The sequence below is a fragment of the Notamacropus eugenii genome, chromosome 7 (genome assembly GCF_028372415.1).
Source record: "Notamacropus eugenii isolate mMacEug1 chromosome 7, mMacEug1.pri_v2, whole genome shotgun sequence".
Taxonomy (NCBI): Eukaryota; Metazoa; Chordata; class Mammalia; order Diprotodontia; family Macropodidae; genus Notamacropus; species Notamacropus eugenii.
The window spans coordinates 52,672,463-52,740,052 of record NC_092878.1 but is presented as its reverse complement, the minus strand read 5'-3'; the positions used below and the strand labels follow the sequence as shown (position 1 = coordinate 52,740,052).

The following is a 67,590-nucleotide window of genomic DNA, read 5'->3' as shown; positions in this document are numbered from 1 at the left end:
ATTATCCATTTTGCATTTCATAATGTCCCTTTTCTCTTGTTTGGTCATAAATACTTACCTTTTCCATAGATCTGACAGGTAAATGATTGCTTGTTCTCCCAATCTGATTATTTTATCATCCTTTATAACTAAATCATGTACCCACTTTTACCTTATCTTATAAACCTGAATTTAAAAAAATTATAATGTAGTTATTTAATATATTATTTTCTTGGTTCTGTTTGCATCACTCCACATGAGTTCAAATGCTTCCCTGAATTCTTCATATTTTTCACTTCTTTGGTACAGTAATATTTCCTTACATTCATGTAACATATTTTATTAGCCATTCCCCAATTGATGGGCATCTACTTTGCTTGCATTTCTTTGCTACACTAGAAATGCTGCTATGAATATTTTCATGCATGTGAAACTTTTCTTTCTTTCTTTGACCTCCCTGGAGTATGTGATTAGTTCCAGGATCTCTAGGTTAAGAGTATGGATATTTTACTCTTGATTTTTTAGTCTTTTTTTTTTTTTTAGTCTCAATTCCATTCTGCTTTTCAGAATGACTAGATTGATTCACAGTTCCACTAACAGTGTATGTGTGCCTTTCTTTCCCTATAACCTCTACTGGACTAGTTCCACATTTTTTTTCATTTTTCCTCAATTTCCTAATACTTTCTGATTTTAATATCTGATAACTAGATTATGTTTGATCTTAATCCATGCAAGGGACAGTTAAGGGCTCCATAACAGTCAGACAGCTCTAAGACTCAATGTTTCCCAATTTTTTTCCTCTCCAAGTCCTTTCAAATCTCCCATGTCGATGAGTTTAGAGGAGGCAAAATCCAGGCAGCCAAGCCCAGAGGGCAAGCTCATTATCATTCCTACCTAGCCAGATTTCTGGCGTTTCCTAGGTATGGAGATATATATTAAGAAAAGCCTGAAAAAATTTTGATTTCACTTTTACAGGTACTTAATAAATACATGGTGGTCAAAATCAATTGCATTTATAGATTCAGCTGACCAAAACTTGTGTGGAAATCCAAATAGCAGCAGGTCAAGTGCTCCCTACTTGTCAGAATTCTCCATGAACCGAAGAGAAACCCAAGAAAAGAAATCCAAATCTGGATTCAGGCTGTCCCACTTTATCCTATGCTGAGTGTGGTGAGGGAGCTCAAGAGGAGTTCTGCTTTCAAGCCTTCCTTGGACTTGAAACCCCATTCAGACCTAGGGGCTTTACTGACTTGTAGGAACTGGTCAATTCTCCCCACTGTCCATGGCAAGAGAACTTATTTTCTTTTCTTCTTTGTAGGACCTCAGCTGGAAGGGAGCTCAGAGGTCATCCAGTCCAACCTCATTTTATAGATGAAGAGACTGAGGTCTAGGTAGGGTGACTTGTCACCCACAGGTGGTGTCAGAAATAGGGTGTGAATCTGGGTCCTCTGACTTATTAAGTATCTTTTATCTTCCACTTAAATAGCTGACTTTCCTTTTCGCTTCTCTCTGTCTCTGTCTCTGTCTCTGTCTCTGTCTCTCTCTCAAGTTCTGCCTTGTGAACGTACGCCAATATTAACCTCTCTGTCTTCCTTGAGTTGCCCTGTTCCATAGGAATGGAAGAAGAGGAGGATAGAAGGCTTAAAGACATAAGGGACTGGTCAGTAGCCAGTCTGACTCTTGCTCAGCCTGACATACCAGTGATCTTTTTCACCTGCCTTGCTTTGGAACCTTACTTTGGCTGTACCTGCTGAGTTAGCCCACTTAAGAGCTAGTTAGAACTGGCTGAAACCAGTCCTATGGTTTGCAGAAGCCCCATCTCCAACTCATGATAAATAAGAACATTCTGCTTCAGTGTTCTAGTGGTTGCTGGAAGCGACTGACCCTTCTCCTCCCCCTGTACCTTTCAGTTAGTTGAGCACCTATGAGCATCTCAGGCTTTGCCTGCAGTCAGACACCTTTGTACTCTGTACAGAGGGATCCTCTCATGTACGTCTTTGTCTTATGATAAACTGAGTTGATGCGTGATCTAGTTATACTCTCATCTGGACTCAAGAGTTCTGGTTAACAGTCTCTGCTAATTCACCGTAGAGGTAATATATGGAAAGTCTTCTGGATTAGGAGTCACCAATCCCAGGTTCCACTCTTGCCTCTGTTTCTTGCAGTGTCTGTGCTTTAGCTTTCTCAGTTATAAGACGAGCAGGTTGGACTCCCAGGTCTAAATGTATGATCTGGTTATAGTGTGTCATACGAAAGCGCTATATATGGAGAAGCATTTATTCACAAGCATTTATTCATTTTGAAGCTGAGAAAGAAATATTTGGACTGCTCCTTGTCCCCCAGAGTGGAGAGAGAGGAAAGGAACAAGGTTTTTTATTGGGTAGTAGGTGTGGAGAAGGGAGGAGTGGAGTGAGGAATTTGGGTATTTACCCAGGGATTGCATGAGTTCTGAATAGCAGGCTAGGTGCTGGCTACTTCTTCCTAAGGTAAGGAAGGACCTGAGAGAAGAAATTAAAAGTTGGAGTCAAATTCTTCTCTTGTCCTGTACCTAGGAGGGTGGAGCTAGTACTTTGAGAGCAGTCCCTCCTCCTGCTTAGAGACTCAACCTCTGCCAAAACCTCTACCTGTGGAATCCCACAGTTTTTTGAGGGATCTTGACAATCCAGTTGTGTCAAGTGGTTGCAATTACTTCCTGTCTTTCTTGATTTTGGGGGGTTCAAGGTAAGTGAAGTGTCTTTCATAATAAGCTTTTTAGGAGAAGTTGGGGCAAAAAATGGGAGAATGCATGGACAGAGATGGCACAATCATTAGTCATTACTCATCTTGTCTGAAAGTTAGGAACTGCACATTTTTTCTCAGTTCAACCCTGGGGTAGGAATTAGAAGGTATGGATATATGTATATTTTTAAATGGTCTTAGGAAAGGGGTGAAAACAAAGGGGACATCATCGAAAAGAGAGAAAGAAGGAGAGTGAAGTCAGGAAAGATCACAGGACCATTTTGAGGTGACAGCCAGGCATCCAAGTGAAGATGTTTAGAGGTAGTTATTCTTACCCAAATTCACATATTCTTTTTCTGAACTCCTGTAATTGTGATTTTTGTAACAATATTGTCTCCCTGAGTCCTTTAGACATAATACTGTGCAGTATTGCTTTCTTTTTTTTAAACTATCTCATAGGAGTTTATAGTGTCTCTTCAAAGAGATTATAAGCTTCTTCTGATCAGGGACTGTTTTGTTTTATTTGATATCCCCCTGCACATCCCATAGTGGCAGACAAGGTACCCCACTTAACTGTTAACCTAGCAGGAAGACACCAGGCAGGACAAAAATAGGTGTAGAATATTTGGTTTGTCCATTCATAATAGACAGGACCAACCTTGGACAAAGTTGTGAAGTTGTGAAAGTTTGTTAAGTATCTCCAGATTCTGTTGTCATCTTGAATGTCAGGTATTCTCCTGTTTTTCACCGTGAGCCCCTTGGGAACAATACCCTCATTTTGCCTGTAGTTGTCTTGGGGATATTTTGTTTTATTGTACTTTTTTAATGTGTTTTATTTTTCTTTGACTTTTTTTAAAATGAAGAAGCAAGTATTTTATGTCCTTCACAGAGAAAGAAAACAAGAAGCCATGTGAACAGTCAAGCAAGACGAAAACCCACATTGGCTGAGTCCAAAAATGTTTGTGTCATTCTGCATCTTGAATCTGTTATCCTTCTGTCTGGAGGTGGGTGACAGTCTTCATCATCAGTCCTCTGGAATGATGCCAGTCCTTTAATTTTACAAATGAGGAAACTGGTTAAGATTATTGCAAGAGAGACTCAACAGCAGAGGTGGAGATCCAGACGTTATCCCTTTCCTTCTCCCCACACTCCCCTCATATAACTGGAGAAATCTTCCTCCCTGGAGTCACATAATGTTCTCTTCCCACCCTGCTGGGTCCTGGGACTCAACTTCACACTCACTCCCTCAGAAGCAGTGTCCCTAACCTGCCCAGGACATCCAGGAGAAACTAACACATTAGGGTAAGCAAGAGGCCTAATTGATAAACTTATCTGTGGGTCTCAAGCAGAAATGAACAATCTGCCAATATATTATAATCCTCAGGATATCTGCTTCACCTCTGGAAGTCTCCCCAATTTTGACTTCTACTTTTTCATATCTTTGATGCCAACATACTTACACATACCCTTTAGTTCATACCCAGAGGGCCAACCTTGTCGAACAAGGATTCATACCCATTGCATAATTGGCTTGGTTCATCATGCGTACCTGTTTCTGCTGCTCTAAGCAAATACATATGATGGACTTTAACATATAGATAGTAAACTGCTGTGTCCTCTGAGCATTTTTTGTTCCCTCATTCCCTTAACTATCTCAGTTACTTGGTTCCCTTAATCCTTTAAATCCCCTTGACTTCATTGGCTCCATTTTTTCAATCACTCTGTCCTGGTTTCTCTGTCTCTCTTGTTTTCCCCAATATTCCTTTCTTGCCTTCTTATACCTCATGCCTCCTCCCCATCCTGTACTTTGTGATCCAGTGACACTGGTGTCCTTGCTGTTCCAAACACACCCTCGTCTCTCAAGTCCAGGTATTTTCACTGGCTGTCCCTCATCCCTGGAATCCTCTCCCTCCTCATCTTCTATCTTCTGCCTTCCTCTGGTTCCTTGAAGTCCTTGCTGGTATTTGCAGTTCTTCCCAGTTCTTTCCTTCTTTAGGCTGAGAGGTGACTTAGGGCATAGAGTGTTAGATGTGGAGTCATGAAGACTTAAGTTCACGTCTGACCTCAGGGAGCTGTGTGACCCTTGGCAAGTCACTTAACCTCTGTTTGCCTCAGATTTCTCATCTGGGATAGTAATAGTACCTACCTCCCAGGGTTGTTGTGAGGATAATATGAGAGTTTTGTAAAATGTTTAGCAAACTTTAAAGTGCTAAATAGATGCTAGCTTTCTAACTCTGTGTGATTATGTTCAATTTCTTCTGTATACATCTTGTTTGCACAGTGTACTTTGCAGTTTATTTCTCGCATTAGACTGTGAGTTTCCTGAGGGCAGGAGTTGATATTTTTTGCCTTTCTTTGGAACCTCAGTGCTTAGCACATACCTGGCATATAGTAGGTGCTTAATAAATTCTAGTTGACTTGATTTGATGGATCAGTGGCCCCAGTTGGGAAAAAGTTTCTATCTCCATGTTATGAGTTGTTCAACTCAATCTTTTTTCTTGTATATTTTTTTGCCTTAAAAAAAACTAGCAAGAGATGGACAAAGAAAAAGGGAAAGAATCTATTTTTCTACCTGCAAGGGAGAGTTATATGACCAACCAGGGACTTGATATCATGGTAATTTTGTTTCTTCTTATAGAGAAATATGCATGTTAGCCTCAACATCATGTCTGAGCCATTGCTTTTCTCTGTGATTTTGTATTGCCAAGGCAATATGCACAGTACAACCAGTGACTATGAATAAGCTGGAATAGTTCTGAATAGCAAAAGATAACAACCTGTCCATATAGAAGGCAGAAGAAAAACATTTATTCAAACACCAAAGCTGAATTCCAGGAGAAATTAGGGTAAGCAAGAGGCCTAATTGATAACCTTATCTGTGGGACTTTTCTTAAGGGAGAATGACTAAATTCAGTTAATTCTTTTAAAAAAAAATTTTTTTAAATTAAAAATTTTTTTAGTTAATTCTATTACTATTCAGGTGAACTTCATTTTATGCAATGTATTCCTGATACTTCTCCTTGCTTCTGCTGTCTGTTCATGTCTTTTAAAAATCTCAGATGGTTTCTAAGTTATCTACCTGTGCTTTTGTTTTTTCTTCATGGATTTTTAAAAATCTCAGGTAGTGAGGGAGCTAAGATGGTGGAGTAGAAAGACACACAAATGCTAGCTCTTACCCCACAGCCCATAAAATACCTGTAAAGAAGAACTCTCAACAAATTCTAGAGCAGCAGAAGCCACAGAAACAATGGAGTGGAGTAGATTTTTATCCCAGAGAGACCTAAAAGACCTACAGGAAAGATCTGTCATGCACCAGACTCGGAGCATAGCCCAGCCCTGCCTCGGCCATGCAGCACCGAAAGGAGCAGATCCAAACAGGCTTCAGGGACAGAATCTCCAGCGGCAGTGAAGGTCACTCAACCCATAGGCACCAAAGGTCAGTGAGAGGGTCTTTTTGGCTGACCAAGAAGGGAGGAGGTTGTCCCCATAACTCAGGCCTCCTCAGGAGGCAACAGTAGAGGCAGGAGCGGACGGAGCTCCCAAAACAGGCAGTAGCCCGCATCCGTTGTTGAAGGTCTCCTCATAAACCCCCTGAGGGAACTGAACCCTGTGTGGTGGCCCTGCCCCGACCTGAACAACTGATCTTAATCTCACACTGAATAGCAGCCCTTCCCCCACCTAAAACCCCTGAGGCTTTGGAACAGCTCATCTGAATCTCAGCCCCAGTGCTGGCTAGGTGGAACTGGAGGCAAGGTGTTGTGGAGAGGAAACTCAGAAGTTAAGTAACTGTCTGGGAAAATGCCCAGAAAATGGAAAAAAAATAAGACCATAGCAGGTAACTTTCTTGGGGAACAGGTGTCTCCCCCCATCCTTTCAGATGAGAAAGAACAAGGCATACTGTCAGAGGAAGTCAAGGCCTCTGCCTCCAGGGCCTCCAAAGGGAACTTAAACTGGGCTCAGGCAATGGAAGACCTTAAAAAATAAGTTAGCAGCTTACTGAAGGAGAACCAAAAAAAATGCTGAGGAAAATAGCAGCTTTAAAAAGAGGCTAAATCAATTGGAAAAGAGGTCCAAAAAGCCAACGAGGAGAAGGAGGTTTTAAAAAGCAGAGTTACCCAAATGGAGGATAAGGTTCCAAAGCTCACTGAAGAAAACAGTTCGTTGAAAGAGAGAATTGAGTTCAGGGAAATGAATGACTATGAGTTAAACCAAGAAGTTAGTAAACAAAAGCAAAAATTTGAAAAAAATAGAAGATAATGTGAAACATCTCATTGGAAAAACAAATGACCTGGAAAACAGATCCAGGAGAAACAGTTTAAAAATTATGGGACTACCTGAAAGCCATGATCAAAAAAAGAGCCTAGACATCTTCCATGAAATTATCAAGGAAAACTGCCCTGATGTTCTAGAATGAGAGGGCAAAATAAATATTGAAAGAATTCACTGATCACCCCCTGAAAGAGACCCAAACAGAGAAACTCCTAGGAATATTGTGGCCAAATTTCAGAGTTCCCAGAGAAAATACTGCAAGCAGCTAGAAAGAAACAATTTGAGTACTGTGGAAATACAATCAGGATAACACAGGATCTGGCAGCTTCAACATTAAATGAACAAAGGGCTTGGAATGGGATATTTCAGAAGTGAAAGGAACTGGGATTGAAACCAAGAATCACCTACCCAGCAAATCTGAGTATAATACTTCAAGGGAATAAATGGTCATTCAGTGATATAGAGGACTTTCAATCATTCATATTGAGGAAAAGACCAGATCTGTATAGAAAAATTTGACTTCCCAAGATAAGAATCAAGAGAAGCATGAAAAGGTAAACAGGAAAGAAAAATCATATAAGACTCTCTAAAGCTGAACTGTTTACATTATTACATGGAAAGAAAATATTTTTAACTCTTGAATCTTTTCTCAGTATTTGGGTAGATGGAGAGATTGTACATACACACACACACATACACATATATAGATAGAGAGTACAGGGTGTGTTATATCAGAAGAGATGATATCCACACACACACACACAAATAAAATAAAATAAAAATTAAGGGGTGAAGGAGGAAAATACCAGGAAAAGAAAGGGAGAAATGGAATGGGGCAGGCTATAACTCATAAAAGAGATAAGAAAAAACTTATTCAGTGGAGGAGAAAAGGGAGAAGGGGAGAGAGGAAAAATGAAACTACTCTCTCCACATGTGGCTGAAGGAAGGAATAACATACTTACTAAATTTGATATGAAAATTTATATCACACCACAGGAAAGTAGGAGAAGAGGTGACAAGTGGGGTGAGGGGAATGTTAGAAGGGAAGGCAAATGGGAGAAGGGAGTCACTAGAAATAAACACTTTCAAGAAGGGACAAGGTCAATTGTGGGGGAAAAAATAAGGGGGGATAGAGTAGGACAGAGAGCAATATAATTAGTATTACACAACATGATTATTATGGAAGTCTTTTGCAAAAGAACACATATTTAGTCTGTATTGAATTGCTTGCCTTCTCAGTAGGGCTGGGGAGGGAGGGGGGGAGGGAGAGAAGTTGGAATTCAAAGTATTAAAAACGAATGCTGAGAATTTTTATTGCATATAATAGGGAAATAAGAACTACATGGGATGGGGTATAGAAATTTATCTTGCCCTACAAGAAAAGAGAGAAGATGGGGATAAGGGAAGGGTGGGGTGTGACAGAAGGAGTAATCAGAATGCAAAGTATTAGAAAGCGGGGGGAGGGGAGTGATGGGGAGAAAAATTGGACATGTTGCAAAGTGAGATAAAAGCAATTAGTATTAAAACAGTTGACTGAATTAATTACTGAGAATAAATCAATGACATCTTTAGTTTGGGGAAAAGAATTTCAGTCTAAATTTCCTAGAGGAAGGTAACCTTGGGTAAAATTTGGCATTGATGGAAAAGTTAAGGTTTTAATGGTAAATTTGATTTTATGATTGCTATTTAGTCAGGAACTAGAACATGTATAGAAAGGCATGTAAGCCACTTAAGACTTGCCTCAAAAGATGTTCCTTAGCCAAAGTGAAATTATAATCATATTTGAAACCTGGTTATTGGAACTTGCCATTTTTAGATGCTATGGGACTATTAAGTGACTGTTCTTCTGAGTCTGACTCCAAGTATGGGTAGCAAGAAAGGTGATCTGAGCCTCCAATCCATGATGCCAGTAAGCTGGTGAGATGCTGGTATGAACTGCAAAAGGTGATCTCATGGGAAGGGTGGGAGAGTGGCTGTTCAGACTCAGTGTCCCCACTGACACCTGGCAGACTTTAAGCCTGACTGAATGCAAGTGGACAATCTAATCCTGCCTGGAATTGACATAAAGTTGGGGAGATATTGTATCCCTGCAATGTCTTTACTCTTGATGGCAATTTCCTATAGGCAAAAGGTTTGTAAGCTTAATACCAGATCTATTCAATTATAGATTATTGGTAGGGGAACATCCGAGGTTAAGTCTAAAATTAAGCTATTAGGCATAGGACTTTAGACCAACAACAATAAGTTAGGGTCCTTTAATTCTTAGTAATACTGTGGAGACAATTAGGGCAAGACCTTGTGAAGTTAGCAACATAAATATTATTTGTGTCTCAGTTGGTTAATATTTAAAAAAATTTTTTTTATGGTCCATATTGTAAATGCTTTAAAAAGAAGTATCACCTGACCAAAAGTTTGAATTGTTTTATCTGTTATAAACTGTGTTAAAAATGAAAAATAAAAAAAAGGATATTAAAAAAAATCTGAGGTATTTTATAAATCTAAGGTGGACATTTACATGGATCTTTTTAGAAAGTGTCCCACACTTATTTACCATAAGGCTTTCTTTTGATAGGATAGGTTGGCTTGGCTGCTTTTGAGGGGTAACTAGATTCCAAGCTCTAAGACAAAGAAAGGCTGCCCATAGCTTTGGTATGGGAAAATGTCTCAAGCAGAAATGAACAATAGCCAACATTATACTATAGTCCTCAAGAAATCTGCTTCAACCTTGGAGGTCTTTTCAATTTTGCCTTTACCTTTTCATATCTTTTATGCTAACATATTTACACATACCCTTTAGTTCATCAAAGGGGGAACCTTATAGAACAATAATTCTTACCCATTGCACAATTTGCTTGATTCATCATGCATACCTGTTTCTGTTACTCTATGGTAGACATATGATAAATTTTAACATATATATATATATATATATATGTATGTAGTAAACTTTTATGTCTTAGCAATTTTGTTCCTTCATTTCCTTAACCATCTCAGTCCCCTGGTTCCCTTAATGCTTGAAATCTCCTTGACTTTATTGGCTCAGTTTTCTCAATCACTGTCCCCTAGGTTACTCTGTCTCTCCTGTTTTCTTCAACATTCCTTTCTTGCCTTCTTACACCTTATGTCTCCCTCCCACCTTGTTCTTTGTGATCCAGTGACACTGGTGCCTTTGCTGTTCCAACATGACAATTATCTCCCAATATAGGTATTTTCACTGGCTGTTCCTCATGGCTGGAATCCTTTCCCTCCTCATCCTCTATCTCCTGCCTTCCTTGGGTGCCTTCAAGTCCTAGCCAATATTTCACCTTCTTCCTAGAGCCTTCTCTCTTTAGTCAGATAGGTGGCTTAGAGCATAGAGTTAGATGTGGATTCATGAAGCCGTGAATTCACATCTGGCCTTAGATAACTGTGTGAACCTTGGCAAGTCACTTAACCTCTGTTTACCTCTGATTTCTCATTTGTCAAACTGGGATAATAATAGTATCTGTCTCCCAGGGTTGTTGTGAGGATAATATGTGAAATTTTTAAAGTGCTTTGGAAACTTTAACGTGTTATGTAAATGTTAACTCTCTAGTTCTGTGTGATTATCTCCAATTTCTCCTGTTTGCATCTCTTTTTGTACTTTACATATGATCTCTCCCATTAGACTGTGAGTTTCTTCAGGACAGGAGCAGATTTTTTTGCCTGTGTCTGGAACACCAATGCTTAGCACATATAGTAGGTACTTAATAAATGCTAGTTGACTTCACTTGATGAGGCAGTGGCCCTAATTGGAAAAGATTTCTGTCTTCAGGTTATGGGTTGTTCACTCAATCTTTAGTCTTATATTTTTTTTAGTTTGGCAAAAAGTAACAAATGATGGAGAAAGAAAAAGAGAAAGAATGTGTCTCGCTCCCTGCAAAGGAGAACTATATGGACAACCAGGCACTGGATATCATGGTAATTTTGTTTCTTCTTATAGAGAAATATGTTTGTTTGCCTCAACTATTGCTCTTCTCTGTGACTTTGTATTGCCAAGGCTATATTCACAGAACTAACCAGACTATGAATATGCTGGCGTAGTTCTGAATCACAAAACATAACAGACTCTCCCTATCAAAGGCAGAAGAAAAACATTTATTTAGACACCAGAAAACCGAATCCATCATAGGAACAAAGCAGTTAATACCCATCATCACTGCAGGGGACACCTCCATTCCCAAGCCTTCTCTCCTCTCCCCCCTCCCTCCAGTGGGGCCTCCCCACAAACACTCACAACTCCAGCTGTCTGATTGCCTCTGTCCTCTCTCTCCCTTTGCTCTAACTGTTCTCACTCGCTTCCTCCCAGCTCTGCTCCACCCTTCCTGTTCCACTCATTCAGCATCCTCCTCCCACCACGTGTGATTTAGGCTTCCAGGAGATTTAAGCAGGTTACATGGGCCTATTAATGGATGGGAAAGATCTTCAAATTAAACAAAAATACGTTAACAATACATTTGGGTCCAAGATTTTTCTTATCCATTATATAGGTCAATGGGGCAACTGATGTCAAAAGAACCTTACAACAATATAACAGGAATCACATGAAATGAGCACAGAAGTCAGTATCTTAGGGTGGGGCTTGACCACAAGCACCCCATATTTTCCCCTTGAACAAATGGGGCTCCAAATCTTGGGGTAAGGGGTGAAGGTCTCTTTTTCCATAACTGCTTCCTGCTGAAATTAGACATAGAGCTGTTCCTGCCCAAAGAGGTCCCATTGGAGAGGTCAGTTCTTTAGCTGGCATCCAGAGCTTGGTCAAAGCCAGGTCCAGGGTTGGTGTATCACAGTCATGGACAGGGGCTGACATCCAGCTTAAGCGATCAGGCATCTCCAGGTGGAGGGTACTAAACCTGCAGGAAACAAATCTAGTAAACAAGTTTAACAGACAAAAAACCAAAAAGAAACAAGGAGACAATAACCAGAAGCTGGGTAGATACAGGGTTAGTCATGCTTCTAGACTCCATGAACCTACTATCATAGCCTCATTCACAGTAGAATATATGAGTTGAGGGTACAATTGGTAATCATCTTCTCCTGAATAAACAACAGTTAATGGTATAATCCTTCCCATGTACTTTAATTTCTGCAGCCTTTGGAACATTGTCTAGCTTCCATTTCACCCATACTTTAGTTCCCAATTTTATTCTATCAGTAGAACCCAATTTAGTTCTTCTGCTAGTTATTTTGGAAGGAGGGTCAGTTTTTACAAGGGGTATTGTTTCTATAAGGAATAATGTAATCATTTGAACTATTCTATCATTTTTACAAAACTGTATGAATTCTTCACCTAAATTTTGGAATGTCACAATAATTTCTCCTTGATAATTAGAATCTATCGCTCCAACCAATACATATATTCCTCTAGCTGCTAATCCAGATTTAGATCATATCCATCCAAAATGATTTTTAGGGATTCTCATACATATTACAGTAGAGATTTTTTTTTTATTTTCTATCCAACAAAAGTCCTTTAAACAATGTAAATCATTTCCTGCCAAACAGGTGTCCCTGGATAAGGTACTGGGACATCTGGCCTCACAGTCCAGCACTCAGTATTTGTGATCTTATGTGTTTTTTGTTTTCTAATTTGCAGATTTGGGATCATCATTCTGTCTAGATGTGTACTTCCTCCCGAGGGTCTATTATTCAAATTACATAAAGCAGTGAACAAATTATCTTTCCAATGTTGATAAGAATTATTAGGACTTTACTTTTTCCCTGTATCATAATTTCATCTATGTAGTGAGTAAGCTTTACACCAGATAGCTCTAATTCATCTAAATGTTCAGCCATACTCCTATGACAAATAGCGGGGCTATGCAGATATCCTTGTTGTAAGTGGGCAAAAGTATATTGTCTATGCTCCCAAGTGAAAGCAAACTGATCCCATTGTTTACAATCCATTGGGATAGTAATATCAATAAAATCAATAATTGGTTACCAAGTCCCATCATGTATCTGGATCCTTTCTGTTAAGGTAATGCTCTCTGAAACAGCAGCATAAAAGGGAGGAGTTACCTTATTCAATTGTCTATAATCCATTGTCTTTCTCCATGTCCCATCTGACTTTTGTATTGGCCGGACAGGATTATACCATCGAGTGCCACCTGGCACACTATTTCGCTTTAAAGTAATTATTTTAGAAGATTCAGGTAAAGTGATTGGGTCCATTTTTATTTTACCTACCGAAACTGTATTAATTCCTATCTTCCTTACTGCAAATTGGTATGTCCCCTTGGGTAAATTTAGAATCATACTTGTCAATATAACTATTCCAGTGATATATTCAGGAATTGGTACAATTACCATGGTATATTCTTTCTTAGGTAATTGTCCAATTTTCATAATTAGTTTGACTTGTCTGGCTGATATTTCAGCCCCTCCCAGTCCTGTGATGGTGATAGGAGTTCCATATTTAAACTTATCAGGGTTTCCATATATAAGGGAGGCCTCTGCTCCATTATGTATTAATGCCCTAGTTACAGTATTTGTTCCATTTTTCCAAAATATGGTCAAATTTATATGGAGCCTGTAATCCCATTTGTGTATTTCCTTAATCTGAGCTGGGGCTCAGCCAATTTCCTATTCTCCCTGAAGGTGTGACAAACCTGGATGCAAGGGTTCAGGAGGATCTATAGGGGCAGTTCTTACTTCTCTATTCCCTCTAATATCAAGCCATTTTTCTTGGTAAATTGTGTATAGTTCATTAGTTGGAATACATCTATGCTTCCAAAATCTACCCCTGCTCTCAAAAGAGTAGTAAGCAAAACTTTTCTTGCCAATCTATTCTGATTCTCATTCTGTTGGCTATTTACTCTTCTCTCTTGAGGAGATTTATCTTTTTCTCAGTCCCCTAAGTCACTTAACTGTGAAATATTGTCTAGCATCTTTGAAAGAGGATTCCTTATCTCCCCAATTAGTGGAATCAGAATTAGGTGTTTGTAAGCAGGAAGAGCCATCTTCACTATGACGTTTCTCTGGCAAATTGCTAAGTGGATATCACTGTATGCATCTGAGTTTCTAATAATTATGACATTGTTCATTACCTCCTCCTTTAACTTTCTAATGCAGTACCAAAGTGAATACCAGGGTCTATCTCCTCTAGGCCTTATAGGGTCAGTAGCATACTGCCTATTATATCCATCTACAGCTAAAGCTAACAGATTGGTTGTATTGTTATCTCCTTGCATAAGGTAATCTCTAAAAGCTTACTGTACAAAAGGATTCTGAATTTCAAGCAATCCATGCTATCTACCAATACTCTTCCAGCCCCTTCATCACTGATTCTCACCATCTAAGATATAAACAATTCTCCCATCCTTTGGGTGAACCAACCCAAAATATCTGTGACCTGCTGCTGAGCAATATCCTCAATTATCTCCCTAAACGCTGCATTGCTCCCCTGGTTGCCCTGCTTTCATCTTAGTATTGGGCATGCTTCTGCCTGAAAAGACTCCTCCTCTAACATTGTCTCGTTTTCCTCCTCTGACTTTGTTATATTTTCCTCCTGTGCACTCTCTTGGCAGTTACTGTGGCAACTTGCCTTGGCCTGTACAAGGGTTGCATGCCCACTCTTTTTGCCAGCTTTTTGCTTCTTCTTTCAAGCTAAATGAACAGTTTTTTCTTCTTCTATGTGAGACCATCCAGCTTACTCTTTAGAAGGAGAGCCAGAATGCTGAGAATTCCCATACAAACTAGGTAACTCTTTTTCCATCTGAATTTTTTCCTTCAGCAACTTGCCTCTACTTTTACACATCATACTGTAACCTGTTAACAAAATCCAGCCTCTCCTACACACTAAGTTCTTTCCCTAGTTTTATTGGTATTCCTTGCAACTGTCTTTCAAAATCTCTAGGTTCTCCCTTCTGTAACCCCGGTTCCCAGTTTTCACAGGGTCCTATGCGTTTAGCCCATTCCTTTGCTAGCTAGGAATAAGGTGAATCCTTCCATCATGGGATATCCATTTTTTCCTGTAAAGCCCTTTTGTCTCCAAATAGAGATTTTATACCCTGTGATCCTGTTTGTGACACCAAATACATCGCCAAGAAAATATTCACAGCACCAACAGGACTATGAATATGCCAGCATAGTTCTGAATAACAAAATATAACAGACTCTCCATATAAAAGGCAGAAGAAAAGCATTTATTCAGACACCAGAAAGCCGAATTCCAACACCAGAAAGCCGAATTCCAACATCAGAAAATCAAATTCACCATAGCAACAAAGAAGTTAATATACATTATCACTGCAGGGGACACCTCTGTTCCTAAGCCTTCCCTCCCACGCTGGGGCCTTCCCACAAACAAACACTCATAATACTAGCTGTCTACTTGCCTGTGTCTCTCTCTCTCTGCTCTACCTGCTCTAACTCACTTCCTTCCAGCTCTGCTCCACCCTTCCAGTTTTACTCATTCAGCAACCTCCTCCCACCACAAGTGACCTCCATATGATTTAAGTAGGTTACATGGGCCTATTAATGGATGGAAAAGATCTTCAAATTAGGCAAAAATACATTGACGATACAAACTTACTCAGACTTTGTGCATGTTTGTAGGGGGAGGAGCCAGACATTCTAGAAAAAACCAAGAATGAAAATACAGGAATCAACTTGGGGAATGAATCAGAGCTTTCCACTTTACAAAGGTGCTGTATGAAATTTAATATTGATGAATGTAAAGTCCTACAGGAATTCAGAAAAACCTCTATATGTGTAGTTTTCACTGGCTATCTCCCATATCTAGAACTCTCTCTCTTCTTAACCCACCTCCCCTGGCTTCTTTCCCAGCTAAAGTCCAATCTTCTTCAAGAAGCCTTTCCCTTCAAGAAGCTTTTCCCACATTAATTTTAGTGCTTTCCTAATGAGATTATCCCCCATTTATCTTGCATGTAGTTTGTTCATGCTGGTTGCGTCTTGTCTCCATCAGACCGTGAATTCCTTTAGAACAGATTGCCTTTTGACTTTCTTTTTATTCCCAAAACTCAGCACAGTGCCTGGCACATAGTAGGTGCTAGTAGACAGACTGTCAAGTAAAGCATAGAGGGTAGTTTTGGTGAGATAAGTTTTTGCAAAACTAGAGGATCTAGGGGTTTCAGGTGTCCATGAGTTCAATACAAGTCAACAGTATGATACAAGAGGCAATAGAGACTGTCCAGAGGAAGAGAAATGGAAGCCAGGTTTCACTCTGTCCTACTCAGACCCCAGCTAGGGCTATTGACTTCAGTTCTGGTCACTGAATTTTAGAAAGAACATTGATAAGGTGGGATGAGTCCATGGGAAGATGATGAGAGGATTGTTAAGGGTGAGTCAGGTGAGCATCAGTTTAGAGTGGGAAGGTACCTCAGATAAAGTTGAGACCAAATCTGAAGAATAGCCATTCACCATTCATCCCCCAAACAGGAATTACTGTGTGGGAGAGCAAATCTAGAACTCCTCATGTGTTTTCTTAGCAGGTGCCATTTTCCACAACTATCGCAGTACCTACTGTTTTCATCCATATTCCTTCAAGTCAAACCTTTAATCTGGCCACAGGCTCACTTTCCCTATCTAGACCTTAGAATAACCCTCTGGGCTTTAATTTCCTGGATGCTCCTTTAAACTTTCACCACAAATGCTAGATTCTCTCCTCTCCTCTCTCTCCTTCTGTCTTTCTCTCCCTCTCTCCTACCTGTTCTGTCTATCTCTCTCACTCTCTTCTGTTTTTCTGTCTCTCCTATCTGTCCCTCCTCTCTGTTCCTTTTTCTTTCTCTGGCATTGCCTCTATTTCTGTCTCTTTCCTGTCTGTTCATCCATCAGATTGTGAGTTCCTTGAGAATAAGGACTGTCTTTTGCCTCTTTTTGCATCCCCAGCACTTAGCACAGTGCCTGTCATATAGTAGTAATTGATAAATATTTGTTGACTGACTCTCTCTTTCTCCCTCTGGAACCTTTTGTTTCACCCCTATTCAAAGACAGCTTGTTATAGTGGAATGAGCATCTAGGTTCGAATGCCATGTCTGATGCTTCATAGTCCAAGTCCTAGTTAAGTCACTTAACTTCGGTTTATTCAGTGTAATGTGAAGGAACTTTTAAGGTCCCTTCTAGCTCTTTTGCCGTGATCCTATGATTCCTCCTTCTTCCCACTCAGCACCTTTTCCCTCAGCTGATACAGTCTCAGTGTGCCTATGCACACTGAGAAATTCAACGACACCCACCTGTTCTCTGCAACAAAACTCTCCCTGGAAAAACCACCATCTGCAAAGAGCGAGCAGTTGGACTCAGAGAAATAAGAAAGTCTGCTCTTTGGGCTGAAGGTGTAAAGTAAGGTCAGAGATATCAGAGACAAATGAGGAAGGAAAAGTGATGAGGCAGGGTCATTCTGAAGTCCTCATACTTTTAGGTACCTCCAAGCCAATTCAGGAAGGCCAACCTCTCACTATAATTTTCTAGTTTGTAAACACATTTCTGATGGACTGTTCAAAGGTGTGTCCCTGGGGGGAAGAAAACCAGCCCAGAAGGGCTTCTTAGGAGACCATCACCTCCCCCTACTTCAGAATGTGACTTGTGTATTCAGTGAACTTAGAGGACAGCAATGAGTGAAAACCTTTGAAAGAGGCAAAAAATAAAAGCTATTCTCTTTTGTAAAGCATGAATGATAATCTGGGATACCTTTAGGTCCAGAATAGGATGGAGTTTGCTGTGATTTCAGCCCCAGAAAGGTTAGATTTGACACAACCAGCATTGGTTTTCTTCATGCCAAAGACCATTACCTGCTGAGTGTATTCATTGAACCAAGACAGGTTCTACTTGGACACCAAGGTGTCCTTTCTGGGTTGGGAGTGTAGGAACTAGTGAGAAGAAGATGAGGTAATTCTAACTTTTTCCTATTTGATCTTTAATAAGGGGAAGCCTGCAGACTTCCTCCCAGGCAAGGCAGTTCTATGAAACCCGTGCCCAGTTGTTCCAGAAAATCCTATTGGGCCTTCTGTGTACAGGTAAGGTATTCTGAGTATTCCTCAAATACTGAGAAGTGAGGATTAAATTACTGTGGGATTGGTGCTGTATCACTATGAAACACACTGCTAGGTGTGGTGGTACAATGGATAGAGTACTGGGTCTGGAGTCAAGAAAACCTGAGTTAAAATTCTTCCACAGAAACTTTTCTAACTGTGTCATCCTGGGCAAGTGACTTAACTGCTCTGCGTCTGCTTATGGGAATAATATCTCCTACAACACGCAGGGTTGTTGTGAGACTCAACTCAATTAGTATATGTAAAGTCTTCTGAAATTTTTTTAGGTGTCCCAGAATGTCTTTAGTCACAGGTGAAAGTAGTAATATTAGAAAACATTAGTTCTCCATAGACATAGAGGCAAGTCACTTAACCCTGTTTGCCTCACTTCCTTATCTGTAAAATGAGCTGGAGACGGAAGTGATTAACCAATCCCGTATCCTTTCCAAGAAAACCTTAGAGGGGTAATAAAGAGTCAGGCAAGACTTAAATGACTGAACAACAATAACAACAAAATATGTGGAAACCATTTCCAAAATCTGTTTTTTTTACCGTAAGAAAAAATACACATTTTGTAATCATTAACCAAGTGGTTGCCATCCTTTTTATATAACATTTCATCTCTCTACATATGCTTCTTACCTCCTACTTGATGCAATAAATCCCTACCTCTTTAGTTTACAGTAGAAAATTGTGTTAAATTATAAATATCATCAACCAATTTTAGCTATATAGGTAAATAATGTATTAGCAAATGTTTGGTTTCAAATTAGATTCCTAGAACTTGACAAAGTACATGTTTCTGTTTTAAAAATAAATTAATAAGAACATATTTTGTTGAATGAGAAGAGACTCATTAGAAACTTGTCAATGCTCCAATATGAACCGGATACTTGCCTTTTTTTTATTTTTTGAGAAAAAAGCTTTTGAATATTGTATGCATATTTCATTCAATTATGCATCAATTTTTTTTTATTGTCCCAGAATTGTTTTAGTGAAGATATCTGGTCACCTAATCAAACCTGATATTTCAGGACAATAGAAATGATAATCACCAGCCAAAACTAAATGGCAGCTAGAACTAAGACGGCCTTCATTTTTCATCCTGCCACCACATTTGTCTTCAAAACTATTTAGGTCTGTTGCTAAAAGCTGTTGCATTACCTTTTAAGTTTCTGATTTGTCTTCTAGCTCATCCGGTCTCTCTTCTCTTTAGTTTCCTTACTTGAATGACACCAGTTACTTCCATCTGATTTTATATATGTCTAATTTTGTCATTTTGAGATCCAAATCTTGGCCCAGATGGGCCCCTTAGGGAAAAGTCCTCTTCTTCATCTGAATCTTCTTCCAAAAGATTTTTTCTTTCACTTTTCATGGAACTAGTGACATCATTATCATTTAGGTAGTACTTGGATTTAGGAGGCATCTTTATTACTCAAAAAGTTGTTTTCTTTTCCCTGACTTGAACAGGCAGATATATGCCACCTAGGCATCCAAAGGGAGGCCTCTGGCTGTCTCTTAGAGCCAGGGTGGGATAGGATGGCCTGGACAAGGCTAAGCTGGACTGAGGAAAGGGGAAGGAAGCAAGGAGGAAGGAAGAAGAAAGGGAGGAAGTGGAAGAGAAAGAAGAGAAAATGGTGATGGGCTTGGACCCAGCTTTGGCCACTCTACTGCTTTTCCAGATCAGTAAGCATCCATCCATTTGCATATTTCTCTTTTTTTTCCCAATAATATTTTATTTTTTCCCAGTTGCATGTCAAAACAATTTTTAACATTCATTTTAAAAAATTGTGATTTCCACATTTCCTCTATCCCTCTCTTACATCACCCTTCCCTGAGACAGTAAGCAATTTGATGTAGGTTATACATGTTGTTATGTAAAACACATTACCTTATTAGTCATGTTGTAAAAGAAAATACAAACTCATCAAAAAAATTCATATGTAATAAAACTACAGAAAATTGAAAAATTGTATGCTTTGGTCTGAATTTAGACACCACCAGTTCTTTCTTTGAGGTAGATAGCATTTTCATCCTGAGTCCTTTGGAATTATCTTAGATTATTGTATTTCTGGCAAGAGATAAGTCATTCCCTGTTGATCATCATATAGTATTGCTGTCTCTGTGTACAGTGTTCTGCTGGTTCTGCTCTCTTCACTTTGCATCAGTTCATATAAGTCTTTCCTATTTTTTCTGAAATCAGCCTGCTCATCATTTCTTGTAGCACAGTAATATTCTATTACAATCATATACATGTAGATATGATCATAAGTTGTTCAGCCATTCCCCAATTGATGGATGTCCCCTCAATTTCTAACTCTTTGCCACTAGAAAAAGAGCTGCTATAAATATTTTTGGCACAAATAGACCCTTTGCCCTTTTCGTTGCTGTTGTTCAGTTAAGGCCATGTCTGACTCTTTGTGATCACATTTGGTTGTTTCTGGCAAAGATATTGAAGTGGTTTGCTATTTCCTTTTCCAGGTCATTTTACAGATGAAGAAACTGAGTCAAACAGGGTTAAGTGACTTCCCCAGTCACTTATTATATTTTATAGTAGGTAATAAGTGTCTGAGGTCAGATGTGAATACAGGTCTTCCTCACTCCAGGCTCAGCACTCTATCTACCTCACCACTTAGCTGCCTCAGCAAATCTTGACATACTATGTAAATACTAGTGAGTTTTAGTTTTTTTGCGTTTGTTTTTACTACCAAGACCTTATAGGCTATGTTATAATCATGTCTCATTTGCTAAAGTGACAAAATTTAAAAAAGAAAGAAGAGAAATAAAAATCAAAGAATCATAGGCTTGCTCAAGGCAGGGTGGATTCAAAAGAAGAACTTGCATGGGCCTCAGTTTTTCAGCTGTGAAATAGATAACTTCCAATGTTGAGAGGCAGTATGTCATAGGGGACAGGCACTACAGTTGTGGTCAAAGCTCATCTCAGATACTTAATAGTAATGTGACCCTGGGTGAGTCACTGAACCTTGTCCATCACTTGGGGAATAAATGATGCAGTGAAGGGGGAGGTTTCAGAGAAACACAAAGACTTGTGTGAAGTGATGCAGAATGAAGTGCAGGAAATCAGTTTATACAAGGAGAACAATATAGTAAAGACAAACAACTTTGAAATATTTAAGAACTTTGATCAGTGTAATGGTCAAACATGATTTCATAGGATTCATGATGAAACATCCTACCAACCTCCTGATAGATGAGACTTGAAGTGCAGAATGAAATGTATATGCATAAGCATGTATTTATATATTTTTTCTTTTAAACATGATCAGTACAGAACTTTGGATGGTTGAGCATACTTGTTTGCAATGAGTTTTTAAAAGTTCTCTTTTGAGGGAAGGGATGAGGTAAGAGAAGGGGCAGATTTTTCCTGATTGAAAAAATAACATTTTGAAAAAAAAAAAAAAGAAAGTGACAGATATCTGAACAATTCAGCTTAGGTCAAAGGCTGTGTGATGCCAAGGACTAGGCTGAGCTTGAGAGATTCACTGTGGGTCTTTCTTGCTCAGATCCTTCAAACTGATGGCAGATGTTCTAGTTGCCCCTTTCAAGTCCATTCCCTGACTTTTATCCTTTTCTCTTTGAATTCTCTTTAGCCTATGCTACCTACCTCCTGGCAGCCTGTATCCTGGATTTCCAGAGAACCCTGGTTTTGTTTGTCCTCACCTGTTTGGGCCTCTTCTTGTTGGCTTACAGTCTCATTAAAAGGCATTTTGGGAAGAAATTGTTGAGATATGGGAAGCCCTTTGGAAATTCTCAGCTGAGGCTTTGGCTACAATGGTGAGTGAGAAGAGAGCTTCAGTGGCCGGTTGCCCACAGTTTTGCTGTCCTTGAGCTTCTGTTACTCCAAATTCTGGAATTTTTTTGCTCATCTCTTTCTCTGTCTCTGTCTCTGTCTCTCTCTGTCTCTCTGTCTCTGTCTCTGTCTCTCTGTATCTCTGTCTGTCTGTCTTTCTCTCTCTCTCTCTCTCTCTCTGTATCTCCTCTGAGAGATTATTGGTAGATTCACTGGGGTCATTGGGTTTAGCTCTGCCCCTTGCATCCACGTAGGTTAGCATGCCTGAAGGGCATAATGATATTTCAGGGAAGGAAATAAATTGGCTCACCATTCCAATGTCCATATCAGGAACAAGACAATCCAATGCAATGAAGTAATTAGACAACGAACAGAAAACCTTTGGATGGGTCGTTACTCTGTTTACTGTGCTGATATCATCCTGTTCTAGAAATTCCATATCTTCTCCATATTCCTGCATCATATGCACAGACTTCCTGAGACTATTGAGAGTGCTCACAGATCTGCCCTTTACAATTCTAGAATTTCTAGCAGCAGACTTATTGCTTAACCAGTGAGGAATGGGACATCATTTCCAACAATATATTTGTGGTCTTTTGGAAACAGTAATGTGCCAATTCTGAGACTCCTCCTGTTTTTGGATATTCCCTGTTCTCTTAGAGTTGTTCAATGGAAAGCCCAGGGATAAGGGGCCAATGAGAATTTACATTAGCCTGAATCTGTGTAAATACATCATTGGGAGATACTATGATACAAAAGAAAGGATGATGATTTGAAATCAGAGTATGTGGTTTGAATGCTGGCTCTGAAGATTATAACCTATGTGATCCTGGGCAAAGCACTTACATTTCTCTTGACCTCAGTTTCCTCATCTGTAAAATGAGCAAATTAGACTAGATGATGTCAAAGACCCACTACTAAATCAATGATCCTTTCAACTCCACTCTGAGTCCCTGAGGTAGGTGGCATTATAGCAGATCCAGGCAAAGAGAGAATTTTTCTATTAGGTTAAATAAGATAATGTACATCAAGGGATGTGTAAACCTGAAAGCATCCTATGTGTCAACTAGTATTATTATTTTTAAAAATAGTAATAATATACTATAGCTATCATTTATATTTGTACTTTCAAGTCTGTCAAATGTATTACACGTTATCCCATTGGAATAAGAAGAATGGAAGAGGGACTGCTTTGGAGTCAGGAAGACCTGAGTTCAAGGTTTGCCCATGCCACTTATTGACTTGTATGACCATGGGGAAGCACCCTCTCAATATCTGGGGCAACTCTATAACATTGTATATTACAGACAAGTTACCAAGTTGCACTGGCAGAGGGAGTGTGTACACTCAGATTTCCCCACACCAGTGAAAGCACAGGCCCCTTCAAAAAGTATTATTAGTAATTGTGAGAAATTATACATCTCTAAATTGTGTTAAACCAACAATGATTTTGGAAATGGTTTTTATTTGCTGATTGTAGGGGGTTTTCATTGAGAATAATTATGTTCAAGACTTCACTACTGTGCCTGAAATACCCTTTTATCTCTGACCTATTCCAGTGAATAATATCCTCTCTTACTTTCTCTTTTCAGGGGTCTAATGGTGGTTGCCTTGGTTGGCCTCATCCTGTGGCTGGTCCTCGACACTGCCAGAAGGCCAAGGCAGCTTACTTCTTTTGCTGGAATCTGTATGTTCATTATGATTCTCTTTGTCTGCTCCAAACACCATTTTGCAGTAAGTCTTGGGTTTATATATAAGGCTAAGAAAGTTACCTCAGTGACTTCCTATTTAATCACTGGGAGACCCTTCAGGTTGCTTCAGTGAAGGTGATGTGAACTCTGACTACTTGGCCATAGAACCAATACTGAATCAAGAAATAAGTTGGTGTGAGGTGGGGAGTCAGCAGGGAGATAAGCAGTGTCAGGGAGCCTTATGGAATCCAGCCCAGTTCTTCTTTGATCAGGAGGAGCCAGGAAGACTTAAGTATTTGGGAGTGCTTGGGAATTTAAAAAATAAATCAGACAACTCAAATGCATGGACCAGAAAACTTTATGGTTAAAAAAAACAGTGTATGGCATGAGCAGAATCTTTCTGGCTAGATTCCTAAAGGACAGCAGATTTTCATACCGTCTATCTGAAAGTACAATTTGTACATACTTATGAAATATCAGAAATATAATTTTATTATGCAAACTTAGCAAACCTTTGTTTTTAAAAGTTGTCTCATAGTCTCTTTCAATGCCTGGTTCTGGAATGACCCCAATTCAAGCCCAGGGAATAGTTCCTGGGATCCCAGAGGCTCTGGATGGGTGTCATCTAACCATTAACCATGATTTCTGAAATTATTCAGGTTAGTTACCTCTGTGTTTTTCTGCATGGCATTAGACTGCTAGCGAGACCTCAGGCTGTATCTAAAATCTCAGGTTGCCTTCAGTAATGGATCAGCTATGACATTTGGAATGATATACAAGTATAATAGGCTCCCTTAAGAGGTGGTTCCCCTTTCTTGGAGGTCTTCAGGTAGAGGCTGGATGACCACTTGAGTATGTTGTAGTGTAGAAATTAGAGTAGATGCCTATTGGGGTTCCCTCAAACTCTCAATAAGGGGAAAATTATATTTATATATTGCTTAAAGGTTTAAAAAGGACTTTATGTATGTTTTAAAAATAATTATATTTTAACATTAATTTTTTAAAACATTGAGCTTCCTGTTATCTCCCACCGGGCCGCCCCTTCCCCACCCATTGCCAAAGTAAGAAATATGATATCAATTATATGTGTGAATTCATACAAAACATTTTCACATTAGCCATTTTGAAAAAAAACCATGAAAAAATAAAGTGAAAAAAGCATGCTTCAATCGGCAGTGACAGTTTTGATTCTTCCTTTGGGTGTAGATAACATTTTTCTTCAAGATTTCTTTGGAATTGTTTTCGATGATTATACTGATTAAAGTAGCTAAGTCTCTTACACTCCTTTGATCCTTACAACCAGTCTGTGAAGTAGGTGCTATTATTATCTCCATGTTACAGATGGGGAGACTGAGACAGGGAGGTATTGCCCAGGGTCGTATAGCTAGTAAGTGTCTCAGGAAGGAGTCATACTGAGGTCTTCTTGACTCCAAGTTCCATCTCTTTTCACTGTGCCATTTAGCTGCTTCTTCTTAAACCCAGGTGTCCTTGGGGCTGTGTTTTGGGGTCTTATGATGGAATTTGCTCTTGGCATCTTGGTCATTCAAACTGATCCTGGATTTGCTGCATTTCAATGGCTTGGTCAACAGGTTCAGGTATAGGAAGTTGAGCTTTAGGTTCTGTTGTGCCTCAGGATTCTGGAAAGAGAGGGGTTGAGAGAAGGGAGAAAGGGAAATTCAGATCCTATCCTGAGTACAAGGGAAAGAGCTCAAGGGAGGAGATCCAAATACACGAGGAGTTTGCAAATGAAGTATGAATAAAGTCATGAGACAGACAAGGAGATGAGTGGAGCCAAGATGGTGGAGTAAGAGCCAACACTTTTGCTTAGATATCCCAGCACACCCCCTCTACAACAAACATAAAACACACCAAACAATTCTGATCAGGAAAGTCAAGATAGACTGGGAGGATTTTCTTTTACTCCCTCCCAATGCCAAGGACAAAGGTCACTGGCTCAGATCTTTAAATGGCAGGACCAGGTCAGTGACATCTGTTTTACTCTGTGAACGTGGATTGTTTTACCAAGGAACTCAGAGCCTGATAATTCACCAAAGGCCCTGAAAGTCTCCCCATGGGCAGAGGCTAGAAAGGAAAGTCCATTGTACTTGGTAGCTAGGCAGGTGACCTACAGCATGTGTTTCCTGGCCAGAGAGCATGAGTCCACAACATCAGACTGGTGGTCACTGGACACATCCCTGAAAGGCAGCTGACCACATAGCAGCCTCCCAATAGTCTCAGATATGACCCCATTGTAAAGAAGTCCAATAGCAATATTTGGATGTTGTACGCATACCACAGGAAGGGGGATTATTAACATTGTCACAGGCCTTGACTGGGCCCTGCTTTGAGTCACCACAATAAGCCTCCCAATTGTGTGACCCATGAGCACAAGCAGAGTTTAGTGGTGGGTATGATTCATCTTTTGCCTCATGACTCTTCCTTATCTCTGCCTTGTTTTTCTTTCCCTTTAGGTTTTCATCAGTTACACAGTGGCTGGCTCTAGTTTTGGGAATGTTCTCATCAATGATGTTTTTGCCTTTCAGGTGGCACCTTTCTTTGTGGGTGGAAATGGGGAATAGATGGATAGTGGCTGAGCCAGTGTGTGTGTGTGTGTGTGTGTGTGTGTGTGTGTGTGTGTGTGTGTGTGTGTGTGCGTGCGCGTGTGTGTGTGTGTGTGGTGCAAAAATGACTTTTCACAACAAATTTTAGTTTTGACCATGTTGAAGCCATCACAGTCATGAAGAAAGTGAACTAATGAACTGTCCTATGAAGTCAGGCTTGCAAAGTCAATCTGGCAGTATGATCTTCCTTGGATTTCAATAGGTGCAGCAGGGATCTTAAGCCCTCAATCACTAAGTTCTTACTCTGTGCCAAGTAATGTGCAAAGTGCTAGAATTATAGGCAGGAAAAGTGAAACAACCCTTGCTATCCAGAAAGTTCACTGTCCAGTTGAGGGAGATAAGACAAAACATAGCTAAACTACAGAGGTTTATAGTAGGGCAGATGGCAAGACCCAGGTATCTTTAGGTCAGATGGCAGTGCCAGGGGACTACATGGTACAGAAGCAGAGTATAGGGTAAGGCTTGGGGGACCTTGGGAGGCAAGAGCAAGGGCAATAGGTAAGGCCTGGAGATCTTCCATATCACTGAAAGAAATAGAGTTGTTGACTTGCATCTCATTCAAATCTGGTATGCACTCAAGCAGTAAGAGTAGGTAGGGGCTGCATCCCATAAGAGTTTTGGGGTTAGGGAAAGTGCTGGGGAGGAGGATGAGGAAAGACAAAAGGGGAAATGGCACCCTTGGGTTTCCTTTGATGGCCATCACCTTCAGAAATTAGATTTATTTTCTGTGAGAAGTAAGATGCAAATAAGTTTGGTTCTGTGGGATTATAGACTCTGGTCATGAGATCACTCTTAGGGATCTTTGGAATCTAAACAGGTGGAGTCTCAGAGCTGAAATGTTTTAGAAAGTACTCAAGTCTGGGGTATAGGTGAACACATATAAATATATGCATGAATATATATGTATATACATATAAAATATATATATGAACATATATAGGCGAAGTAAAAATCAGTGCTTTGTCCTTCCAAGTAGCATTGGCACCAAGATGAATAAATTAGGCTGTTCTAGTTAATTAATTTTTAAAAAGAAATTATTTTGCTCAATTGGCTTTTTCTCTTGTTTAAAGCATTAGATACTCCCAATAAAAAATGTGGCTGATTCATCTAACTGAACCAATCTGTCCTCCCCACCCCAACACACACCCTCAATAATAGCTCGTAATTATATGGCACTTTTAAAGTGTTCAAAGTAGTTTACATGGGGTTATCTTTTTTATTTTCGTAACAACCCTTGACCTTTCTTGGCTCTGATTTCCTCATCTGTGAAATGGGGGAGTGCGGGGTGGGGGGGAAATCTACTTCTTTCTTTCTTAGATTGCTTGGATTTTGCAAATTACCCTGGGCACCACAGCCACAGAGACCTTGAGTGTGGCAGGGGATGTATTTGTGGGTATGGTGAGCAACACATAATGTCTTGGTTTCTTTATAGTCATAGTTCAGTTTGATGTTCTTCAGCCAGATCCTTCACTTCCTTAGGGAGTATGGCTACTGATAGAGCTCCTTTGTATCCCAGGAATCTCAAAGCACTTCCTGGTTCAGGTATCATTTCTAACCCTAACTTACAAAAAGCTTCATGTTTTCTTGGCCTGTTGTAACATGCTGTTAAATTTGTTGGATCTTGAAATGGGTGGTTGCTGTATTGGCCACACTTATTCATTCTCCCACCATTTCATTTGCCCACAAACTTAGCCACTTTTCCATTTTTTTCAATTCCCTCATGCACTTTCTGGAAGTGCAACATTTGTGGAAGGCACAAACATTTACGAACACTTTCCTCCTTTTTGTGGACATAAGGAATCATTGATTCATTAACTCCAAACCCCTGGTAGACACTACTGTCTACCAGGATTCCAGCATGAAGTTATCTCCCACCTTTTTTTTCTCATTAAGTTGAATCACTGACTTTGCATGCTTGGGCTTAGAGCCAATGCACTTGCACTGTTTTTTAGGGACATAATTTCTTTTTTTTTTTTATTTTTTATTTATTTTTTATTTTTTTTATTTTTTTAATGTTAAACAATCACTGCCATACAATTGCGATTTTATCCCTCCCCACCCACCCCCCACTACCTCCCTCCCTCCCCATGACTGCATACAATTCTGTATAGATTCTACATATACTTTCCTATTGAGTATATTTTCACTATAGTCATGCTATGTAGTCAGACTAAGATAAATGAAAGAATCCGTATAACAAATCAGAACATGATACACAAACAGATACACATACACAAACATGATCTGCTACATTATGTGAGTGACTTCCATATTTCTCTCTCTGAGTGTGGAAGGCATTTTGCCTTGAGGTTAGGGACATAATTTCAACACAAAACTTGAGTTTTTAAAGTCAAACAATGAAAATATGCAACAAATGCAGTGGAGCTCTTTACAATGGTAGGATAAGCAAAATAAGTGGAGCCCCTAATAGGATACCAGCTCTTCCACAACTTATCCATCTTGCTCTCACCTTGAAGGTCTTTAGTAAAAAGTTAATGATAACAGTTTTTCTGTTGCATAGGGTATAAGAATTTACAAGAGTTCAAGCCTCTTTCATATAGGCAGTTGTGTGTGTGTGTTTGTCCTTCATTGCCAAAGAAGACCATGCCATCAGAGAAGTAATGACATGACTTGCACTTGACTTTGTTTTGAGTGAAGGAGGGCTGTTCAGGTCACCAGCCTCACTTATCCACAGAGCCATCTGAATCCAGTGATCAGATATTCATCATGATGACTGGAGATGACCGAGGAAGAGGCAATTGGAGTTAAGTGACTTGCCCAAGGTCACACAGCTAGTGAGTGTCAAGTGTCTGAGGTGAGATTCCTCCTGAGTCCTGCACTGGTATTCTATCCACTGCACCACCTAGCTGCTCAAAGGATAGATGGAAAAGTGAGCATGGGAGTTCAGTCTTAAGAGATTCCCTTGGCTCTGTATACTATTGTCTTCGTGACTGGTTTTGTAAGAAGTTTCTTATCTGTCTTGTCCTCCCTTGAACAGAAAGGCACCCTGTGCCTATCTCTCTTGGACTTTGAAGGAAGTAGTAGAAATCATCTGATCAGCCAATTTCTTTTCTTGACTTTGGAACAGGTCTGATCTGAGTGAGTTATCCTGGTTTTTCAAATAGAAGATCATTCCTAGTCCCAACATCTACAGAAAAGTAGATCTCACTAATCTTAACTTGATTCATTCTTACTGACAGGCTAGGTAGGACATAGAGTGCTGGACGTGAAGTCAAGAAGACTTCTGAACCTCAGACACTTTCTATGTGTATGACCCTGGGCAAGTCACTAAACTGCTCTTTGCCTTAGTTTATTCATCTATATCATAGGGATAATAAGCATCTGCCTCCAAAGGTTGTTGTGAGGATCAGTGAGATAGGATTTGTAAAATGCTTTGCAAACCTTAAACCAGTATAAAAATGGCATTATTATTATTATTTCCAGTAAGATATCATCTCCTTTTTTGTTTAACTTTAAGAAGTCAGCCTAACTTTCCAAGTATGAATAACTATTGCACGTTGAAATGCTGAGTGGAAAATGCCTATGAAGTAATTCTTGGTTTCAAATAAATATTTTTTAATCATAAAAAAATCACTCCATGCTCATGTTTTTTAGTTATTTTTAATGTAAGTTGATGCTGTTTTGAAATTAAAGCCATCGTCTACTTCTCATAAAATAAAATGATACAATTTCTCCATCACTATTATAAAATAACATTTACCTTATTGTCTTACACTGATATATCCTTATAATCTTTTTGCCATGCCCCCTCATTTGACCACTGTTCTCCTCCCATAGCAACCTCGAATTTTGCCCTTGGGTTTCCTACCTCTAATAGGTGAGCTTTTGCCTTGTATTACAGGGAAGCAAGCCTGTAAGATATTTCCTGATTATTAAAAAAATCAGTTTGTTTTAATCGTTTTATGATGGGCGTCCTAAGATAGCAACTAATCCTTCATAACAGATAAAAACACTTAGTTGGATGATCTGTTTATTGCAGAGGTTCTGCCCTTTGTTGTGAAATTTATTTCAGATTTGGATGTTCTTTTTAATTTCAAATCAGCAGTTTCTTTGAGGTTTGAACTTTTCTCTATGAATTGCTCAAAATAAGCCTTGACTTTTTATATGTACAGTTTTTTTATTTTTAAAAAGAATGCTTAGCTTTGCTGGGAAATTGATTTTGCCATAAATTCTAATGCTTTCTAACTTTTTATATGGTACAGGTTTGTGTCTTCTATTATTTCTTATTTTTTTACAATAAACTTGTGAAATATAAAATGGTATTTTTTGATATGTGATGACATTTTTCTTGATTGTTTGCAGGATTATCCCTTTCTTGTAGTAGTTTTGAAGCTTAACAATGATATGCCAAAGTGAATTGAATTTTTGGTTTCTCCTTACCAATATCCTATGAATTTTATTTATTTTTAATCTTTGACCTTGATTTCTACATTTTTTGAACATTTTCTTGTATAACTTCCTGAAATATGATGATTCATTTCTTCTTCACATTTTTCAGGGACCTCAATGAATCTTAAATTTTTTCTGCTTGATCCCTTTTCCAGATCCATCACTGTCACCAGCAGTGCTTCCAAATCTTTTTCCAATTTGAGGTTTTCAGAGTTTGCTTTTTCTATTTTCTGTTGTTTCTATTAGTTTTTTAGTAAAAAAAAATGTGATTTTTCATCAGTTTCATTTTCAGATACATAGTTTCCAGGCATACTTCTAAACCACATTCCTTGGATACATCTATTTCTATCTTTATTTCTTTTCATAATTTTTTCTTTTTACTAATTCTATTTCTTCCCTAATTCCTTCAGTGTGTCTTTTTTTCACTTATTGTATTCTAGCTTTGTTTCTGATAATCCTGTCAATGTTATTTCAATATCTTTTCCTTTTAGTCTTTTTTGTCTGTTTCTTTTAATTTATAATACAGGATATCACAAAAGCCTTAGAGAAGTTTTAATCCTGCTTAATTTTAAGAGACTTAACTTATTGGACAACCTGTATTTTCTCATTGTGTTAGAGGGTTTTTTTGGTTCATCAAGTTACTGGTAAATTTTTGCATTTCATTTTAAAGATTTTGATTGTTTTCTTTTTCTTGTGTTTCTATTGCTGCTTTTAAGGGAAATATTGATGAAGTAGGCTTCCTTGTGAACTCTATCGTTTTTCTGTCAGTCTCTATGTCGCTATATCCACGAGTATCTCTGTTTAATTTTAGTTTCCACCCATCCTCAGTTTTCACTCATGTCTCAAGTACAATAAAAAAATTACTTGGGTTTTCATAGGTTTTTCTATGTTTATTTATTTATTTGTTATTTATTCACAAACATTTATATTTGTCCAAACTTTTTAATCATTCATGACTAAGTCTTCTCCCCTTCTGTTTCTCCTTTCTTCTCTTTCTTCTCTTTCACAAGCATTTAAGGATCATCTTCTATGTGCTTCATTCACAGAAACTTTAGGAAATGTCAGTATGTGGTTGGTATTCAATACATGCTTCTGGGTGAATAACTGGATAATAGGAGTAGTGTCTCATCCAATGGCATAGAGTTGATGACAAGATAGACTTTAGTTGTAGGTTTCTATTCTTTTATTTTTTTATTTTTTAATGTTTAACAATCACTGCCATACAATTGCGATTTTATCCCCCCCACACCTACCCCCCACTGCCCCTCTCCCTCCCCACAACTGCATACAATTCTGTATAGGTTCTACATATACTTTCCTATTGAATATATTTTCACTATAGTCATGCTATGTAGTTGAACTAAAATAAATGGAAGAAATCATATAACAAATCAAAACATGATACACAAAAACATGCACATACACAAACATGATCTGCTACATTCTGCGAATGACTTCCATATTTCTTTCTCTGAGTGTGGAAGGCATTTTGCCTTAGAGAACCACCATTGGGATTTTTTTTTTTTAATAAGTTCTTGCATTATTATGAAATTCCAAGTCTACCAGAAAAAACTCTCGCACACTGTGGTCATTGCTGTGCACAAAGTTATCCTGGTTCTGCTCCTTTCACTCAGCATCAGATTATATAAGTCCTTCCAGGCCTCTCTGAAGTCTTCTTGTTCATCATTTCTTATGGCGCAATACTACTCCATTACATTCATGTACCATAATTTATTCAGCCATTCCCCAATTGATGGACATCCCCTTGACTTCCAGTTTTTGGCAACTACAAAGAATGCAGCTATAAATATTTTTGTACATGTGGGACCCTTTCCCATTTTTATGATCTCTTGGGGTTACAGTCCTAGTAGCGATATTGCTGGGTCAAAGGGTATGCACATTTTTGTAGCCCTTTGGGCATAGTTCCAAATTGCTCTCCAGAATGGTTGGATGTGCTCGCAGCTCCACCAACAATGAATTAGTGTTCCAACTCTCCCACATCCTCTCCAGCATTTATCATTTTCTTGTTCTGTCATGTTTTCCAATCTTATAGGTATGATGTGGTACCTCAGAGTTGTTTTGATTTGCATCTCTCTAATCAAAAGTGATTTAGAGCATTTTTTCATATGGTTATAGATATCTTTAATTTCTTCTTCTGAAAATTGCCTGTTCATATCCTTTGACCATTTATCAATTGGGGCATGACTTGTATGATTATACATTTGAGTCAGTTCTCTATATATTCTAGAAATGAGGCCTTTATCCCCGAGCTTAGCTGTAAAAATTCTTTCCCAATTTACTACATCCCTCCGGATTTTGGTTGCATTGGGTTTGGTTGTGCAAAAACTTCTCAGTTTAATGTAATCAAAATTATCCATTTTGCATTTCATAATGCTTTCTATCTCTTCTTTAGTAAAGAATTCTTCCCTTCTCCATAAATCTGATAAATATACTATTTCTTGCTTCTCCAGTTTATTCATGGTATCAATCTTTATACCTAAATCATGTACCCATTTGGACTTTATTCTTGTGTACGGTGTCAGGTATGGGTCTATGCCTAATTTCCGCCACAGTGTTATCCAGTTTTCCCAGCAATTTTTGTCAAACAGTGAGTTCTTATCCCAGAAGCTGGGGTCCTTGGGTTTATCAAACAGAAGGTTGCTATATTCCTTGCCTACTGTGTCTTGAGTGCCAAGTCTATTCCACTTGTCTACCTCTCTGTTTCTTAATAGGTTTCTATTCTTCATTCATCTATTCGGCATCCAACGAACATTTATTTATTCATTTATTCATTCATTCATTCATTCATTTATTCATTCATTCATTCATTCATTTATTTATTTATGTTTATTTATTTTTAGTTTTTAGCATTCATTTCCACAAAATTTTGAGTTCCAAATTTTCTCCCCATCTCTCCCCTCCCCTCCCCTCCCTCTCCCCCTGCATTCTGATTAGTCCTTCCCCCAATCTGCCCTACCTTCTATCACATCCCTCCCTTCCCTTATCCCCATCTTGTCTCTTTCCTTATAGGGCAAGATAGATTTCTATACCTCATTACCTGTTTTTCTTATTTCCCAGTTGTATGCAAAAACAATTTCTCAACATTCATTCCTAAAACTTTGAGTTCCATCTTCTCTCCCTTCCTCCCTCCCCACCCATCCCCACTGAGAAGGCAAGCAATTCAATGTAGGCTATATACATGTAGCTTTGTAAAAGACTTCCATAATAGTCATGTTTTATAAGACTAACTATATTTCCCTCCATCCTATCCTGCCCCCCATTTATTCTGTTCTCTCTTTTGACCTTGTCCCTCCCCAAAAGTGTTTACTTCTAATTACTCCCTCCTCCCATTTGCCCTCCCTTCCATCATCCCCATCACCCTCCTTAGCCCCTTCTCTCCTGCTTTCCTGTAGTGGAAGATAGATTTTCATACCAAATTGAGTATGGATATTATTCCCTCTGTAAGCCAAATGTGATGAAAGTAAACTTCACTTTTTCCCTCTCACCTTCTTCCTTTCCCCCTCCTTTGAAAAAGCTTTTTCTTGCCTCTTTTATGAGAGGTAGCTTGCCCCATTCCATTTCTCCCTTTCTCCTCCCAATATATTCCTTCCTCACCCCTTAATTTTATTTTTTTGGATATTATCCCTTCCTATTCAACTCACCCTGTGCTCTCTCTCTCTCTCTCTCTCTCTCTCTCTCTCTCTCTCTCTCTCTCTCTCTGTCTGTCTGTCTCTCTCTGTCTCTGTGTGTGTGTGTGTGTGTGTGTGTGTGTGTGTATGTATAATCCCTCCAACTATCTAAATACTGAGAAAAGTTTCAAGAGTTACAAATATGGTTTTTCCATGTAGGAATGTAAACAGGTCAGCTTTAATAAGTCCCTTAGGATTTCTCTTTCTTGTTTACCTTTTCATTCTTTCCTTGACTCTTGTGTTTGAAAGTCAAATTTTCTATTCAGTTCTGGTCTTTTCGTCAAGAATGCTTGAAAGTCCTCTATTTCAATGAATGATCATTTTTCCCCCTGAAGTATACTCAGTTTTGCTGGGTAGGTAATTCTTGGTTTTAATCCTAATTCCTTTCACTTCTGGAATATCATATTCCAAGCCCTTTGATCACTTAATGTAGAAGCTGCTAGATGTTGTGTTATCCTGATTGTATTTCCACAATACTCAATTGTTTCTTTCTAATTGCTTGCAATATTTTCTCTTTGACCTGGAAACTCTGGAATTTGGCTGCAATATTCTTCGGAATTTTTCTTTTTGGATCTCTTTCAGGAGGTGATTGGTGGATTTTTTCAATATTTATTTTACCCTCTGGTTCTAGAATATCAGGGCAGTTTTCCTTGATAATTTCATGAAAGATGATGCCTAGGATTTTTTTTTTGATTATGGCTTTCAGGTACTCCCATAATTTTAATATTGTCTCTCCTGGATCTGTTTTACAGGTCAGATGTTTTTCCAGTGAGATATTTCACATTGTCTTCTATTTTTTCATTCTTTTGGTTTTCTTTTGTTATTCCTTGTTTTCTCATAAAGTCATTAGCTTCCATCTGCTCCATTCTAATTTTTAAAGAACTATTTTATACTTCAGTGAGCTTTTGAACCTCCTTTTCCATTTGGCTAATTCTACTTTTTAAAGCATTCTTCTCCTCATTGACTTTTTGTACCTCTTTTGCCAATTGAGTTAGCCTATTTTTAAAGGTGTTATTTTCTTCAACATTTTTTTGGGGTCTCTTTTAGCAAACTGTTGACTCACTTTTCTTGAATTTCTTGCATCATTCTCATTTCTCTTCCCAATTTTTCCTCCACCTCTCTTACTTGATTTTCAAAATCCTTTTTGAGCTTTTCCATGGCCTGAGACCATTGCATATTTATTTTGGAGGTTTTGGATGCAGAAGCCTTGACTTTTATGTCTTCCACTAATGGTATGCATTTTTCTTCCTCATCTGAAAGGATAGAAGAAAATACCTGTTCACCAAGAAAGTAACCTTCCATAGTCTTATTTTTTTTCCCTTTTTTGGGCATTTTCCCAGCCAGTTACTTGACTTTTGAATCCTTTGTCAAGAGGAGGGTATACTCTAGCGACCTGTAAATTCTCAGTTCCTCCAAGGTGGCATAATCAAGGGAGAGGAGTTTATTCCTCTCCTGGCCTGCACAGTGGTCTGGGACCAACCAACTTTTCTGCCCAGGATTTGTGAGTAGGATTCTCTCTCCACAACTGCCTCCAGCTCCACCATGCTAGTGTTCCTCCTCACCCCAGGGCCTCCACTCAGGGCTGAGATCCAGATCAGCTGCTCGATTCCCCAGGGTTTTTAGGTAGAAGTCTTCAAAAATGAATGCTGTTTCTACAGTGGCTGCTGCTGGCAGGGCCAGACTATGTTCCCTTCTCACCCAGGTGAAAAAAACTTTCTTACTGACCTTTGATACTATCTTTTGCATTTGTGGATTGTACAATCTGGGAACCACAGCTGCTGCTGGGGATTCTGCCCCGTAAGGCCTGCTTTGGACCTTTCCCTGCAGCACTGCATGGCCAAGGCTGAACTGCACTCTGCTATGAGCTCAATGGAATAGACCTTTTCTGTTGGCCTTCCAGGCTGTCTTGGGCTGGAAATCTCTTTCACTCTGACACTTTGTATCTTCTCCTGCTCTAGAATTTGTTTAGAGTCATTTTTTACAGGTATTTTATGGGCTATGGGGGAGAGCTTTTACAGGTCCATCCTTCTCCTCTGGCATCTTGGTTTTGCGCCTTCATGAACAGTTATTAAATGCCTAGTATGTACTTAGATGTGGTATGCTCAGAAGAAATATGAAAAATAATCTCTTCACCTAGGAGCTTATAACTTAGCAGTATAGAAACAGATATTTGTTGATTGATTGATTGGTCCTGTAGCACTTATTTTTGATACTAGTTCAGAGTCAGTTTCATTGAAGAGGGCTTTGAGTGTCCCCTAAAAATCTAAGGCAGCATAAGATCTAGGTTCATAGAACCATACATTTAGAGGTAGAAAGGACCTTAGGGGCTATCTTGGTGCAACTCTAACAGATGGAGACTGTTGTGCTAATGGAGCAAAAGTTGGCCCTCCAGGATCTCATACAATAACCCCAAGACTTTTGGGTCTTAGGTAAACATCTTAGTATTTGACAAACAACCTGAGGCAGTCACTGGGACATGTGTTTGTTAATGAAAGGGGAATGGTGAAAGTAATCACAACGTGAGCTTGCCACAAGTATGGAACTTACTGCTGCACAGCATATAAGGCTTGTACTTGCTAATAATAAACAGAGCTTGCAACATCTCTGTCTCTCACCTCATCACTGCATGCCTGAGATTGACATGTCCTGCGGGTCAGGGGTCTCTTTGCTGAGCCGGCCATAGCATCTGCCAGACATGACATCCTCAGAAGTCCATGCTGTTATGAGTGGAGGTTTTGCTGCCATTTTAGGCACTGTGTTGGGATCCTCCATCTCTTTTGGGGTAGGTATTGATCACTTAGCCCCTGCGTGAACCAGAATGCCATGCTCTCTTTCACAGAGGCTGTAGCCATTCCCCAGAGAAATTCTCCAAGGAGCTTTTCTGGTTTCAGACTCTTCCTACTCTTTTCATTTATGATGTATGCCTGGGCCCTAGGGAGCTTCAGCTAAGGTGCTTCAAGGTTCTAAGACCTTCCTGTATGAGAGTAATCACCTAGCAGGACGTCAGGAATGAACACACATTATGGAACAAGCAATTCAGACTTGAGTCTTGATGTACTGGGAGGACTTTGATTCTCTCCTGAGTATGATAACCCAATGAATATATCATCATGAACAAGAGATTGTCCTCTTGTACCCCAAATATTAACCTCCCAATATACCATTGGTTCTTCTTCTATGACCTAGAAGTCAATGGGGATAATAATATTTTCAGTACCTACTTCGTAAGGTTCTTGGGAGGCAAGTGCTTTCCAAACCTTGAAGAGCTTTCAAAATGTGAGTTGTTATTTTTATTTTTGTTGTCATTATTATCATGCTAGTTTCCCTTCTGCCATGTTTCTTGGTTGTTTTCAGTTTATTTATAGATAAAAAAATGCCCTGACCCTCAGGGAAATCCTTGGCATCAATTGGCAGGCATACTCGGTTTTTGCACAGACAGTGACCTTGAGATCTGACCTTTTAGATTGATCCTGCATCCTTGGTTTCAGCTTCTGTGATGGCTGCTCCTTGTGCTCTTGCCTTGTCTAAGCTCGTCTACCCAGAAGTGGAAGAATCCAAGTTCAAGAATAAGGAAGGAGTAAAACTCTTCCATGGGTGAGTCAATGAAACACACTACATGGGAGATTGTGGGGTAAGGGCCATGTATGGAGGCAGAAGAGAGATGTGAAATGGGGTTCCATGTCTCATCTAGCTAAGGAGCTGTGCCAAGAAGAGTCTGCCCTTTATTTCCTCATTACTGTTTCCAAATAATCCTTTGATTCCTTTCCTAATGTTGGCACATCTTCTGGCGTGTTGTCTCTGTACCTGAACAAAGTATTAATAAATACTTGTAGATTGATGGATTGATTGGTTCTGTAACATTTATTTCTGATACTGGTTCAGAGTCAGTCTCACTGAGGAGGTTTCTGAGTGCCCCTATCCTCCATGGAGCAAATTCAAAGCTACTTCCTCTGAGTGTAACCACCCCCCCCCCCCCACACACACACACAAGACACACACACACAGAATTGCCAGCACTGGGATAACTACAGCCCCACATTCTTTTTTACCTGTTATCTTTGATGACAATCACAGTTATCAGAAGAACATTCTAGAAGCTGCCAGCAGTGGAGCTATAGATTCTATAGGACTCATTGCTAACATTGCTGCCAACCTCATCGCCTTTTTGGCTGTGTTAGCCTTTATCAACGCTACCCTTTCCTGACTGGGTGTGTCCATCACAGTCCCTTTCAATGGAATGTGGTCAGATTGGTTATGTGCCTGTTCCCTTGATTCTGTACAACCTAAAGAGAAAACTGGAAGGATGGGAGAGATTGAGCCCTGGCTACAGGGGTAGATGTTCTTTCTTTTGGAGGCAACTGGGGCTAAGTGATTCACCCAGGGTCACACAGCCAGTAAGTGTCTGAGGTCATATTTGAACTCAGGCCCTCTTGACTTCAGGGCCAGTGTTCTCTCCACTGTGCCACCTAGCTGCCACTGGGATAGATATTCTTACCTGACCTTTGCCACTTATTTTTCCTTATCCTAGATAGACTCAAATTCTCATTCTCTCTTTCTCTCAGGTCATCTGTTCCTACATTCTACGGCCCATCATTTTCATGATGGGTGTGGATTGGGCAGACTGTCCAATGGTAGCTGAGATGCTGGGGATCAAGTTCTTTCTGAATGAATTTGTGGCCTATGAACAGTTGTCTCAGTACAAGAACAACCCTCTCTGGAATTGAGAAATGGGTTGGGGGTGAGAAGCAGTGGATTTCAGTAAGTGCTACATTCAGAGAAATATGAAACACTATAGGGTCCCAGCCAAGGCTACCCATGTGCAGAAAGCAACTGCCATGGGAAATGCTGGAGCAGGTTCCAGGTCCCTCTTCCAGGTTCCTAGGATGAGCCCTAAAATAAGCTGCAAGATGGTACTGACCAGCAAGGCAAATCCAGAAGTCTTAGGACCTTGAATTTTCTTGAGGCCTGTATTATTTCTCCTTCATCTTTTGTCATTTTTTACCCTCTATTCTAGCACTGAATCTTGACAGAGTGGTTGACTGGTCAGAGGGATAATGTTCTCGTGTTGTGGTAGTGTCACTCATTCTTCACTTAGAGTCTTAAACTAACTCTTTGGGTTTCCTTGATTTGTAATTTGATGCTCTCTCCCTCTCCCTCTTTCTCTCTCTCTCCCTCTGTCTCAGTGAAAACAACTTTAATATGTGTTTATATGTATGTATGTATGTCTGTGTTAACATTTATATAGCATCTCCTATGTACCAGGCACCGTGCTTTACAAATATTCTATCATTTGATCCTCACAACAAGTTAGGTGCTATTAATATCCTCATTTTACATGTGAGAAAACTAAAGCAAACAGAAGTTAAGTGACTTGCCCAGGGTCACACAACTAATAAGTGTCTGAGGCTGGATTTCAACTCAAGTGTTCCTGACTCCAGGCCTGGTACTCTATCTTTTAGGCCATAAACATGTACGTGTGTGTGTATATACATATATACATATATATATATAAGCAGTTTAGATATGCCACATATATACACTGTACATGTCTTTACATATATATATATGCATAGTTAGATGGCCTGTGTATATGTACATATACACACAAATTATACATATACACAATATGCCACACATACCCCCTATGTTTGTATATATGCATATATATCTGTATACATACAGCTAGATGGCCTGTGTATATGTATGTAGTACATACACTTATGTGTATACACACGTATACAAATATACATACATATACAAATATACACAGACATATATACATATATATATATACATACACATACACATACATGTGTCTAAAGTTCTTTTTTCTTCCAGGTGAGAGCAGAAGTCATCACAACTTTTGCACTGCGTGGATTTGCTAACTTTGTTTGATGGGGATCATATTAAGAGGCTTAAGTGAGTTACAGGAAATCCCTGTGTCTCTTGAAGGCTATAACCCAGGGCTTCAACAAGATGCTGAAAGCCTTGTAATTTGCAGCCTTGATACTACAAAGGCAGGTGCACCTAGGCAGAGAAATGACAGCTAAGATAAACCCACCCAACTGGAAATACCAGAGCAGCAGTTAGTTAAGGGGAGAGAAAAGTGGGCTAGGGAGATTTTTGTTTATCCTCGGAGATGTCAGACGTGAAGTCACAAGTCACATGCAGCTTGAACCAGATGAAAATGTAACTGGGAGATATTTCACAAAATAAAAATACCATAAAATATAGATGATACTATATTGTAAAAATTAAGTCAATATCCTGCTCACAGGAACCCTTGTGTAAGGATTAATAGCCCCCATTTCTATTTGAGTACGACACCTTTGGTATAGATTCACCATCATGTTGTGGATGAGATGCTTTTAAATTAAAAGAGATTTATCCCTCATCAGTTCCCTCTTTCCCCCACTCTTGAGTAACCATTTTTCTTTAGATAGATTGGATCTAAAATAGATCTGCCTTATAATGAATTCTGATCTATGATGAAAAGTAATTATGGTGAAATTTATAATTTTGACACTTAGTGAGTGAAATGCTTATTTCATGCAAATATGCCTGCTTATTTGTAATCTATGCTTTCTGTGCTTAGATTGCAGCCATGGCTATCCTTCTCTGAGCAGAAGTTCACAGACAATCTGTCAAAGGCACAGAGAAGGAAAAGTGCCTATCTATTTTTGCCTCATTTATTTTCAGGGACAGAATCATTAGCTTTATTGATTTGGCTGCTTATTGAGTTGTATTCATTAGCGATTGCGTCATTTCTTTTCAATGCATCTTCCCCTCACCCCCCTCCTGCTGAGTGCTCCTCTGCATAGAGCTAATTCTGAAAGTTAACTATTGATTAAATGTGAGACAGCTTCTGAGAGGAAGACAAATACATTATGGCCAGGACTGATGAATAGGGCATTATTCCTCTCTCTCTCTAGAGGTTAATCTGACTCTGGCCAAGCCTTGGAAATTCTGACTGGGAAAGATGCAGGGGGTTTGCTCCAATCTGGAGCAACCTCAAATCAAACTTGATCCATAGGACCCTTGGGATGTTGGAACAATTAAGGTACCTTTGCTAAGCTTTGACCTTGCTATAGGCTGGCCCTGGAATTAACTAGGTCAGCCAATCCTGCCTTGAAACTTTTGCATTGGATACACATGTTCCTGGAGGTCTCCAGACCAGTGATCACTTAGAACAGATTCATAGCAATTCATGGAGCCACTCTGGGTCACTTTTGTATCTGGCCTCTTAGTGGTGAGATTGCAGGGGATACAGATGATTTTGAAGCATGTTTTATTCTTTGAATGGGGGCTCACAGTAGGCTTGATTTTCTGGAATATGAAGTCCAACACTAAGTTCCTTTTCTCTTCCAATCCCTGAAGCTTCAATGGCACCTCAACAAAAAAGTGACTTTGTCAAAATGATAATGAGGGCCCTCTTGACAGGGGCTGTCTTGACAGGGGCTTGTATGCTTCGTCAATACCTGAGTGACAGATAAGTGCCTCTGTCAACTTTCCTCATAGCTACTTTTTGGTTTGGAGTAGGGCATTATCTAACTATCCAAGCATCTGGGCTGAAAGAAGGTAACCCAATCCTATAGTATAAAGGAAATTTTCAAGGGTTATGAGTTCACATTCCGAAGGACAGAGAAGCCATGTTTGGGGCCTGCTTCCTGTCTGATGTTTTTATCTCCTTCATCCAGGAATCCTCTATGTCCCCAGGGGGACTGAGGCCAACTGTGCCTCTTTCCTGGACACAACAAACTTCACCAGTCCTAGCTAAGAGATCTATGTGTGCTGCAGAGAACTCTTCCAGAGGTGAGGACCCTGTGATTCCTGACTCCTTCTGTATTCCCTCAAAGGAGGCTCTGTGTGGCAGAGGAATTGGTCAGGGGTCAAGTACTAACCTAAGGGGTAGCTACTAATCACAGTAGCAGTGCATATAATCTGAGTGCTAAATGTGAAATGGAAAGACAGGAAGCTGTTCTTATGAAACAAAGGGATGTAGGAAGGAAATGATTGTAATTGTGGACAGGTAGATAAAAGGAAAAGGATGTTAGAACTTGACTTTTTGATCATGAGTGGTAAAGTTGAGGGGCGTTCACCCACCTCTGCTCCCATAAGAAAGGGGATATGCCATGAAGCTTGAAAGATGTTGTTTCAGGATGCACAAAACTGTTATATTAAATTCATGTAATTCATTAATCTCAAGGAGTAGTAAGACTGAAAATATATGTAAATAGGTTAGGTTTAAGAGGTTGAGATCTATACCAAGATATTAATGGAAGTTGTTCCTTGAGTCCCGTGATGAGCTTTCACCAAAATACCTTCTATATTTATCAAAGGTAGATTTCTAAGCTGGACAGACTGCTAGTCTTAGATGTTATCACAGTTTGTTGTGGTATTCCAGTAAAATAAGAGTTTTATAACCTGGGCTCTGTGAACTTTTATTTATAAAAATATCTTTTTAATGAATTCAATGTAATTCGTTTCCTTTATATTCCTATGTATTGAAATTTATATATTTAAAAACATTATTCCAAGAAAGCGGATGGGTTTCCAAGGCTACAGGGTTACAATGTCCATGATACAACAAATATTAAGAATCCCCAAGTTGTAAAGATCACCTCAAAAGTAAAATAGATAGGTAGGTGGCTTTGCTTTGAGCTAAATTGTTTTCTCAAAGATGAACACCAGCCAAATAAAGTATTTTTCCCCTGTTCTTTTTTTGCTCACCTAAGCCTCTATTGACCTTTTACCTAGAGCCCCCTTCCTGGGAGTGATTGGAACTAGAAGGAGGCACAGATTCCTGCCTCACTGATTTGCACTACTGCTTGAGCCTGATCCTCCTTCCTTAGACACACAAGGGGAAAGAGGGTTGCTGTGTCCAATGAGTAATGTCCGAATCAAGCAGAGTTATTAGATATAGGAGTCCAGAGAAAGCAGGAAATAACCAATAGACCCAGAATCCCAATTTTCTTTCTTTATGTTTATTTATTTATTTTTAGTTTTCAACATTCATTTCCACAAAATTTTGAGTTCCAAATTTTCTCCCAATCTCTCCCCTCCCCCTCACCCCGTAATGCCTTGCATTCTGATTACCATTTCCCTCAATGTGCCCTCCCTTCTCTCACACCCCACCCTTCTATAATCCCCATCTTCTCTCCTTTGTTGTAGGGCAAGATAGATTTCTAAACCCCATTACTTGTATTTCTTATTTCCCAGTAGTATGCAAAAATAATTCTCAACATTTGTTTCTAATACTTAGAGTTTCAGCTTTTCTCCCTTCCTCCCTCCCCATCCATCCCACTGAGAAGGCAAGCAATTCAATATAAGCTATATATGTGTAGCTTTTCAAAAGACTTCCATAATAGTCATGTTGTATAAGACTATATTTGCCTCAGTCCTACCCCATCCCCCCCATTTAATTCATTCTCTCATTTGACCTTGTCCCTCCCCAAAAGTGTTTACTTGTAATTACTCCCTTCTCCCGTTTGCCCTCCCTTCTATCATCCCCCTCACTCTACTTGTCCCCTTCTCTCCTATTTTGCTGTAGTGTAAAATAGATTTTCATATCAAATTGTGCGAGCATGTTATTCCCTCCTTAAGCCAAATGTGATCAGAGTAAACTTCACTTTTTCCCTCTCACCTCCTCCCTTTTCTCCTCCATTGAAAAAGCTTTTTCTTCCTCTTTCATGAGTGATAGTTTGCCTCATTCCATTTCTCCCTTTCTCCTCCCAATATATTCCTCTCTCACTCCTTAATTTTATTTTTTTAGATATCATCCCTTCTTATTCAACTCAACCTGTGCTCTGTGTGTGTGTGTGTGTGTGTGTGTGTGTGTGTGTGTGTGTGTGTAATGCCTCCAACTACCCAAATACTGAGAAAAGTCTCAAGAGTTCCAAATATTATCTTTCCATGTAGGAATGTAAATAGTTCAACTTAAGAAAGTCCTTTATGATTTCACTTTCCTGTTTACCTTTTCATGCTTCTCTTGATTCTTGTGCTTGAAAGTCAAATTTTTCTATTCAATTCTGGTCTTTCCATCAAGAATGCTTGAAAGTCCTATATTTCATTGAATGATCATTTTTTCCCCTGAAGTATTATGCTCAGTTTTCCTGGGTAGGTGATTCTTGGTTTTAATCCTAGTTCTTTTGACTTCTGGAATATCATATTCCAAGCCCTTCAATCCCTTAATGTAGAAGCTGCCAGATCCTGTGTTATCCTGATTTTATTTCCACAATACTCGAATTGATTCTTTCTAGCTGCTTGCAATATTTTCTCCTTGACCTGGGAACTCTGAAATTTGGCTACAATATTCCTAGGGGTTTCTCTTTTCTGGTCTCTTTCAGGAGGTGGATTTTTTCAATATTTATTTTGCCTTCTTGTTCTAGAATTTCAGGGCAGTTTTCCTTATTAATTTCATGAAAGATGATGCCTAGGCTCTTTTTTTGATCATGATTTTCAGGTAGTCCCATAATTTTTAAATTTTCTCCTGGATCTATTTTCCAGGTCAGTTTTTTTCCAATGGGATATTTCACATTATCTTCCATTTTTTCATTCTTTTGGTTTTGTTTTGTCATTTCTTGGTTTCTCATAAAGTCATTAACTTCTATATGCTCCATTTTCATTTTTAAAGAACAATTTTCTTCGGTGAGCTTTTGAGCCTCCTTTTCCATTTGGCTAGTTCTGCTTTTTAAAAATTTCTCCTCATTGGCTTTTTGGACCTCTTTTGCCAATTGAGTTAAACTATTTTTAAAGGTTTTGTTTTCTTTGGCATTTTTTTGGGTCTCCTTTAGCAAGCTGTTGACTCGATTTTCATGATTTTCTTGCATTGCTCTCATTTCTGTTCCCAATTTTTCCTCCACCTTTCTTACTTGATTTTCAAAATCCTTTTTGAGCTCTTTCATGGCCTGAGACCATTGCATATTTATATTGGAGGCCTCTGATGGTAAACATTGTTCTTCCTCATCCAAAAAGGAGTGATGAAAATACGTCTTCACCAAGAAAGTAAACTTATATAGTCTTATTTTTTCCCCTTTTTTGAGCATTTTCCCCAGCCAGTTATTTGACTTTTGACCTTTGTCAAGAGGAGGGTATACTCTGGGGACCTGTAAGTTCTCAGTACCTCCAAGGTGGCACAATTATGGTAGAGGAATTTACTCCTCTGCTGGCCTGCACACTGGTCTGGGAGCAACCAAAAGCTTTTCTGCCCAGAATCTGCAAGTAGTAGAATTCCCACTCCACAACCACCTCCAGCTCTGCCAGACCCCAGGACCCTGCTTAGGGCTGAGATACAGATCAGCTGCTCAATTCCCCCAGGGGCTTTAGGTGGAGGGCTCCAAAAATGGATGCTGCTGCTGCTGTGGCTGCTGCTGGTTGGGCCAGATTGCGTTCCCTTCTCATCCAGATAAAAAAACTTTCTCACTGACCTTTGAAGCATTCTTTGACGTTTGTGGGTTGAAGCATCTGAGAACTACTACTGCTGCTGGGGATTCCACCTGCCTGAAGCCTGTGCCAGTCCTGTTCCTCCTGGTGCTGCGTGGCCAAGGCTGGGCTGCACTCTGCTCCGCATCTGGTGGGATAGACCTTTCCTGTTGGCCTTCCAGGTTACCTGGGGCTGAAAATCTCTTTCATTATGTCGTTCAGTGTCTTCTCCTGCTCTAGAATTTGTTGAGAGTCATTTTTTTAGTTATTTTTTTATGACCTGTGGGGGAAGAGCTAAAGTATGTGCAACTTTCTACTCCACCATCTTGACTCCGCCCCCAAGAATCCCGATTTTCAAAGATTTATTAGCTAGCTAAGAACTTTTGCCTAGGAAACTTCATCAGCCCTGTCAAAGACATCTGCAAAACACAGATACATACCCAGGAATAGTTGTAGACCCTGATCCATCTCTAAATGCATTCTTTTTCAGTTGCATAAAAGTTTTCTTTAATCTCATTAGGGTTCATCATGGTGGGAGCATATGTACTGATGGTAGTGATGGGGTGATTTTCTGAAAGTGGCAATCATGGTGTCCCAAGTCTGGAATTCAAGCCTTTTGGGAGGCATACAAGCTTGTTGATTTGATTAGTTTTGATTGTGAAACCTACACGAGCCTTATGGTGTTCCCCATCACTTCAGCCATGCCAGAAAAAAAGAATGTGTGTCTAGCTCCAACTTCGGTAAGGTGGCCTTCTTTTGCCAGCCTTGCTTCTCTCACAGCTTCTGTTTGGATGTGATATCAGCTGAGTTTTCTCACAACAAGAGCTTTCATCTCTCAAGTCTACTGGATTTGTTGTTGTCCATAAGCATGTGCACATTCTATGTACTGATGATGAGTGGAATTATCTCTGCAAAAGTTTCTGTACTTCTTTTGTGTTTCTACTGCTCAGGGTAGGATCCCCACCTGCTGCAATAAGCAGGCCAGGATCCAGCTAGGTAACCTTTAGGGCATCTTTTCTAGCCTCTCAGGGGGTGAATAGTGCAGTGCTTAAAAAATGCTGCTCAGTCATCCAGTGGGCTGTCATATCTAGCTGCATCTTTAGTCCTGTGGGAAGATGACCCTGTGGCCTAAGCCACCTGTATTCAGGGTTGTGACAGCAGTTCACAGTGTGTCTGCACCTGCTGCTTCATCACTTGTCCCCTGCCACATGGCACCATGATTGCCACTTTCAGGACAGTGCCACATCATCACCTTCAGTGAATATGTTCCCATCATGATGAAGCCTGATGAGGTTAAAGAAAAATTTTAGAAAGATCTGGAGACCTTTATCATCAGTGTGCCAAAAAAGGACAAACATGATTCTGGGTAAGAATTGTCCTGAAGTAGTAGGACTAGAGAGAAAAGTAGAAATAGAAAAAATCCATTGATTATTACCTGAAAGATATCCTAGAAGGAAAACTTAGAGGCATATCAAAGCTAGATTATGAAACCCCCAGCTCAAGGAGAAAACAGTACAAGTAACAAGAAAAAAGCAATTCAAATGTGGCAAAGCCACAATTAGAATCACACAGGACCTAACAGCAGCTGCACTAAAAGACCACAGATCTTGGAACACTCTATATAAAAAAGCAAAAGAACTAGGGTTGTGGCTAAAAATATCATACCCAGCATAATAATGAAAAAAAAGGGTATTCAAGAAATTGCCAGAATTTCAGGATTTTGTTGCAAAAGACATGAAAACAATAGAAAATTTGACATATAAGATCCAAGAGAAATATATAAGGTAAACATGAAAGACTAATTACAAGGAATGCAATAAGGATAGACTTTATTTTTTATACAAGGAAATATAAATCATATGTCTAAGATTGTTATCAGAAATTGGGTAGATTGAAAGAAAGATTGGGGTAGAGCTGAGTATGATGTGATACTAAAAGATAAACCATCTAGGAAAAGGTAAAACAAGGAATTATCATATGCAAATGAGGTGCCAGAGGAAGAATTGGTACAGAGGAATTAGATGGAGGAGGAGGGCTGGTAGTTCTAGAACTCTACTTTCATAAGGAATGGGTTAAAAATGGAACAATACATATAAATCTAGAAGTATATAAAAGTCTTCTAAATTCATAATGAAATAAAAGGCCAAGGGTACAGGAAGTGGGGAGAGGATAAGGAAGTGATATTTGGTGGGGGAGTAGGTTAAGTAACAGAAGGGCAAGGAAGTAGATAGAAGTAAATGAGTGGAGTCAGAATTAGGGAAGGAGATAAGAGATACACAGAAACATAAAGATCACGTGATTTTATCAGGGGAAAAAAGACAGGCGTAGTAATCATGATCTCAGAGAAAGTTAAAGCTAAAATAGATTTAATGAAACGAGAAAAATAGAGAAACTATATTATGTCCACTATATTGATCAATATTGTTTTGGACTATTTAAAATAAGTAGATAGTATAAGGTTGGAATAATGCTACGGTAGAGTAACAAAGAGTTGGTAGAATTAGAAAAATATGGAAAGACTTGGACCTATGAAGGAAGATATTATCCACCCACATAGAAACAGAGGTCAAACGTGTATAGGACAGTCTTACATAGATGCATACAAATGTATATGTCTATATATAAACATAATTATAGATATCTAAGTATATGTATGTGTATGTAATTGTAGGTATGTGTGTATATCTATGATACATCTATGTTTGTGTGTATATATGTATGCATATATGTGTATATGTATGTGAATGCACACATGTATGTGTGCATCCATGTAAATTGTAGCCTTCAAGGAGTGGAAGGAGAAAGGGGAAAGAAAAGAACAAAGTAAAAAGTGCACAGCAGAGAACAAAAGAAAACTTACAGGGAAGGAAACAAAATATAGAAGGTTCTGAACACAGTATTATATAGGCTTTCTTGAAATGGAAACATATAGCTGTATATTTTGAATCCTTTTTTATGTTCTGCTGTGCACATGGCAGTGCTTTTTTTCTTTTCTTATTTAAGTTTTAATATTTAAGTTTAAAATAAATTATTTAAAATTTTGAATAAAAAGCATTTTGGAATAGATTGTGAGGAGTGGGAGACACTGGCAAAGGACTATCCAGCATGGTGTGCCCAAATCAAAGAATGTGCTCTAGGAATCTATAATCAAAGCAGAGTTGTAGTAGCTCAAAAGGAACATAAGATGCACAGATTTAGAGACATCTTCACTTCAAATGTTCATATGGACTATTTGTGCTGGATCTGTTGTAGTATCTTCTGAACTCATAGATGTTTGATCAGCCACAGTCATGTATGTTGTACCTTGACTCCAACATAATGATGCCATTTTAATTTTTTTCAAGAATCAAGGACAACAATCACCTGGGTGAAATTAGGCAAGTTACTTAAATTTCCCATGGCCTCACTTTCATCATTTGTAAAATGAGCGGGATGGACTGGGTGACCTCTGAGGTCCCTTTCAGCTTGAAATCTACTTTCCTGTGATAATACTTCAGTCTTCATGCTGTTGTTGTTGTTGTTGTTAAATTGTTTTTCAGTCACATCTGATGCTCTTTCACCTCATTTGAGGTTTTCTTGGTAAAGATACTACAGTAGTTTGACATTTCCTTCTCCAGCTCATTTTACAGTTGAAGAACTGGGGCAAACAGTAAGGGTCACACAAGAGTAAGTGTCTGAGGTTGGATTTGAACTCAGGAAAATGAGTATTTCTGACTCCAGGTTCAGTAGACTCACTTATTATTATGAGGGTAGCTGGGTGGTGCAGGGGATAGAGTCCACTGATTTGAACCTGGAGTCATGAAGACCCATCTTCATGAATTCAAATCCAGCCTCAGACACTTACTGGTTCTGTGACCTTGGACTAGTCACTTAACTCTGTTTGCCTCAGTTTCCTCATCTGTAAAATAAGCTGAAAAAGGAAATGGCAAATCACTCCAGTATCTTTGCCAAGAAAACCTAAAAGAGGTCACGAAAAGTCAACATGACTGAAATGACTGAACAGCAACAAAATTGTTATTATAGGGCTTGTAAAATTTTGATAGGTTTCTGCCCTCATGGAGTTCAGAGTCTATCAGGGGGAACAAAACATTAGGACAAATATTGTAATGCATCAAAGGACAAGGTAAGTCATCAGAGCTGTGAAACAAAGTATTCTGTGTGTCCAAATGGGATTTGAGAAGGCTTCATGGAGAAAATGACATTTGCATTAAATTTTAAGAGAATTAAAATGTCATTCAATTTAAATTTCCTCTTAAATTATTAACCAATTAATGTGAAATCCATTTTACTTCACTATTAAAATTAACATCCGTTACCTCTTGTAACAGTGCGACTGTTCCCTTCACTTAGACAAATCACAGTCCTTTCCCATGCCTTTGGAGACAGTTGAATGTGTTGTTGTGGCCAAAAATAATTACATCCTGATGGTCAACTTCTGGTGATAAACCTCTCTGAATCCAACTGGGTTGGCCACTGACCATGCATGTAATTGGTCATCAGGCCATAGTCTAAGCCCCTCCAGTTCAATAGGACCTGTCAGACTCTACCAGTCTAGCTTTGATGTATTCAGGGTGATCTCTGTGCTGTCATAAAGCACCAGAGGACACCTTTTGTGGAAAATATCTTCCAACAGTTATAATGATTTATAGGTCTGTATTTAGCTCACAACATCCTAAAGTTAGAAAGGTGCATTAGGACACCAGAAGCATCTTTTCAGAAGAGGAAGACTCCTCTTTTAAGGAAACTAGACCTCTAGGTTATGGTTATAAAGTTCATTTCCACTCAGTTGTTCTAGAAATAGATTCTCAAAGAAGGCATGGCTTGATCATGGTGTGTGTATGCATGGTGATTCTGTCACCTCCCTGTTCTCTGGGAATGAATTCATACTGTGTGACACAGCTGTTGCTGTGGGCAATGGCCCAAATTAACAACAGGTCAGGCTCTATTTTCTCTAGTCATATGTAATTCTGGAGGGAGGGGAAAAATACAGGAAAAGATGGTAAATCGAGGGCTGGAAGGGCCTCTAGAGTTCATCTAGTCCAATCCCCTCATTTTACAGATGAGGAAACTGAGGCCCAGGTAACATAAGTGATTTGTCCAAACTTATACATAGAGTATCAGAAGTAAGATATGAACTCAGGTTTCTAACTCCAAATTCAGGAAGCTTTTCTTGAAATTCAATCCTAGACTTGAAGGAAGTGATAAATTTAACTAAGCAACTTGATTATTTCTGATTGCTCAGTGCTCAGTGTTTCCTTCCCATTAGCTCAAATAGCTATTTATCTTATTTTTCCTCAATAGAAATTCAATTCTGACCAATTGACAAATGTCTCTGGCTTTCCACTTCAGCATCCCACTCAACAACACTGACCAGCTCCCTTTTTCACAACTCTGGACAAACCCAAAATTCAGTGCTAACACCCTTGCCAACTGCTGTGGACTCTACAACCATGCCAGCTATATCAAAAGCAGCCTCTTTGTGTAACAATATTTGATCATAGCTCATAGAATCTAGAAAGACCTTTCACCTCATCTAGTCCAGTGGCAATCCCTGCAATTGTATATGAATTTAAAAAAACCACAAATTGTTTGGCAGGGTAAAAAGTAGAAATATGATTTAATGTGTGCGATTTGGGGCAAGTGAAAGAAGGGAATGCTTCTCTGAGTTTTGCAGTCAAATTGGGGTTTATGAATTTCCATAGTCATGTTTGAGAGATATATGCATATTTATTGATAGGGCTAAAGTTTCCTTTAAAACATTCTCAAGGCCACATATTCCCCATTTCACTAAGTAAATAACAATTAAAGCTCTTCACAATCTTGGCACCACCTTCTTTCCAGTAGTAACAGCAAGGACCTGAGCATACACAGGAGGGCCTGCTGAACAGGTCCTCAGATCTGCTTTTCTAAAAGGAAAGCAGCTTTTGAGGGGTCCACAATCTGCTTGAATCCATTGCATACATACATAGTTACCAGAGAGAGAAGAGCCTCCATCTGGGTTTTCAAAGTTGGGGGCTCCTTAACAGCTGCCCAGGGTCTCATCTGGCCAAACAAATACTTACAATGAGTAAACCTCAATACCTCAGAGTATTTATACACTTTTTCAGAGACAGAGGGCATCTGGACCTTTGAGAAGCACCTCATTAGAAATTAACAAAAAGTGTGAGCCTTCCTACAAAACAAATCTCCCCTCATCTAACTTCCTTCAATAGACAGGCCCATTAATGGGTAGGGAAGACCTTTAACTGTAATTAACACAATAAACATTTCATTGGGTCCCAAGAGCTTTCACATCCATTACATGGGCAACTTGTATCTGAATAGGCATTAACATTTCTTTCTTTTTTTGTGTGTGTTTATTTATTTATTTTTAGATTTCAACATTCATTTTTTCAAAGTTTTGAGTTCCAGTTTTTCTCGCCATCTCTTCCCTTCCTCTGCCCTGTAACACCTGGCATTCTCATTACTCCTTCCCTCAATGTGCCCTCCCTTCTATCACATTCCACCCTTGCCTTATCTCCATCTTCTCTCTTTTCTTGTAGGGCAAGATAAATTTCTATACCCCATTACCTGTATTTCTTATTTCCCAGTTATATGTAATAACAATTCTCAGTGATGGTGACTGAACTAATTTTTAATTGAAGTCTAAGTATGACTACTTAGGAAGGTGATTCTGCTATTAAAAACACATTATTCACTCCAAAACCAAATAATAAATGTTTTTGTACTGTATGTTTCCCACTCACTCATTTGTTACCTAACTTACTGCTTGACTTTTATTCCTGGCTAAATTATAGATCATATGAAAGAATGATTTGTGAACATTTAGAAATGAATGTATTGAGTGCTAGGAGCTAATAAGGTTACATTAAAAATAGGTTAAGGCAGATCAATCTAATTTTTTTCATTACAGGGTCACCGAATTAGGGGACTGCTTTAGACAGTGTTTACTTAGATTTTAGCAAAGTGAGTATTTGACATAGTTTTTTTGTGCTATTCTTGTGGCTAAGGTGGGATGATGTGCACTGGACAAGAGTATGGTTAGGTAGCTACAAAACTGGCTAAATATCTGAAGTGAAAGAGTATTCATTAATAGCTAGATGTCAGCCTGGAAGGAGATCTCTATTAAAATGCCCAAGGATTTTTGCCCTAGGCCTTCTGCTATTTAAAATTTGTATCAGTGACTTGCAAAAGCACATATTTGAATATTATGTTTTACTTTTTTACAGAATCAATGTAATCAATAAAACAGTAAATGATAACCATAAACATCATTAATACATATGCACACACGTAGATGTATATGAGAATATATGTATGTATATTTATACATGTATCTATAGATAGATACAGACACACACACATATATATACATATATGTATACACACACACACACACACACACACACACACACACAATATATATATATATATATATATATATATATATATATATATATATATATATATATGTATATAATGAAATAAAGGCCTTCAGATGGTATATTGACTACTCTGAACTGAGGACTTCCAGTTCAGTTTGCTAATCTATGACTTCTCCTGAAAATAGGCAAAGAATTGTAGACAGTACAATCCAGCCCATTTTTGACAGTATCCGGTGGCGTCAGTTATTAGGTGAAGACTTGGTACTTTGGACCCAGGACTTGGGTCTTCCTTCACAGCTAGCTAGAGACAGGGACTTGGGATCTGGTGGGAACTAAATCTTTTATAGTTTAGTGTCTTGTCACTTGCAAGGACCTCAGATTACTTCTTGCCATAGCTAGGAGAAAAACAAAAAAGTGAGTGGCCTCAGTTGTAGCACCAGCGAGGAAGAGCTTGCCACCATATTTCTGCTCTCACATCTCACTGACCTTGAGACCTCTGAGGCACCCCTAACTTTCTATCACATTTTATCACTTTTGTTCCCTTTGCATACTTCCTCTCTCAAACCCCAGCAGCTGCCCAAATCTTTCCTTTTCTGTGCAGTGGGGGATTGGCAGCCCAGAGTAAGAGGGAGACTGTTCTTGCAAAAAGACATAGCTGACACACCTATCAGATTTTCAGGTGACACAAAGCTGAGAGGGAAAGATTACACCTTGAATAAAAGATCAAAAAGATCTCAACTGACTAAAATGAGGTGTGAAGTGGAATAGAGCTAAATGTAACGACTTCAAAAAGCCAACTGCACATGTACAAGATGGTTAGATACAGTTTATTTGAAAAAGACCTAAGGCTTTTTTTTTAACTTTAGAAATCTTTATTTTAATGAGGTGAAGGTGTTGCCAAGGGGGTTCGTAAAAAGGAAATCTGGAGACTGAAATGCATCTTAGGAAAAAGAAAAGTCAGTCACAGTTGTAGATGTCATAGTCAATCAAATGCAATGTCTCTCTGTTTTATTCCAGTGAAAAGTTTTTGAAGAGGTGACATTGTATTGCCACTCGAGGAAGAGGATACTAGTCTGGGAAATCAATGAAGCAGTTATAATAACCATTTCTCTTCCTTTAAAAAAGATTTAAACATTTCTATTTAAGGTTTTGAGTTCCAAATTCTTTCCCTTCCCACTTCCCTTTCCTTTCCCTTCCAAGATTGTAAGCAATCAGATATAGGTTATACTTGTTCAATTATGCAAAACATTTCCATATTAGACATTTTGTACAAGAAGAATCAAAGAAAAAAATGAAAGAAAGTGAAAAAGAGCATGTTGCAGTTTTTATTCAATGAATATCAGTTCTTTCTCTGGAGGCAGATAATATGCTTCATCACTAGACCTTTGGGATTATTTTGAATCATTGTATTGCTGAGAATACCTAAGTCACAATTCTTCATTGAAGAGTATTGTTGTTACAATGTACAACATTCTCCTGGTTCTGTTCATTTCACTATGCATCAGTTCATGTAAGTCTTTCCAGGTTTTGCTAAAGTTGATAATTTCAAGTAGTTTTCAAATTGATTCTCTAGGATTTTCTGAGTACAAGATCATATCATCTGCAAAGAGTGATAGTTATGTTTCCTCATTGCCTGTTCTAATTCCTTTAATTTCTTTTTCTTCTCTTATTGCTATAGCTAACATATCTAGTACAATATTAAATAATAGAGGTGATAATGGGCATCTTTGCTTCATACCTGATTGTATTGGGAAGAGTTCTAGATTATTCCTATTACAGATAAAGCTTGATAGTGGATTTAGATAAATATTACTTAGCTTTTTAAGGTAAGTTCCTTTTGTTTCTGTGCTCTCTTGTGTTTTTAATAGGAATGGGTGCTGTATGTTGTCAAAGACTTTTTCTGCATCTATTGAGATGATTTATGTTGGTTTTGTTATTGATTTGGTCAATTATGCTGATAGTTTTCCATATATAATTTTCCAACCAGCACTTCATTCCTGTTATTAATCTCACCTGGTCATAGCATATGATTCTTGTGATACTTTGCTGTAATATTTTTGCTAGTATTTTATTTAAAATTTTTGCATCAATGTTTAATAGGGAAATTGGTTTACAATTCTTTTCTCTGTTTTGACTCTTCCTGTTTTGGGTATCAGCACCATATTTGTGTCGTAAAAGGAATTTGGTAGGTCTCCTTCTTTGCCTATTTTTCCAAATAGTTTAAGTAGTTTTGAGATTATTATTCTTTTAATGTTTGGTAGAATTCTCTTGTGAATCCATCCGGTCCTGGGGATTTTTTTCTTAGGAAGTTTATTGATGGTTTGTTCAAATTCTTTTTCTTAGATTGGGTTATTTAAATATTTTATTTCTTCTTATGTTAATCTGTGTAACTTATATTTTTTGTAGATATTCATCCATTTCATTAAGATTGTCAAATTTAATGGCATATAATTGGCTAAAATTGCTCCTAATAATTGTCTTAATTTCTTCTTCACTGGTGGTGATTTCAACCTTTTCATTTTTGGCACTAGTAGTTTAGTTTTCTTCTTTCCTTTTTTAAATCAAATTAACCAATGATTTATTTATTTTATTGGTTTTTTCATAAAAACAGATTCTAGTTTTATTTATTAGTTCAATGTTTTTCTTACTTTCAATTTTATTGATCTATCCGTTGATTTCAAGATTTCTATTGATGTTCAATTGGGGATTTTTAATTTTATCTTTTCCTAGTTTTTTTTAAGATCCCCTATTTATTGGTCTACTTTTTCTTTATTTTATTGATGTAAGTAATTGGGGATATAGATTTCCCCCTAAGTATCTCTTTGACTTTATCATATAAATTTTGATATGTTGGCTTGTTGTCATTTTTTGTTTTGTTTCAGTCTACCATGTCCCCTGAGCTGTACTACCTTCTGTCAGTCCCCAGTGTCCTCTCCCCCTTTTATTTGATCTCTTTCCCTCCTACTTTCCTGTCAGGTAAGATGGATTTCTATATTCATCTGATTGTACATTTAATTCTTTCTTTGAGCCAATACTGAAGAGAATAAGGTTCAAGTGATGCTCATTAACCACCCTCCCATCTTCCTCTCCACTGTAATAGGTCTTTCATACCTCTTCATGGGAAATAATTTACCCCATTCTACCTTCCCTTCCTTCTGCAGTCATTGTACTCCTCTTTCTCACCCTTTACCTTTTTTATGTCATTCCCTCAAATTCATCTTATACTGGGACCCTCTGTCTATGTATATTCCTTCTAGCTATACTATTAGGAATAAGAATACAATTATTATATAAAACAATTATATTTATATATAATTATGTATATATAATCACATAATTGTATAATAATATTATACAAAAATAATGATACAATTTTTAAGAATTGCAAGTATCATCATGTGCAAGACACTGTGCACTCAACAATAAAATGAAATACATCATGGTAACCATTCTGCTGGATATGACATTCCATCACCTGGTGGAATTGAGTAACACCTTCATGGTATTAATGGACCACAATAATTTAGTTTACTTTCATCTGGCTGAGATTTTACTAAGTCATTCTGCCTGATAGTTATGATTATTTTTGTAGCTTTTTCCTCCTGTAGTACTCTTCCTGATGTTTTACCATGAATATGGAGGTAGTTCTTCTATTAAGGGGTTCTGTTGATACACAGAAAAATCCTGTGGTCTCATCATGAAACACTCTTAGGTAGTTATCTGAGAGAAGTGAAGATCAGCAATTTGATGTGGCAGTACTTTTGATGGCCCTACTTACAAATTAGATTTGGAGACATAGGACTTAGGTTAAAGTCCTGTTATAACTGCTTGTTACCTGTCTTTCCAAAATATAAGTCTGACCAGGTTACTCTCCTGCTAATTAAATTCCAGTGATTCCCTGTTTTCTCCAGAAATAAATTCTAACTCCTTGGTTGGCATTTAAAGCCCTGTACAACTTATCACTCCTTCCTAGCCTTGCATTGATCTTCTTCATGCACTATTTGGTGCAGCCAAACTGACTTTCCTGTTTCTCATACAGAGCATTCTGGCTCTCATCTCTGCACTGTTACATAGATTGACCCACTTCCTGGAATTTACTCCCTCCTTACCTGTACCTCTTATAATCCCTAGCTTCCTTTAAAGATCAACGTGAATACATCTCTTGCCTGAGGAGGCCTTTCTTTATCTTTTAGCTGGGAGTGTTCCCATAGACAACCATGTAGTACAGTGATTAGTACACCATGACTGGATTTAGAAAGAACTGAGTTCAAATCTAGCCTCAGATACTTACTAGCATGTGACCCTATGTATGGTACTTAGCCTCCTTATAATTATGATGTCTTTGTAGCCCCAGCATGTGGTTTAGTATCTGGGAAGACTTGAAGTGAATAGAATCAGGAGAAAAATTTATACACAAATAACAATATAATAAAGACCTTTTTTTTACTTTTTAAAAATTCATTATATATTTAGTGCTTTTCTCCTTCCAAAAATTATTGTTCATTTATTTTTGACAAGTAGTATTTAAAGCAATTTTAACTGTGAATTTTTACGTTTCAAAAGTGGTTGGTTTGGGGTTTTTTTTGGTCAACAACATGTTGTTGGATTCTGTTTTCTACTCCATTCCACTTATCTTCTCCATTTAGTGGGTGAATTCATTCCATTGATATTCATGGTTAGGATTTTAGATCCATACCCTGTTTCTTATCTCTGTATTATATAATAATGTTTCCTCTCTTTATCATCATTATTCTCATTTTTACAAAGAAAAATAAATTGGGAGAAGAAAGAGTGGGATTGACTCAACTCTAATCATCTATAACTGCAATAGTATGACCCCATTACTCTGTTCTTCTTCTCTTTGCCTAGGTGACATCCAGACAACTAATACTTATTTTCTTTGCTTTTTAATCCTTCCTTTCTAATCAGCTTTCTATTATTAAAGTTTATTTTGCTTGTTATTATTCCTTCCCCAATTCTGGTTCCCTCTTAAGCCCTTCCTTCTCCCTCTCTGTCCCCACCAATTTTCCTCTTAACTTTGATTAACTTCTACACCAAATTGTGTGTGTATGCATGTAAATGTGTGTTTTCAAACTTCCTTGATCTGATTCAGATGAATGAGATTCATGATATATTTGATTCCCCTACTCCCATCCCCATATTTATGTCCTTTTCTTCTGACAAACCCCAATTATGAGAAATGGTAAGTTCTTTCTTCATTTCTTTCTCAGTGTATTGTTTTTTACTATCTGGATAGCCACAGGAGACTATAGTTTTCCTGTCCTATGATCTATTTTCCTATTATATAACTTTAGACTTAAACTGCATGCATTTCTAATTTGAACTAACTTCTGAAACCCTCCCACAAGTCTGCTGATGTGGCCTAGTTATAATTCTACTACTTTCATCCTACATATGCCTTTCTGGTTATTTTTTAGAGACCTCTCCCCTTTTTCTACTGTTCCATGCTCCTTTGACCCCATCACTCCACCAGTGACCTGACTACTGCCATTACACACCCTTTGTCTGAAAATCCTATGTAAATATGGATTTTTATCTTATACATAGTATTTTATTTTTTTAAATTACATGTAAAGATAGTTTTCAACATTCATTTTTTATATTTTTAATAATTTATATAAACTATATAATATTTACAATTCTGTAATTGTATTGTATAATTTGTTATATACCTTAACATACTATAACATATATAATGATATATAATCATATATAATATATAATTATGTAATAATTTACAATTTTTATGTAATTTTTATTTCCAAATCTTATCTCCCGGTCTCTCTCCCATCCCCTCTCCCCAAGATGGCAAGCAATCTGATATTAGGTATACACATGAAATCATGTAAACATATTTCCACATTAGTCATATTGTGGGAGAAGAAACAGAACAAAAGGAAAAGCCAAGAAAAACCAAAAAAAGTGGAACTAGTATTCTTCAATCTGCATTCAGCCTCCATAATTCTTTCTTTAAACATGAATAGCATTTTCTGTTATGAGGCCTTTGGAATTACCTTGGCTCATTGTGTTGCTCAGAAAATCAATCATAGCTGAGCATCACACAGTGTTGCTGTTACTGTGTACAATGTTCTCCTGCTTCTACTCACTTCACTCACATCAGTTCATATAAGTCTTTCCAGTTTTTTCTGAAATCTTCCTATTCATCATTTCTTATAGCACAGTACTACATGCATATGCCACAATTGGTTTAGCCACTCCCCAATTAATGGGTGTTCTCTTGATTTCCAACTGTTTGCCACTACAAAAAGAGCTACTATAAATATTTTTGTACATGTAGGTCCATTTCTCTTTTTTATGATCTTTTAGACCTGGTATTGTTATTGCTGGATAAAAGGTGTGCACAATTTGGTTGCTGTTTGGTCATAGTTCCAAATTGCTCTCCAGAATGATTGGATCAGTTCACAACTCCACTAACAATGTATTAATGTCCCAATTTTCCCCACATCTCTCCAACATCTGTCATATTAGCCAATCTGATAGGTATGAGGTGGTACCTCAGAGTTGTTTTAATTTGCATTTCTCTAATCAGTAGTCATTTAGAGTATTTTTTTATATAACTATAGATAGCTTTAGTTTTTTTGTTTTTTTTTTTTTTGCTTTATTCATCCATTTATTCATTCATTCATTTTTGACACTTATTTAAGAGGGGTCAAATAATTGATCAACAACATATACTCACATATATATTCATATACCTGTATAACACATATAAAGCTCTGAGGTTTGCACTTTATCTCTATTAACTTAATAGTCTGCATTTTAGCCAGTCTGGATGAATAGCTATTCCCTAAACTTACTTAGCATTCCTTATCATTTCCTTGGCATCACTCAGCCTGTCTTCCATGCCTGGAATTCAATCTTTCCTCATCTCTGCTTCTTTTTTTTAAAATTCTAATCTGTAAACACATTTCTGATGGATTGTCCAAGGGTGTGTTTCTGGGGGAAGAAAGTCCAGAAAAGCCTCTTAGGACACGATCACCTTCCCCCACTACAGAATGTGACTACTGTGCATTCAATGGCCTTAGGGGACAGGAATGAGTGAAAATCTTCTTTGAAAGAGGCAGAAGAATGCTATTCCCTGTTGTGAGGCATGAGGGGTAATCTAGGATACTGCTGGGTCCAGAGTAGGAGGTATTTGCTGGGTTTGCTGTGATTTGGGGCCCAGAAAGGGTAGATTTGTCACGTCCTGGGTCGATTTTCTTCTTGCTGAAGATTATCACCTGCTGAGTGCATCCATTGAACAAAGGTTCTACCTGGAACCAAGGTGTCCCTCCTGGGTTGGGAATGTAGAAGCTGGTGAGACAGAGCTGAGGTTATTCTAACTTCTTGCTATTTGGTCTTTAATAAGGGAGAGCCAGCAGCCTTTGTCCAAGGCAAGACAGTTTTGTAAAACTCATGCCCAGTTGTTCCAGAGAATCCTATTGAGTTTACTGTGTACAGATGAACCATTCTCAGTGCAGTTTTTCTTCAGATACTGAGAGACAAAATGACTGTGGGATTGGTGCTGTATCACTATAAAACATGGTGCTAGGTGGTACGGTGGATAGAATGCTGAGTCTAGAATCAAGAAGACCTGAGTTAAAAATCCTTCCTCAGAAACTTACTAACTCTGTGATCCTGGGCAAGTGACTTAACTGCTCTGTGTCTGCTTATGGGGATACAATTCCCTACAACACACAGGGATGTTCTGACATTCAGTCACTTAAAATATGTAAAGTACTCTCAAATATTTTTTTTAGGTTTCCTGAAATGTCCTTAGTCACAGTTGAAAGTAGTAATATTGACAAACATTAGTTCTCTATAAATAAATGGGCAAGTCACTTAACCCTGTTTGCCTTAGTTCCTTATCTCTAAAATGACCAAGAGAAGGAAGTGATAAGTGACTCTGGAATCCTTGTCAATAAAAGCAAAAAATGTTATTATAGTCAGACACAACTGAAACAACTGAACAACCACAAAATATACAGAAACCATTTTCAAAGCCTAATTTCTTACATGAGAAAAATTAAACGTTTTGTAATCATTAACCAAGTAGTTGTTATCCCTTTTTACATAATGTAAACTGAACTATTTCTGGACTTGTTGCAATAAATTCCTACCTCTTTAATTTACAGTAGAAAATTGTGTTAAATTATAAATATCATTACCAAAGGTTAGCTTCATAGACAAATAATGTATTAGCAAATATCTAGTTAGAAATTAATTTCCTAGAACTTAGCAAAAGAGATGCTTCTGTTTCTTAAATAATTTAATAAAAGTATTTTTTGTTGAATGGGAAGAGACTAGAAATTTGTCTAGACTGATTCACCACTCCACTAACAGTTTATGTGTGCCTTTCTTTCCATAATCCCTACTGGAGTATTTCCATATTTTGTCATCTTTCTCAATTTCCTAATGCTTTCTGATTTTAATATCTGATAATGGGATTATATTTGATCCTGATCCATATAAAGGGTATTCAAAGGCTCCAAAACAGCTCTAGGTTTCAGTATTTCCCAAATTTTTCCTCTCCAAGTCCTTTCAAATTTCCTATGTAGATGAGTTTAGAGGAGTCAAAACACAGGAATCTAAGCCCAGAATGCAAACTCATTATTGTTCCTATCTAGCCAGATTCCTGGCCTTTTACAGGTATGGAGACATATTAAGAAAAGCCTGCAAACTTTTGAGTTTACCCTTACAGGTGCTTAATACATGGTGGTTGAAGTCATTTGCATGGAAGAGTTGCATGGAAATCCAAACAGCAGCAGACTAAGTGCTCCCTACTCATCAGAATTCTCCATAAACTGAAAGGACACCCAAGAAAGGAAATTCAAATCCATGTTCAGGCTGTCCTTCTTTATCCTATGCTGAGTATGGTGAGGGAACCCAAGAGGAGGTTCTGCTTTCAAGCCTTTCCTTCAAACCATCAACCCTGGGTAGTTGTTCTGCAACATAGGTTTTTGGTCCATAAATAGCTTTCAGAGAATCATAAAATTTCTTTATATTGTTACTATCAGCATCAAACTGAATTTCATCTACTTTCTTACTCAGCCAGGAATCCTGAATCTCTCTAAGCTTTGCTTGTCCTTTACTTTTGATGGAATTAAATGCTGCCTTCTTAGAGATGGATGAACTTAGAGATGGAAGTAAGTCCTGTGGAGTTCTCATTTTTCATTCCGCAGCTTCTGGATTTCCCCATCATTTTCATCACACCAGTCTTGCTGTTTGTGAGTGTTCTGACCCATATGAGCAAATGCAGTGCTGTACACCAAATCTCTGAGAGCTGCTGACTTCTTTTTTGCTCCACTGTTGCCAACTGTGTGTTGGTTCAACTTTCCCTCCGGTTAGCAACAAAGTGTTCACACTCAGAGAGAAGAACTCTAATTTGTTGACATTAATTCATCTGGTAGTCATTTTGCCTTGGGAGCAGCACTTTTGATGAATGTGATGGAGCCACATTAATTAGTGATAAGGACATGATCCTGGAGAGTTGGGCTGAACACTTCCATAGTGTTCTCAATAGACCATCATCAGTCAATGCTGAGGCCATTGACTGTTTGCTTCAGGTTGAAGTCAATCCCTCCATAACTGAACTTCCAACTGAAGAAGAGGTTTTGAGGGCCATTAGGCTCCTTTCATGTGGCAAAGGACCTGGTGCTGATTCTATTCCAGCTGAGATTTACAAGGTAGGAGGACCATTGCTCATATCAAAGTTGACTGAAATTTTCCAGGTTATATGGCAAGAGGAGGTTATCCCCCAGGAGTTCAAGCATGCCTCCATTGTCCATTTCTATAAAGGTAAAGGGAATAGATTGTCCTGTGACAATCACAGAGGGATCTCTCAGTCATTGCTTGCAGGGTTCTTGCTAGAGTCCTCCTGTATAGTTTGATCCTTCACCTGGAAGATGGTCACATACCTGAGAGCCAGTGTGGCTTCAGAAAGGGTCGAGGAACAGTCAATATGGTGTTTCCTGCCTGACAACTCCAGGAGAAATGCCAGGAGCAGAACAGAGGTCTGTACGCAACATTTGTAGATCTAACCAAGGCCTTTGACGCTGTTAGTTGTGAGGGTTTATGGAAAATTATGTTAAAATTTGGTTGCCCAGAGAAGTTCATCAGTATTGTACATCAATTTCATGATGCCATGTGTACCCAGGTTCTAGATGGTAGACAATGCTTTCGTCCCTTCCCATTCACCAATGGAGTGAAACTGGTCTATGTGCTCGCTCCCAGGCTTTTTAGCATGATGTTTTCAACCATGTTGTCAAATGCTTTCAATGAGGATGAACATGGCGTCAAGGTCAACTAACATCCATACGGATGGTAAGTTCTTCAATTTGAAAAAGCCACAAGCCAAGACCTAGGTGGAGGGAGTGTTGGTGGATGATTTTCTGTTTGCAGATGATTATGCACTCAGTGCAGCTTCTGAAGCTGAGGTGCAACAAAGAATGGATCAATTCTCTGCTGCCTCTACTAATTTCGGCCTAATAATTAATACCAAGAAAACACAGGGGCTCCATCAACTATCAGCATACCATCCATATATGGAACCCTCAACTGCAACAAATGGAGAAGTTTTGAATGCTGTGGATAAGTTCACTTACCTTGGTAGTGTACTTTCCAGGGATATACATATTGACAATGAGATTGACACATGCATTGCCAGAGCTAGCTCGGTGTTTGAGAGACTCTAAAGAAAAGTTTATGAGAGAAGAGGCATTAGACTGACTACCAGACTGAAGGCCTACAGAGCCATTGTGCTGACCTCGTTGTTTGCCTGTGAAACAGGGACATTCTGTCAGAGCCATGCCAGAAAACTGAATCGCTTCCATTTGAACTCTTAGGAAGATTCTGAAGATTACCTGGCAGGATAAGGTACAAGACACTGAGGTCCTTGCTTGAACTAAACTGCCAAGCATTCAAACTATGCTTCATAGAGTGCAACTCCAATGGGTTGGCCACATTGTTTGAATAACAAATGTACACTTGCCAAAAAGACTATTTCATGGAGAACTCACATGGGGCAGGCAATCACAAGGTGGCCAGAAGAAGTGATACAAGGACATTCTCAAGAACTTTGGATTTGATTGTGTGACATAGGAGATACTGGCATAGGACCACTCAGCATGGCATGCCCACATCAGAAGGGGTGTTGTGCTCTATGAGTAAAGCAAAATTGAAACAGCACAAAGGAAACATGTGATGCACAAATTTGGAGTAACTAGTCCAAATGTTCACACGGATTATATATGCCCAATCTGTGGTAGAGCCTTCTGAACTCATATTGGTCTGATCAACCACAGTCGTACACACTGAAACTTTGCTTTATCATGGTGATATCATTTTGATCCTCTTCAAAAGGAAGGACCAACCAAAAGCAACCAACCAACCAATCTACAAACCCCATTCAGACCTAGGGGCTTTACTGACTATTGTAGCAACTGGTCAATTCTGCCTACTCTCCATGGCAAGAAAACTTCTTTCCATTTCTTCTTTGTAGGATCACAGGTCTTGAGGTGCAAGGGAGCTCAGAGGTCATCTAGTTCGACCTCATTTTATAACTGAAGAGACTGAGGTCTAGATAGGGTGACTTGTCACCCACAGGTGGGGAGTGTCAGTAATAGAGTTTGAATCTGGGTCCTCTGACTTATGAGTATCTTTTACCTTTCTCTCAAATAGCTGACTTTCCTTTTCCCTTTTCTCTCCCTCTCAGGTTCTGTCTTGTGAATATACACAAGATTAACCTCTCTGTCTTCCTTGACTTGCCCACTTCCTTAGGACTGGAGGCAGGGGAGGATGGAGGGCCTAAAGACATAATGCTCTGGTAAGTAGACAATCTGACTCTTGCTCAGCCTGACCTTTTGTACCTGTCTTACTTTGGAACCCTACTTTGGCTGCACCTGCTGAGCTAACCCATTGAAGAACTAGTTAAAAGTGGCTGAAACCAATGCTACAGTTTGCAGAAGCCCCCTCCCCAACTCATGATAAACAAGAACATCCTTCTTCAATGTTCTAGTGGTTCCTGAAAGGCACTGATCCTTCTCCTCCCCCTATACCTTTCAAGGTAGCTGAAAATCTATAACTATTTCAGTCTTTGCCTGCAGATTCAGACACCTTTGTACTCTGTATAGAGGGATCCTCTCATGTATGCCTTTGTCTTGTAATAAACTAAGTTGATACTTGACCTGGTTATAGTCTCATTTGGACTCAAGAACTCTGGTCAACAGTCCCCACTAACTTGCCATAGAGGTAGTATATGGAAAGCCTTCTGGATTAGGAGTCAGAAATTCCAGGTCCCATTTTTACCTCTGTTTCTTACAATCTGTGTGATTCAGTTTTCTCATTTGTAAGATGAACAAGTTGGACTCCCAGCTTTAAATTCAAGATCTGTTGACACTGTGTCATAGGAAAGCACTTGAAAGAAAAGCATTTATTTGGAAGTAAGTAGATTCTGAAGCTGAGAAAGTAGCCTTTGGACTTTTCCCCACAGAGTGGAGAGAGAGGAAAAGAAAAGGATTTTTACTGGGGAGTGGGAATGGAGGAGGGAGGAGTGGAATGAGGGGTTTGGGTGTTTCCTCAGGGCTTGCAATAAGTCTCAATAGCAAGCTGGCTACTTCTTCCTAAGTTGGGGGATGACTTAAGAGAGGAAATCAAAATCTGAAGTCAGGTTGTCCTCTTTTTCTATGTCTAGGAGGGTGGAGCTGGTAATTTGAGAGTAAGTCTCCTTCTTAGAGATTCAACCTCTGCCAAAACCTCTGCCTGGGGAAACCCCCCAGTTTCTTAAGGGAGCTTTACATTCCATCTGATTGAAGTGGTTGCAATTACTTCCTCTTTCTTCATGTCAAGAAAATTAGAATTTCTTTCATAATAAGTTTTTTAGGGGAAGTTGATGGTAGAAAGGGAGACTGCAAGGACAGAGATGGCACACCCGTTTGGCAACATTCATCTTGTACTAAATGTCAGGAGCTGCACATTTTTTCAGCCCATCTCTGGGTCTTTTATTAGAAGGTTTGTATTTATATGTATTTTTGAGGGGAGTGAATAAGGGGAGAAAAAGAAGGGGATATAATCAAAAAGAAAAGAAGAGGAACAAGAGTGAGGTCAGGAAAGACCATAAGGATCATTTTGCGGTGACAACCATCCATCCAAGTGGAGATGCTTAAATGTAGTTGCTCCTACCCAAATTCCCATAACCTTCTTCTGATTTTTGTAACACTACTGTCTTCCTGAGTCCTTTAGACATAATACTGTGCAGTATGGCTTTCTTTTTCAAACTATCTCATAGAAGTTGGTATTTTCTCTCCAAAGAGATTATAAACTTCTCATCAGGGACTATGTTTTGTTTCATTTATTATCCTCCTGCACATCCCACACTGCCAAACAAAGTACTCAACTTAATTGTTAACCTAGTTTAAAGACATCAGGGAGGACAAAAATAGATGCTGAATATTTGATTTGTCCATTCATAGTAGACAAGACCAACCTTGGACAAAATTGTAAAGTTGTTGAAGTTTGCCATTAGAGTCTCCAGATTCAGTTGTTGTCTTGAATCTGTTGGTCTATTGTTTTTCCTTGTGAGCCCTTTGGGGACAATACCCTGCTTTTGGTGGTAGTGTTCCTGGGGATATTTTGTTTTATCTTATTATACCTTTATTTTACTTTTCTTTGACTTTCTTTTTAATGAGTAAATTTTTATTTTATATCCTTCCCACCTCCCCATCCAGTTAAAAGAAAGAAAAATAGAAGTCATGTGAATAGCCAAGCAAGACAAATTACCCACATTGGCCGAGTCCAGAAATGTATTTCTCATTCTGCATCTTGAATCTGTTATCCCTCTGTCAGGAGGTGGGTGGTGTGCTTCATCATAGGTCCTCTGGAATAATTCCAAATCTTTAATTTTACAAATGAGAAAACTGGTTAAGGTTATTGCAGGAAGGACTCAATAACAGGGATAGAGTTCCAGATTCCATCCCTTTCCTTCCTCCCATACATACCTTCCTTACCTGGAGAAATCCTCCTCAGAGCCACATGACATTCTTTTCCCACCCCTTTTCTGTGCTGGATCTTGGGACTCAACTTCACATTCACTCCTTCAGAAGCACTCTCCCAAAGGTAGTGAGGACATTCAGCAGAAACTAACACATTAGGGTAAACAAGAGGACTAATTGATAAACCTGTCTGTGGGGCTTCCTTTAAGGGAGAATGACTAAATTCAGTTAATTCTATTACTGTTCAAGTGAACCTCATTTTATGCAGTGTGTTCCTGATACTTATCCTTGCTTCTACTGTCCATATCTTTTAAAAATCTGAAGTATTGTCTAAATTACCTACCCTTGCCTTGGTTGTCTATTCATGGATTTTTAAAAATCTGACGTGGTTTATAAATGTACATTTACATTTACATAGATCTTTGTAGGTACTGTCCTACACTGATTTACCATAAAGTTTTCTTTCATACAATAGGATGGCTTGGCTGCTTTTGAGGGGTAACTAGATTCTAAGCCCTAAGACAAAGAGAGCATCCCCATAGCTGTTGTGCGGAAAAGGGTCTCAGAGAGAACTGAGC

At 38.7% G+C, this 67,590-nt stretch overlaps 2 pseudogenes; one reads left to right on the top strand and one right to left on the bottom strand.

Annotated features, from left to right (window-relative positions):
* Positions 1-10,503: 10,503 nt before the first annotated feature.
* Positions 10,504-51,103, top strand: LOC140514668 (sodium/nucleoside cotransporter 2-like; annotated as a pseudogene).
* On the bottom strand, positions 18,992-19,401 carry LOC140513899 (vesicle-associated membrane protein 4 pseudogene; annotated as a pseudogene).
* Positions 51,104-67,590: the final 16,487 nt, after the last annotated feature.